The sequence below is a fragment of the Lactuca sativa genome, chromosome 4 (assembly GCF_002870075.4).
Source record: "Lactuca sativa cultivar Salinas chromosome 4, Lsat_Salinas_v11, whole genome shotgun sequence".
Classification (NCBI taxonomy): domain Eukaryota; kingdom Viridiplantae; phylum Streptophyta; class Magnoliopsida; order Asterales; family Asteraceae; genus Lactuca; species Lactuca sativa.
In genome coordinates, this window is record NC_056626.2 from 265428287 (window position 1) to 265500375 (window position 72089).

At 38.1% G+C, this 72089-nt stretch overlaps 1 protein-coding gene across 4 annotated transcripts; it reads left to right on the forward strand.

Moving 5' to 3' along the window:
* The first annotated feature begins 8937 nt into the window (after positions 1–8937).
* Positions 8938–12934, forward strand: LOC111893143 (protein NPGR1). 4 transcript variants are annotated; one of them, XM_023889208.2, is made up of 7 exons: positions 8938–9335; positions 9458–9553; positions 9661–9965; positions 10076–10334; positions 10412–11637; positions 11745–11889; positions 12433–12934. In XM_023889208.2, the coding sequence occupies exons 3-7, from the start codon at positions 9765–9767 to the stop codon at positions 12756–12758; spliced, it is 2157 nt and encodes a 718-aa protein (XP_023744976.1). In that variant the 5' UTR covers positions 8938–9335; positions 9458–9553; positions 9661–9764; the 3' UTR covers positions 12759–12934. The 4 variants fall into 4 exon arrangements, with proteins under 4 accessions (XP_023744976.1, XP_023744977.1, XP_023744978.1 ...); XM_023889209.2 differs by having other exon boundaries at positions 8938–9245; XM_023889210.2 differs by having other exon boundaries at positions 8938–9151.
* Positions 12935–72089: the final 59155 nt, after the last annotated feature.

Genomic DNA, 72089 nt, shown 5'->3' on the forward strand with positions numbered 1-72089 from the left:
CCACAAGGATGAACTTCTCCTTCTTCCACAAGGCACCAAGAACACTTTGAGGGTCCAAAAACAAGATCTCAAAGATTAGGGTTTTGAAATTAGGGTTGGAGAGGATGGAGGCTGGAAATAAGGCCAACCTCAATGGAGATAATGAGGATTTATAGGGTCCAAACCATAGAAATTAGGTTTAATATTCATGTGAGTACGCCTTGTGTACCCTTATGTATGCCCGACCACTTTCATCCAGTACCCCTAACATACATGTCATGTATGCCCAACGTACATGCCAAAACTCATTTCCCTCCTAACTTCCAAGGGTCATAACTTATGCGTCCCAACTCTGTTTTCGGCTTTCTTAATATGCTCGGAAAGGTAATCAAAAGCTCTATAATTTTATCTAGTCGGTCTCTTTTGATCACCAAATTAATTTCTGATCAATACTAATTAAATAATATGATTTCTCAATTAATATATTATTCTTATAATATATTAATAAATCTTTTATCAACCTCTTTCTCATAATTCATCCATTCAAGTTGATATGGTAAGGGCAACCCAAAAGGACCATGCCACTATCGGGTCAAGTACGTACCAATTATAGTTATGGGCTTAAACACCTAATCTAACACTTGTAACGTACCAAAAGTAAGACCAAAAAATTATCGTTTTTAAATTAATAAAACTATTATCCAAACATCATCATAAAACCATGGTGGAACAAAGTATATCAAAGACATCATAAAACCATCAGAGTAATCACAAAATGCGGAATGAGTTGGTGTGTGCACTACAATCATCCCGGGCCCTTCCCCTTCGAACCATAAGTACCTGAAAACATAAACTAAAAATCATAAGCAAAAGCTTAGTGAGTTCCCCAAAATACCACATACCATATATAATAAACACATAATGGGACTCGCCCGTCATCAGGCCCCACCCGACATCGGGCCCCGCCTGAAATCGAGCCTCGCTCGGTATACAGATCTATCAGTCATCAGGCCCCGCCCGATATACATATAATCATATAATAGATAAACACATAACACATGCACTAATCACAAAGATAAACAACATACATAATGGTTATCGGGCCCCACCCGGTAAGCATACAAGCATATAACGCATGCAAGAGTCATACAGACATCTAACATCCTAACATAACAAATCATGGGCCGGAATTAGTGCCTTCGACCCACTAAACACAATGCGGAAACTCACCTCTGGCTGTTGAATCACTCAAAAGTATCTCTGTCTACTGGTCTGGAAAATCCCTGTGCCATCACCATCAAAATAACATCCAATTATTAATTGGATCTCGACCTATAACCAGAGTCTAAGCTACTTAGCCCATAACCATGGTAAAAGACCATTTTACCGTTTATCTAACTTGGCCCAAAGCCAAGGCCATTTACTCAAAAGGCCCAAATACTAAATTGCAACCTAAAGCCCACTTATGGCCTAATCTTCCAAATTGAGCACAAAACCCATCATCGGACTAAATCCAAGGAAGCCCAACATACTAGACCCAAATCCATAATATAAGTATGATGGCCCAACAAGTCCCAACTATGAAAGCCCAAACTATGGCCCAATACTGAGAATAGCCAAGCCCAAACACCTATCTGTTAAGTACGCGGGGCGTACTCAGCTCGTACACCCAACGTACTTCCTTATCCATAAGTCCTCTTCAATAAGCACTTAAATAGTTAAGCCCTTTCTCTAAACTCTCAAATCTGGTTCCTAAGGATGACTTGTCACATAAAGTTGCCAACTTTACACTCATGCTTGGCTTAATGGGACTCAAAGTTCAAAAAGGATCTTAATAAAGATCTTAATACATGCATGGATTAAAATACTCCATAAAGTTGACATTTTTATGAACATGGGGACCACTGGAGCTAAGATCTATCATCCATTGCTTCTCGAATATATCAAAAGCTCACCTTTAAAACAGAAGACTCAAAAGTGCACAAAATACACCATAAACTAGATCTAACACAAACGACCATCAAGGTGAGAGATTTTATCTCAAAAGGCTTGCAAATGAGTAGAACATCTTGGATCTACAAGCTCAAGTTATCCCCTCAAGTGGTCCTCATCTTCTTCTCCTTCATAAACCACCAACAAACACTCTTTCAAGCTCAAAACTCACTAAATGCTCTAGGGTTTCGATGTCAGGGTAAAGGGAGATGGAGGATGGTCTAAAATGTCCAAAAGATGTTATAATGAGGTTTAAATAAGGTCCAAACCCTAAAAATTAGGGTTTGCCCAAACCATGTGTACGCCTAACGTACTCCCAATACGTCCAACGTACGTCGGTGATGCTCGCGACCAACTTATAGCTAGTACACTAAGCGTACCCATAGAGTACGCCCTGCATAATAGCCAAGGACCAAAATGAAAAGAATTTGAATTAAAGGGCTAAAAGAGAAACCTACCAAAACTTGAATGTTACATCGATGCATGATTTAGAGCTAGGGGCAGTGGTTTTCGCCCTCAAGATTTCACGACATTACCTCTATGGGGTCCGTTGTACTATTTATACAGATCACAAGAGCCGGAGGTATCTGTTGGATTAGCCGAATCTGAACATGAGGCAGTATCGATGGTTGGATGTGGTGAATGATTATGATTGTGAGATCCTTTACCATCCGGGGAAGGCCAATGTGGTTGCCGATGCTCTCAACTACAATGTGGTCGTGGCTCTGATCAGGGATATTTATACGAGGATGACAGTCTTAATCCAATCTTGGAGCAGAGTCGAGAGGCTTAGGTTGAGGTTATGAAGGAAGAGCGCCAAAAGAATGAGCGCATAGTCGGTCAGGTGGATTTCTTTGATTATGATAGTTGGGGATTACTGACTCTCCATCAGAGGGTTTGGGTACCTTATTGGGATGGTACACGTCAGGTTCTGATGGAGGAGGCGTACAAATCAAGATTCTCCATTCATCCCGGGGGTGACGAAGATGTATAGAGATCTTCGTCCTGACTATTGGTGGCCATGTATGAAGCGGGATGTAGCTTGGTATGTGGATAGGTGCTTGACTTGCAGAAAAGTTAAGGTTGAGCATCATCGGCCTCACGACAAGACTACCGAGTTGATTCTGTAGGTTCGGGGTAGACTCCAGACAGCTTAGAGTCGGCAGAAGAGCTATGCCGACAAGCGTCGATCAGATCTAGAGTTCCAGGTTGGGGATATGGTTCTCCTGAAGGTGTCAGCTTGGAAATGTGTCATCCGATTCAGAAAGAGGGGTAATTTGGGCCCCATGTACATTGGTCCTTTCAGGGTTTTGGCCCCGATGGACCAGGATGCTTATCGCTTGGATCTTCCCGTGGAGTTTAGTCAAACCCATAGCACGTTCCACATCTCTCAGTTGCGGAAATGTTTAGTGGATGATTCCGCGGTGGTTCTATTGGAGGATATTAAGGTGGATGATCGCCTGAATTATATCAAGAGACTGGTGGCGATTCTTGACAAAAAGATGAAAACCTTGAGGAATAAGGTTGTCGAGTTGGTGAAAGTTTAGTGGCAACATCACAAGGGATCAAAATGGACGTGGGAGCCGGTGGAAGAGAAGAGGGAGCACTACCCAAAGCTATTTGGGGGAACGGACTTCAAGGACGAAGTCTGATTTAAGTGGGGGAGAACTGTAACATTCAAGATTTGGTATGTTTCCCTTTTAACCCCTTAATGCAAAGTTTCTATCTTTTTGGTCCCTATCTAGTATGCGGGGCATACTCTATGAGTACGCTTAGTGTACTAGCTCGTTTTATGATCGTGCGTTTGCTAATGTACGCTGGGCATATGCAGGAGTATGCAGGGCGTATGCTAAGTAGGGGCAAACCCTAATTTTTAGGGGTTGTGCCCTATTTAAGCAACTTATGTTGCCTTGGTTTTATCTTTTGGTCAACCTCCACTCCTATATACCCTAAAATTGAAACCCTAGCCTCCTATAATTTTTGTTGAGCTTTGGAAGTAATTTTATGTTGCTTTGTATGCATTGAAGAAGCTGGTGCTTGGTGACGAAGCTTTGGTTGGACTTGAGGTTGTAGATCCAAAATCTTCATCAAGTTTGCTAGCTACAAAAGGTATAAAGTTCTTATCTTGGAATCTCTTTATGTTAGCTTGAGATTAGGACTTGTTTTTGAGCTTATTATGGTCTTTTGGGTTCTCTTTGGGAGCTTGAGACACTCCATGAGCTATGATTCTAGATCTTAACCCCTCTGATGTTCCTTGTGTAAAAATGTGCTATCTTGATGAATCATATTGGTCCATACATGAGTTAGAGTCTTTATTATGGGTCTTAATGGACAAAATCAGGTTTTGGGTCCCATTAAGACATGAAAGGTGATAAAGCTGACAACTTTAGGCATTAATACCTTGAAATGGAGTAGATCTGAGGTTTAGACATTAAGAGCTTAAGTGGTTAAGACCAAAATTGGACAATGGGACTCTGGCCGATACGCAGGGCATAATCTATGGTACGCTGCGTGTATTGAGTCAGCTACCCATTTTCGAGTCAACACTCGTACGCCGTGCGTACGAGGAATACACCGAGCATACTCAGTGAGGTGGTATTTCAACGTTTGGGCCTTTTGGACTCAGTTTACTTTGGGCTTTTAGGGTTTGGGCCATTAGACTTCTAACTTTGGGCCATGGATAGACTATGAACTTTCTTTGAATTAGGTCCATGATGATTTTTGGTCCCAATTAGGATGATGGGCCATAATGGGCTTTGGGATGCCATTTAGGAATTTAGGCCTTTTGAGTAAATGGGTTGGGCCTTGGTTTTGGGCCAAGTAAGAAAAGGCTAAATGCTCTTTTACCCTAGATATGGACAAGTAATTTGGATTCTTGATTATGGATCGAGATCCAATTATTAATTAGATATTATTTGATGATGTTAGTGCAGGGATTTTGCGGATCAGCAGTTCGAGATTTTATCTGAGAGATTCAACCGCTTGAGGTATGTTTCCTCACTGTGTTTAGAGGGTCGAAGGCATCAATTTCGGCCCATGTTTTTTTATGTTTAGGATGCTAATTGTCTATGTGACTCTTGCATGTGTTATGTGTTTATATGTATACCGGGCGGGGTCCGATGCGGGGCAGGTCCTGAAGATTATATTATATGTTATTTATCGTTGTGATTCTTGCATGTGTTTATATGTTTGTATGTATACCGGGCGGGGCCTGATGACTGACAAATGTGTTCCCAGCGGGGCCTATTATGTGTTTGATTTGTATGGTATGTGGTATTTTAGGGAACTCACTAAGCGTTATGCTTACGGTTTTCAATTTATGTTTCAGGTACTTCTGGTAGAGATGTCAAAAAGTCCAGTGGGACCCCGTTCCTGTGGGGGCGTGGGGGCCCCGTCCCGTTTGGGGGAAATTTTTAAAAAAAATCGGGGGCGGGTACGGGGGCGGGGGCAAGGCTAACCCCCGTTTTAATTTCCGAGGCGGGGGCAGGGGTAGGCAATCTCGTCCCGAAACCCCCATAGGGATCCCGTTAATAAATTACACATATATTTACATATATTAATTATATAAATATAATAAACAATAACATGATTTTGAGCTTCCAAAATTCATCAAAAAACATGTTTTTAAGTTGTTAGTATAATGTTTTTAAGATGCCATAACTTTTTTTATTTTTAACATGTAAAATTCTACTGTAAATAATTATTTGTTACCAAAAAATAGCTTCTTTTAGCCTAAATAACAACTTCTTTTATTCAATAAAAAAGGTAGCCCAAAATCAATCGGGGGGGGGGGGGGGGGGGGGTAATAAAGGTGATTCGGGGGTGGGGGTAGGAAGGCTGAACATTTCGAGGGCGGGGGCGGGGGAACGGGGAAATTTTGGGGGCTGGGGCAGGGAATGCACTCCCAGTCCCGTTTGCCCCCGTTGACATCCCTAACTTCTGGTTCGAAGGGGAAGAGCATAGGATGATTGCAGTGCGCACACTACATTGTTTCACATTTTATATTACTTTGATGTACTGGGATGTTTGTTGATATACACCGATTTATTATGGTTTTCATGAGTTTATTTTGGATAATGGTTTTATTAATTTAAAACTTGAAATTGTTAGTCTTAATTTTTGGGACATTACAGAGGCATACCAATACTCGAATGATAACTATTGTTGTAGGAGAACTCGACAAATGGAAGGTATGAATCCTACACTCCACCAAAGTCATTAGCACACAAGCCCATAACATATCCTCTAAATCTTGAATTTTCCTGTCACTCTGGCCGTTAATATGAGGATGATATGACCATCCGACAATGTATAAGAGGTACCGAGTATTTCGGTTCTTTTACAACCGCCCGTATAGTATCCTGATCCATAAACATCATTCCATTTTTTCATTCTTTGAGAATGTTCCAAATATCAACAAATTTAAAATCTTTTCCATGTCCGCGAAGGTAAATTTCAAGTGCCTTGCCTAAAATGGTTGCATCGTTTTCACCACTATGCCAATCTTGCTTCAAGATGTTAAACAAAGTGTTAAATTCCATAATAACTTTGTTTATATTTCTCCACTTTGTGTATAGTTGATCATTTGTCAGATAGTCTTCTATTTTCATTTAAGCGAGGAAGCGGCTTGTAAAGTTAGCCCTTTTTTGTTTTTGCAGACTGTCGGGTCTTCAGACACATCGACCCAAGTCGATGCTATCACTATTTATTCTGTCGAGATCCAAGATCTGTTAAAGGACTTCCCTTTTCGGGCATCGAGTTGGGGCCCATATTCGGATTTGGGCTCGAGCTCGGATTGAGGCTCAAGTTGGGATTGGAATTGGGTTTTTGGAACATTCTCAAAAGGCTTAAATTCAGTATGGGATTCGAATTGGAATTGGGGTCCTAAGATTGGATTAGGGTTGAGTGAGTGTTTTTTGGTTGTTGGGGGAGTTTGAGGATGACATTGTGAAAGATGAATGAAATTGAAAATAACAGAAAATATGTGTTTCTTTCAAGGAGGAATGAAATGAGAGTTATAGAGTATGATGTTTGTAAGTTTTATTTATTATAGTTGAAAAATATGTAAAAATTTGAATTTTAGGCCATTGTCACTCTGCAAAATCTACCGACTTGGGGCTTGTCACTACGCATGCCGAGCTAGCTAGAAAATACCAAGTTGGTTGCCTATCCTCTAGTCTTATAGACATCTTTGTGATTTTCTCTATTTAATAATTTCTTTTTGGATCTTATATCCTTATATGCAAAAAAAAATGTTTATTACTTTATTTATTTATTTATTGTTTTTTATAACCGGTCAATAGTTCACAATTTCTTTCTATAGCTATTTTTTAAGACAAAACTTCAAAAATGGTCCCTGTGGTTTTCGAAAATCTGAAGTTTAGTCCCTAAAAGCCTCACAGATGGTCCTTGTGGTTTCAAAACTTTTAACAAATGGTCATTTTCGTTAACTCGGTTAGCTTTTGGCCATTAAGTGAAGGACAATTATGTCATTTTACTTCCAAAGGGACCATTTATGAAGTTTTACCTTATCTTAAAAAAAAAAGAAAAAAATATAATTATTTAATATTAAAGGGTCTCTCTTTCTCTCTCTCTCTCACACACACACACACACACATACACACACAAACCCCTTCCATTTCTTGATGAAACTCCAACATGAAAGCTTCAACATAAATTACCCAAAATCCCACATTTCATGTCCAAGAGCTCTGATGGGTGTCTATAACCCTTAGGTCCGACGAGAAAGGTGTTTGAAAACTTATGCCTGACGAGAAAGGCAACGACTTCGGTGTTTGGGAGGGTTTTGTGGTAATTTTGAATATGTCATGATTCAACCACTGTCGATCTCTTAAGATTCAAACCTGGTAAACCCTAATGCAATATGAAATCAAATTCGAATATGAAATTGATTTTAAGGGTGAAATCGAACCATGAATGTCTTTTGTTTATCTCAGAGGGCTCGATTAATAGGTGTGTGTATGTGTGCGTTTTTGATTGTAGCTTTCAAGGATCATCTTCTTCTCATTCGTTTCAAAAATCTTGTGAGTTTGTGTTTTAGAGATTTTCAAATTCATCCGTTTTAGAAGAATTCAACCACCTGAGTAATGTCATGCTCCCTTTGTTTTGTGTTCTTGGTCTTCATTCCTTTTGATCTTTGTATAAATCAAGAAGTGTCTTTTGATTTTTCTCTGACTAGAATGATTCCAGAACTACATTTGGCTAGGTTCGGTAGGTTTGTGTAAGTCTAATGATACGCCGATCCTTGTAGCATCTTTTTCGATGAAGTTGATGTGGTAAAAGGAAATGTGTGTGTATATGTGTTTGAAGGAGACGAAGAAGAGAAGGATGAGAAATGCTTGTGGACTCTTGAATAAGATTGAAGGCATCGAGAGATCTGCTCATTTTGTAAACGAATTGTGTGATTCATTATAGTTTCCATTGGCAGAAGAACCAGAACCAGATGTGAGAAGGAGGGTGGAAGAAGTAGAGATGACGTCTAGAGCAATTAAGAAAGGTCTCGATCCAATTTTGACTTTTTCAGTCAAACATTGTTCACTCATCCATCCATACAAGATCTGGAGAGAGAGAGAGGTGGGACCCTTTACTATTAAATAATTATATATATATATATATATATATATATATATATATATATATATATATATATATATATATATATATATATATATATATATTTAAAGTTAAGGTAAAACTTCATAAATGGTCACTGTAGAAGTGAAATAACAGAATTGCCCTTTACTTAACGGCCAAAAGCTAACGAAGTTTACGAAAAGGGCCATTTGTTAAAAGTTTTGAAACCACATGGACCATCTGTGATGTTTTTATAAATTAGGGACTAAACTTCAGATTTCAAAAACCATAGGGACCATTTTTGAAGTTTTGTCTTTTTTTTAATATTAAACAGAGAATCCAATAAATTTTGAAACTAGAAACTGAAATCGACCATTGAGGGAACACTAGAGTAGCAGTGGTACGACCCTTCCCCACTTTCTTCCCCATACCAACCACATGTTACAATCACTCTCAATCATACTCAAAAACTAATTATCTCAGATCTCTTTATCACTTCATCTTCTTCATTTCACGATTCGTGTTACTAATGTCAAAGCCTACTCATAATTGTTGTCATCTTAACCTCAAGGAAACCAGGAAACCAGTAAGATGAAGCTCCTTTAAATGTGTTTTCATGTATATTAACACACAGTTAAAGCACTAGAAAATCACGTCGTTAATGGTGATTTACGTGGGTGGTACTTCCTAAGCTCTAGCCAACTCTTGTTTCTCTCGCTCGTCCCGTCATTTCGGGCTTTGTTTGTTTTCTAGCAACTTTGTCACTTTCTGTTAGTCGTTTTCCTTCATCATCTCTATTCTTCCTCCAATTCCTTCTGTTCTGTCTAGTCTTCACATTTTTCTAAACGTTTTCCTGTTTCGTGCGTTGTTTCTAAGTATTAATTTGCTGCAGGACTTGTTAGTTTCTGCAATCTATCAGATCTCCATTGTTGTTTTACTGCCCTAGACTACAATTTTTTCTGATCCAAGCTTATATGACACGAATTAGGTGCATTATTCATTCCAGTCCCAAATGTGTTTATGTAAATGCCAACATGAACTATGAGATGTAAATTGCTTTACGCTGAAAAATTTCTGTGTGCAATTGATTTTCAGGTGGAACAAATGAGCGAATTGGGACGTTACATTCGTAAATAGTTTCATATAACAAGCGGAAACCAATTCATTCCAAACATCGATAGAACAGATAAAGCTGAAATATGTTGTGTGCTTGTTCGGGAGAGCAATTTAAGGTAGAAGAGCCAATTTCTCGGTCACCGGAATCATTGGCTACAAGGGATTTCTCAGCTAGTGGAATTTCCTCTCGAACTGGCACTGGAGATTGGGATTCAAAATTCGAAGATGCTCAAGTGGATGAAGCTGAATCCACCCTTAAAGAAGCCCTTTCGCTGAACTATGAGGTGAAATTATCTCTTCAATTTTATGTTTCAGATTCCCTTATACTAGCTATTTTTGTGTGGAATTGAGTAAAAATGTGTGTATATGAATGACATGTTACATGAAACTGAAGGAAGCCAGAGCTTTGTTGGGTAGACTTGAGTACCAGAGAGGCAATTTTGATGCTGCACTTCAAGTTTTCTATGGAATCGACATCAGAAGCTTGTCTCCAAGGATGATTAGGGCGATTAGTGACAGAACCCTGCAACGAAATTCCAAGGCCAAAAGGGAAAATAGTGTGGTAGGTGTGATGTCCCTTCATTCTGTGAGTCTGCTTCTTGAAGCGATCCTACTTAAAGCAAAATCACTGCAAGAGATGGGCAGATTTAAAGGTATGACACATTGATACTCATAGATCATAATAGTACTTCTTTTCTACCTACTAATATGATTTGATTTGTTTTATCAGAAGCTGCAAAGGAGTGCAAGATGATTTTGGACATAGTTGAATCAGCATTACCTAACGGAATCCCTGATTCCATAGCTCAAGATTGCAAATTACAGGAAATGTTTCACAAAGCATTGGAATTGCTTCCAAAGTTATGGATAGAAGCTGGGTTATTAAATGAAGCCATAATCGCATACAGAAGGGCACTCGTTAACTCGTGGAATTTAGACCCACAAAGATTATCAACCCTACAAAAAGACTTAGCGTCTATATTACTATACGGAGGTGTAGAAGCAACCCTTCCCCACCCCAAACCATGGGACCCACCTTACCCTAAATCCAACACAGAAGAAGCACTGATTTTGCTTTTTATACTCATGAGAAAAGTATCATGTAAAGAAATAAAATGGGACCCTGAAATCATAAGCCATTTAACTTTCGCATTATCAACATGTGGCCAATTCGAATGTTTAGCTGTTCATATCGAACAGCTTCTTCCTTCTGCATATACAAGAATCGAAAGATGGTTTTTTCTTGCTCTTTGCTACAGTGCTGCTGGTAAAATCGAATCAGCCATCAACATTTTAAAGAAAATTTCAGGGTCTTTTAAAGAAGAATCAAATTCAAAACCCCATCTCCCTTCTCTTCTTTTGGGAGCAAAATTATGTTCTCAAGATCCTAAATATTCCCATGAAGGTATAACTTTTGCTAGAAAAGTGATCAAATTGGGTGATGAAATTGAAAACAGACATTTTGAAAGTATCGCTCACAAGTTTCTTGGAGTTTGTTATGGAAACGCTGCTAGGGTTTCGTTTTCGGATTCAGAAAGAGTGGTTTACAATCAAGAATCTATCAGCTCCCTGAATAAAGCTGCTGCTTCAATTACATTTAATGATGATCCAGAAGTTTTATTTAATTTGGGATTAGAAAATGCGATACAGAGAAACTTGGAAGCTGCATTTGAAAAGATTATGATGTATTCTGACATGATTTGTGGGAGTTCAGCAAAGGGTTTCAAGTTATTGGCTTTGATAGTATCTGGTGAACAAAGATTTGAAGATTCTGAGACGATTGTTGACATTGGTTTGGATGAAACTGGAAGAGTTGACCAATTGGAATTGCTTAGACTGAAAGCTGTTCTTCAGATTGCTCAAGAACAGCCTAAACAAGCCATAGAAACTTACAAGGTTTTGTTATCATTGATTCAGACACATGGCGAACTTCAAAAAGTCAACTTGGATTTTGAGGTATGAATATATTTATTTCTGTTCTTCTTGTTTTCCTGATAAAAATCAAGGTAATTGATTCTGAATTGAGGAGAATTATTATTATTAATTTATTATTGTTTAAATAGGAAAGTGAGAGGAAATTGGAAATGGAAGCTTGGTTGGATTTAGCAAATATTTACACAAAGCTGGAGTCTTTTTCTGATGCTGAAATTTGTGTTGGGAAAGCAAAGTTAAAGGAATTCTACTACCCTCGAACTTGGCATTCTACAGGTTTGTTCATTATTTCATCAGCTACTTGTCTAATTTGATGTCTGTATGAAAATAAAATATGACCATTTTACCCTCTTGTCTAGAAGTGATGCTAACTGTTGTAAATTGTAAATGGCAAACAATCTAAAAAAAATTGAAATACTTTCATTTTTGATAAATATTGATACAAATGGATTTATATATAAATATAACTTAAACTGCTATATGAACAAAGACTTTTTTCTGGACTGAATGAGAGTAAATGACCATTTTACCCTTTTATCCAGAAACAATGCTGAATCAATAATGACTGTTTATTTGAGAACTGTCATAAAATGAAATTGTAAATACTTAAATAATGTCTTTCTGATAAAAATAAATGCAGTTATATATTTACAACTCAAATTGAACACAATATCTGAAATCATAATTATTGTGTGGTAATTGAACTACTATATGAAGAGAGACTGTGTCTTTCATGGACTGAGATAGTAAATGACCACTTTACCCTTTTTGTCTAGAAAATGATTGTTTATATTTGACCATTTTAGCCTTTTGTGACAGGTTTGTTGTTTGAAGCTCAATCTTTACACAAAGAAGCACTTGTTGCGTTCTCAATTTCACTATCAATAGAACCGGATTATGTCCCAAGTTTAATTTCAACAGCAGAAACCCTAATGAGAATGGGTGGGAGTGGGAGTGGGACCCACACAGTTCCAATTGCAAGAAGCTTGTTGATGAACACATTGAGGTTAGAACCTACAAACCATGAAGCCTGGTTTAACCTTGGTTTGATCTGCAAGAAGGAAGGTTTGATGCATCAAGCTGCAGACTTCTTCCAGGCTGCACATGAGCTCAACTTATCAGCTCCAGTTCAGAGCTTTGTCTAATGGATAAATAAGTAGAGATTTTTTGGAGATTAGAAACCTGAATTTTGTGAATATTCAGATAATATTGTATATCCATTTATGCAATTGTAACAACCTTGTTTTCATCAGGTGGTTTGACTTAATCTGGTAAGCTAAGCTATAAGCTATATATAAATATGAGACTGTTACTTTTTCCATTTAGGCTTTCTATATTAACATTTAAAAAAATTGAGTGTCATTTTCTTAATGTTTTTGGTTTGGCCCTATGTGGCTGGAGAGTGGAGATGACGCCTGATTTTGAAATACCTTTGCGATCTTAGCCTTCCAGCTTTTGCTATAAGGAAGTGAAGAGGACAGCATTAATTAGCTTACGACTCTTTGTTAATAAGAAATTTTTGTAAACTAACATATGGGAAATTGAGTAATCTAACCACTTTTTAATGTTGTTTTAATAATAATAATTTTTTTTTTTTTTTTGCAAAATGATCACTCGGTCCGGACTGGGTTATTTCGGACCCGATTTTGTATTCGGTGCATTTATGGGTAATGGATCCGACCCGGAAATATGCCCCCCACTATAAATATCATTTAACTTGTTTCGGATTTCATTTCGAACTCTCTTATTTCGGATTACCAGCATTCCAGACACCACCAAAACTGAAAACGCCATTAGATAGCGGTGAGGAGATGCATTTTTTATATGTAACTTTTTATTATGTTTATAATTATGTCTTTATTTTAGATTATATGTTAAAAACTATATAATTTATGCATTCAGATAGAGATTATTAGCATTCCTTTGAATTTTATTGGTTTAAAGACAATTATATATATATGCTACATCAAAAATTCTCACCAAAAGCTTCATTTTCATTAGTCCGGAACATGTCTAGAATTTGAAAAACATGTCCGCAATAATAAGAACACCTCCGGAATATAATGAACATTACGAAATTTATGTCCGGAATTTTAGTATGGAATTATGTTCCGAAAATGTGTATTCAGTAATGTCCTCTGGAACATACATACAAAAATGGCTAATTAATTATTCTTTTAATTGTAGCACGACAAAACATATGAAGCGGTTGTTACTACAACCTGCAGGCCTGAACTTGGACGTGAAATCATGGTTCGTTAAATAACTGACTAGTTTGTGGGGTCTTATTTATCAACCCTCCCAAACGATCTCCTTGAAAACTCTAATCACCATTTGTGAGTTTTGAGCTTTTAGAGTGCTTTGTGTTCCCTTTTGAAGGAAAAAGGATATTTTAGAACCACTTAGGAGCACAAATCAGTGTGGATCCGAGATTTCCATCCATTCATCCATCTCCAGAAGGTATAAAGTTTCTACCTTGATGTTGTTTTATGTTAGATCTAGTTATCCTTAAGAATTTCATGTTTTTGTCCCTATAACCATGGTTTATATAAGTATGAGCTACTCCGGACTATTAGAGTATCATTTCTAGATGTTTTTAGGGTGGTTAAGTCATAAAAATGAGAGCTTGGTCACTGTTGTTCATCCATACATGAGTTCTTGAGCAATAGACAACTTTATGGACCAAAGTTTTGATTGTGTGCTCTTTGTGACCATGCAAATGGATAAAGTCAGAGACTTTATCCATTAAGATGGCCATTTGTTATAGATTCAAAAGGATGAGGAGATAATCTTCTGATTTAAGGACTTAATAATTAAGTTGGTCATCAGGTGGCTATATGGGCGTAAATTGCCTTATGCTGGGTGTAGCGTTGATTTTGCCCATCTCGCCACCTTGAGCTCTATGCGGTACATAGAGTTGCATGCTACGTTGAGCCTAGGTTGAATCAAGTTGACCATTGACTTTTTGACTGTTAACCATTCAAGTTGACCAAGTTTGACTTCAGGTTAAATTGAGTACTTCAACCTATAGATTGAGACTTGGTCCCTGATTGTTGCATAGGTAACCTATAGAGACGGTTATCAGATCAATGATCATTATTGTTGAAGTGTGTTAGAATTGATTACGAACACAAACAATTAAGACATTCAATGAAGTATATGAATACATATATAAATAATGGTTGTTTGGCTCGATTAGTCTGAATGAGTACACGAGAGAAATTCTACAAGTTTTCGAATCTTCCTCTACTCTATGCACCAACCCTATTTATAAGATACGTCAGACTTACAAAAAGTTACAAGGACTAAACATTAACGAATCGAAATAAAAATGCTTTGTAAAATTGATAGGGTTTCGAAGTCATGTTGATTTCGACACTTTACAAAATCTGACCAATTCGACTCCTCACTACATACATTCGAACTCTAAAATATTCCCCTTAGTGAGAGTAGTCGATATTATGCAATCAGCTTTAAGGTATGTAGAAGTTCTCTTCGAATCTCCATATGCCATAAAATGGTTTTTGAATCTCAGTTTTTTCTTCATTGTCATTCTTGTTGTAATTGTTGATTCAAACAAGGAGATTTGTATACTAAGAGTTCGAGTACCTCTCAAGATCACAAATTTGAAACAAGAACTTTGTCATTTGTCCTTTCTTGTTCTTCCATGAATCACAACACCCATTGGTTGATGTATGATTTCTCCATCTTCAAACTCATTAATATTCAAATTTCCCTTCAACAAAGACTAAGGAAATTTTGATGGCTTCTTAAAAGTTGTGGCAAGTTCAATATATGTGATCACCAAGTAGTCATAATAGCTGTCAATAAAGACTCTGATGTGAGCAAACCCAATGATTAAATCATCCATATTGGTCTCTGGTATCTTCGACACATCAACATTTATCAAAACTGTAACGCCCGCAGATTCGAGCTAGTCAATTTAGAGACCATAAGCATCAAAAATGACTTTTTGATAGAATATTATTTAGAATGAATAATCTTAAATAAGTTGTAGTGGTCGTGACAAGGATTCCGTATATATAAAGAATGCCGAAATCCGAGTTCTAACGAAGAAGTTATGACCTATCGAAGTTTTGTGACAGAACCGACACGACACAGCGCGACATAAATAGTGAATTTACAATAGAGCGATATTTAGCCTTAGCGATCTAAATGAAAGTCGTAGAATATGTTAAGCCGAGAGCGTGCATAAAAAGAACGTCCACATCTGACTTCGTATGAGGAAGTTATGATTTTTCTAAGTTTCAGCTTAGCAGTATGCAGCCTGAAGTTCGACTTTGAGATCGAGTGAGTTATAGCCGAAACAATATAAACGGGAATCGAAGATCTCGTTGATAGTAGTACAACGGTGAAAAGACAGTCGAAAACGGACGTCAGATGAAGGAGTTATGAATTTATAACGGAGTTTTCCTGTCCCGACCAATTAAAAATAATATATTATTAATATATTAAAAATAAAGTCAAAATTAGCCAACGGAGTCTAAACGATAGTTGTAGAGCATAATGTCACCTTCGTTTCGATATAAAGAATGTCGAAAAGGGAGTTCGTATGCGAAAGTTATGAATTTCTGAAGTTCGGGGGGCGAAACCCCAAAACTATCAGAGACCACGACGTGAAAACAGTGTTCACGACGTGAAATATCTTCTGACGCCTCTTGGAGTCTGCCAGACCCAACTTGTGATGACGCATGCAGTGACGATCAAGCGCACGATGTGAAAACACTGTTCATGACGTGAAAATCGAGAAATCAGCCCTATAAATAGATTTGAAGGAGCAGCCGCCCACGGTTGCTAATTCACCCTTCTCTCACCCATATTACCTCGATTTACATGCAAAGAAGTACCCTCGAAGCCCCGATATCATCTCGAGACCCGAAGCAAGTCCCGAAGCCCCGAGGTTCCCGAGAAGAAAAGAGTTTTGAGCCGAAGCTCTGCCCGCAAGAAGTCCGGTGTGTGAAGATATCTCGGTTTCACCAGAGAGTTACTAATTGGAGAGCCGTACTGCTGCCCGATAATCGTCTTATCAAGTGAGTGTATAGTCCCTTTCATAAACACGATTTTAATAGAATTATTGTTTGGATGTATTAAGTACATGTTTTGGGTGAGTATGTAGTCACTCTCTTCTAACACATAAATATGAAGTATTTGCTATGAAATACGTGCTATGTGTTTATATATTGTTGTTTATTTAAGATGAGTGCGGAATGGATGTTTTATATAGTTTCAAATGAGTTAAACTGTATATGTATTTTATATCTACAAATATGTTGGGTAGACCATGGGTAGATGAGATAGTTGGTGTGTGATAAAGGATGAGTTGGATAATGAGATCAAGAGGTTAGTTTTAGATCCGTGAGTCTGGATCAGGTAAAGAGAAAAACTTGTTATTAGTCCGGGAGTATGGATTAAGACTAAGTTAATTGTCCCTAGTCTGGGAGTATGGATTGGGCACAGTTATTGACCCGGGAGTATGGATCAGATCAGGAGATAAGTTTTAGATCTTGGAGTATGGATCAGGTGAAGAGATTATTTTTAGATCCAAGAGTATGGATTAGGTAAAAAGATTAGTTTTAGATCCGAGAGTATGGATCAGGTGAAGAGATTAGTTTTAGATTCGGGAATATGGATCAGGTGAAGAGATTAGTTTTAGATTCCGAGAGTATAGATCCGGTGAAGAGATTAGTTTTAGATTCCAGGAGTATGGATCAAGTGAAGAGATTAATTTTAGATCCGTGAGTATGGATCAGGTAAAGAGGAAGGTTTTAGATATGAGGGTTTAGATCGTGTCGCTGTGAGGATCGATGGGGTGGGATAAGAGTTGCTTTTATATGGTGAAATTATATAATTTTATGAGTTCTAATATATATATATATATATATATATATATATATATATATATATATATATATATGTGTGTGTGTGTGTGTATGTGTGTGTGTGTTATATAACATTGTGGGATGAAAACCCTATATGCTCACCAGGCTCCCAAGCCTAACCTACTCAGTTTTCTTTGTATTACATGTTATGGCACGAGAGCATAAGTTGGCTGACATAACGAGAGATTTTGGATTATAGGCCAGTAGTTATGAATAACTGTTGTAAGGTCTATTTTGTTCTGTTTATGCTTTTGGTTTGTATTGAACATGACATCCCGAGATTTTGTTATATAATGAAAATACATTTCTTTAAAGAAATGCTTTAATAAATTCTTATCATATTTTGTTTTGGGAACAAATTCCGCAACTATTTTCTGTAAAAGATTACTCTGATTTTAAAAACAAAGCATAAACAAATCAGTCTTTTCTGGCCGTGAAATTGGGGATGTCACAAAAACCTTCGTGACCATGACCAAATCATTCAAGTTCATCTGTGCAAAATCTGCTATTGTAAACTCAGCAACAACATTATTTGCTCTGACCACAACAAAACAAAAAAGTTTGTAGCAGACCTTAAAATAAGATGTCAAGAACAATGGTCATCACTTTGATTATCTTCACAGAAGACCACACCTCTTCTTTATTCTTCCCCAAAATTGCATGAAATCGCATCTTCAATCTTTTTAATTCATCCTTATCATTGAAGTTTTATAGGATCCTGAACTAAGAAGAAGTGAACAAAATATGATTGATCGGAAAGTCAAGCTGACTAAAATAAGATTTTTCTATGTCGTAGCTCTTCTTTGGCACTTTTCGAAAATCATCATTCATTCCAATCGAAACAATATCTTCTATTGTCTCACAACACCACTAATTATTGGGATCACCCTTTTTCAATTCAGATGGGTCATTTGCTATTCTCCTTAGAATGTTGTTTATCGGCCTTTGTTTTTTGATTTCGATAGCCTGTTGCTTTTTCTTCTCTTCTTATGATTGTACAACCGTGATTGATTTCCCTTTATCATTTGGATCAACAGTCGAAGTTGATTTGTTCAAGCTAGAACTTGAACCTTCTTTCATTTATTGGGTTCACTTTGTCTTGAAGACCTACAGTGTAATCTATTTTCAATGAAGAGACTTCTTCAATCAAGTGAGTTGACACTCCAGCTACCACATCAATCTTCCTATGTAATGTAGAAGAACTTTCAAAAAAAATTAACTTCGTACTCCAATAACTTTCGAATATCAGAAATATGACTTTGCAAACAAACTTTCATTTCCTCCGGTTGTTTTGAAAAAAGATGATGACATTCTTTCGAAACATTACGAAGCTAAGAAACTTGACCAGTAAGAGTTTGAGAGTGATCGTGAATCTTTTCATCATTTCTCTTGTCAACACCATCTATAAGAGTTTGCAATCGAGACACTTGGGCTTTGAGAAGAGAATCAACTTCGACTCCACTTACAGAATGTTTGCTTCCTGTATCAGCCAATAACTATAAGATCGAATTGATCTTGGAGTTTAAAATTTTGAATTGTCTTCCTAACATGATCATTTCATCAGGAATATTATCCTCTTCTCGATCAAACTGAAGTTCAGTAAAATACACCATAACATCATCATCATCATCATCAGCTTTAGGTTGTGGTTGTGATTTTTCAGTGGACTGAGATGAAAATAAAGTGGTAATCGGTTCTTGCATGATACCAAAAAATGTTGGTGATATATTTGAAACAGGAACAGAAGTTGTAATGGGTGATGAAGGTGGTGTTAAAGTTGTTGAAGTTTCAATAGTTGAAGTTTCAATGATAGTTGTGTCAATGGTAGAAGTTTCAATGGTAGAAATGACAGTTGATTCATCATTGTGCATCCCTTCATCCATGTTGATGTCTAGAGTTTGGACCTCCTCCATATTGGACTCAGTATGCGAAACCCCATATGATTTAACAATAGTCTTCTCAGGATATTGGTGGTTTGTTGATCACTCGAATTAATGTTTGTATCCACATTAGATACTTTACAGTGACATCAAGATTCCCTATCTCCTTGAATTTCGACTCGATAGGAGAACCCTTCGAGGTGAATCATGATATGAATCCTCGATTTGAATATCAGACTGTTCACTGTCACTGCCATGCTCCGTTTCGATTGTGACATTTTCAAGTGATAACTGAGCTTCTCATTTCTTCTTATTTAACTTTTAAGCCATATCAATAACTCTTCTTTTCTTGGATGTTGGTTATCCATGAACTGGTATTTCATGAAGTAGAACACCCATCCTATTAAATTGAGCTTTACGAACCTTCTTCAGACCACCCTTAGATGATGCATGATTTGAAGATTCATTGAGTTCACCACTTTCAACTATAGGTTCTTGTGTAGCTGTCTTGACTGGAGATTTAGTAGGTTTCTTTGTGGGTTTCTTAGTTCGCTTATGAACACCCGATTTTGATGGTATGGTTTCTTTCACAACTTCCTCCTCCATAGTTGGTGGTTATTTTTGACTTGCTTCTTCTTCTTGGGAGCCTTTGAATCTTTAGATGTTTCTTCTACTCCTTTGGTGGAAAAACCCCAGTTGGATTGGAAGAATCGATCGAAGCCAAATATTGTACCAGTAGTTGATTTTTAGGATCCACAAGCTTGAGTATCGCATCTAGAATGCGAGCAACATTGGGAAAAATAGCATGATCATCAACAAAAATATGTGGTGCAGCCATAACCGGAAACTCAACAGTTTTTACATCAGATAGAACCAGAATATCCTCTTGATGATAAACTTCTTGTAAAATCAAGCCCCAAAATCGAGCACTCGGAACACCATTTGTTAGGTTTGTGTGTGAGATTGAGGTTCCAAACTCCTCCCAAATATCTGTAGCATAATCCACATTCAGACCGTAATATAGTCCAACGATTACTAAATACACTTCAAGCTTGGTTTTGTCAAGCCCAGAGCTTCTTCCTATTAAGCATCGTATCACAATCATAAACAAAAAAACTCCATATATAGGGAAGACCAGACTTCTTAATGTGACTTACTCCAGTAAGAGTTGGCTGATTCCGTATTTATTAAACATATGAAGCACCTGATCATTTGAGACTTCATAGAATGTACCTAAAATTGGTAACTTCAGGATTTGGGAAAATTGATTCTCGGTGAGCTTCTTGATCTTTGAATTCGATAGCTGAAATGTGACCACCTTAGTAGTTTTATTGAATACAACAATTGAACCAACAATTGAAAGCCATTCCATCGGAACTATAAATGAAGATGAAAGTGCAATTGATAACATAGAGTTGTTAAAAGTTTGAACAAGCATCCATAATGCCTCCAGATATTGATCAAGAGATGGAACTGTACAAAGATTAGTGGTTTGGATCTTCATCATCGGTTGTAAAATTTCTCCTTTATTGGTGGTTGTTGGATCAACAGCGTGATGAGGAGCAACCATTGCAGAGAATTTTGGAGTAATTTGGAAATGATGAATAGTTAGGGTTCTTGAAGGTTTGATCAGAGAGCATAAAGTTTGATAAAGAAATCATCAACTTCCTTTTAAAATAGGAGGTATTTTTTAATTTAAACTGGTATCCAATAATACAATGCCACATATTGTGTTGGTTACTTATCTGGCACTGTAAAAAGCTCCACGTCATAGAAGTGATCATTACGTTCTCCTTGATTCTCATGAAAATCCTGAACTGTCATGTCGATCGGATCTTTCGTTGTTCCCAACTGGATAAAACCATCACAATTTTCAAACATCAACCAAGTACAACATGTAATTCAACACCAAATATTAATCCTTCGACATAGAGGCTAGGGTCATTCGCTTTTGGGATATGGAAGCGAAATCATATGCCAGACTTTGCAAAATCTAATTTTCGAGTTGGTAAGACCCAAAACCTCAAGAATTTGAGTGCATTCGTGTGCCAAAGAATAAGATATCAGCAATTAAAAAATGTGGATATTGTGATATAAAATTTCATTTGATACGAAAGCAGAGTGATCCCATGCAAAGATCTCTTCATTCGACATCAAGAGAGATGAAGAATTGCTTGTGTGGTATCCCATGAATTACAATCAAATACTCGTTGATGAGCATCGAAGGGCTTCTTTTGCGTTGGCTTCGAATGTGGCTTCAATTTTGAACAAAGTCACAACTTAACATAAGTGTGATCCAATTTGAGCAAAATTACTTGGATGACCAGTGTAGTCAAGAACAAGTATGGTTGGTGATTAGTTTGAGTAACAAAAGTTTAGAAAAGATATTCAGATGGAAATCTCATTCCAAAAAAAAATTAAAGTACTGGATCTTTGTGGGCAAAAACATCTTCGGACTTGAACATTTTATCAAGATCACACAATTCGAATAAAATGAGATTTTGAATATCGAATTGTACAAAGAAACAAGTTTTTCGTGAAAATCTTGAACAATGTAGGTCACCGTCAACCCGTTGATAGTTAGGTTCGTTGGGTTTCACCATCATCATGGAAAAATGACTCAGGATCATAAACATAGAGATTTTACATATCTACAATGTGCTAGGTTTCGACCAAGGATATTGAGGATATGTAGTGTTGTGTATGTGATCATGAAAGAAATTTTGATGAAAAAGATTTGGTGAAAGAACTCATTGTACTTCTGCGAAAAAGTGGACGAAGCATAAAACTCTTTACTCATAATGAGAAGAGTAAGGTAGCTCTTCGACTAATGTGAATATAGCTTGATTGGGAAGAAACTTTCGTGTGAAAGATTTCATTAAGGCTTTGAATACATAGAGTCTTTGAGGCTTAGAGGACAACATACAAAAACATGCTTTTAGGGACACATAACTAGCACACAGTTTCGAGTAGTACCTGTTCCCTTGAGGAATATGTGCATTCAGCATGCAAAATAGCTCCATGTTGTTACAAGGAGACTTCAACAACAATTTTTTCGTATTTTTGGTTTTATCACAGAAAAACAAATTTAAGAAAATCTTCTAGAAATTTTGATTTTTGAAAAACGAAGACAAAAATAGGAATGTTTTTGGATTTTGTTTAAGACAACGACAAAAATAAGAAAATCTTTTTGGATTTTTGATTTTTAAAAAACTCAACAAGAATAAAAAGAAACGGACTAAAAGATATTACCAAGGTCTGTTCGACGCATGGTATTGCAGTTCTTAAACATAAGATGAGCATCAAAAGCCTCACCACAGATGCGGATTAGATTTATGCACAAAACGATTCTAAAAGAAGTCGAATGCGAACGCAGTCGAACACTTAACATAAATAGTAACCTATGAATGGATCACAAACAGGTGAAATTGAGTTAAAACACACAAAAAAATACTTACTAATAGAAAGTAACCATAACAATCGAAAGTAAGATATAACTTATGTTTGTGTCAGTGTGTGACAACCCGAACCTTTTCCGCTTCCGTTATCCTAATTCCGTTAATAAAATTTGAATTTTATTGGATTTCCGTCAAATTCCTGGGTTTGGAAAAATTATTACGAATTATATAAATAAAATTATATACGAGTTGGAACCAAAATTGCGCGAAAAATCCGAAATGTCTCGAAAATCAACATGTTTGCGGCCAGAACGAGTTTACGGCCGTAAACCCGTTTGCAGTTGATGCCAGGTGGACCCCACCACCGACTATACCCCCAACCTATATATATCAGACCCCACTTTCATTTTAAGCTTCTTGGCCGAAAACTCTCTCTTTCTCTCTCTAGACTCTTGACCGTAAACTCCCAAAAACACCCTTGTTCTCCCGAAAATCATCAAAATTTGTCATTTAGGGTCGATTTGGAGCATCTGGAACACGTTTTCTTCGAAATCAAACACCCATGTTCGTGAGTGTACGACCGTACACCCTTCAAAGAGGAGTACACGGCTGTAAACCCCTGTTCACGGCCGTACACACCTCTTAAGTGGTGAAAAACCCGTTTCCTCGATTCGATCAAGTCCCGATAACATTCCTTAACTGAAAGCATGTGTTTTCTAACACTTTATCTAACGAAAATCGCTAATTTAGATACATATATGTATTTATTTGATATTAGGATTTCGTTAAGTGCCACGTACAACAACTCGAGGATCTTCATTTCCAGTACGATGCTTTCCCACAAAAAACGATGAGTTCATACCCTTATATTTTTCCGAGTTTTTAATGTTTTCAGGGGGGGGGGGGGTATAAGTAATCTTGTGTTTAAAAATATAATTTGGTTTATTATATTTTCCAATCATTATTATACATTGAATATAGAACTCACTAAACCTGAATAACATAGTTACTACTAGATTTGCGGGCAGCTTTATAAACATGTTAAGATATAAATGTTGCAAATATAGTTTTCAGAACAAAGGAAACAAAATTATTAATTATAAAATAAAAGATATTATTTTATAAGGATTCATGTTAATAACAAAATGGGTTTTCATAGTATTATTCGTGGATTCGTTGAGAGAACTAAAGTGTGTGACGCCTTGTAACCAGAGTCTGCTGGAGTGAGAACGTGAGTTTGTGTATAGATCTATACTGAGTGACAATCCTGCACCCTGACTATTAGCTACAGTCAACCTGGGGTGACAAACATCATTTTTCACGACGTACGTCGTAATGTTGAACGTCCATAGTATGGTTATAAGAATCCACAGGTGAAACAACGACTCGTTCACATAATAATAATATACCTAACAAACAGTCAATAGGGTTAGTAACTATGTGATGACTTAGTATATACATTAGGGTAATATGAAATTAACATCCGACTTGCAGTGGGATGTGTGATCTCCGCCTCATTCCCTGTTCCTTGTTTGGTTGTGGGCTTAGGGCGGAATCACCCAATCGACTGTTTGTTCGATCTAGATTTCTATAACTCGTATGTACTAAGTGATCACATGAGGGTATTAACAACACTTTTGGGATACAGAACAACATGTTATCAACTAGTTTTATTTATGTAATAATGTGACAACCCGAAATTTATCCCGTCATCTTAACCTATTCTTCCGTTAATAAGTCTTTTTTTATTAAATTGACCGTTAACCTTTTGGATTAGGTTAATTAAATTGGGACTTTTGTTATGACTTCATAAGGGCTGGAACAAATTAGAAACACCCTCAATATTCCCTTGAAAAGTTTTAATTTCAACCAAGTCAAATTACGACCATTTAATCGGGTGCAACCAAAAGCCCCGTTTAACGTCAGTATTGGGTAGATTTCCACTGAGCCACAAACTCAACCCCTATATAAGGGGGAGTGGACTCCATTTGAAGCCTTTCCACCCTCTCTCTCTCTCTCTCTCTCTTCTCTCTCTCTCTCTCTCTCTACAAAGTCAATTTAGATCCAAAAATGCCTCTTTCAAGTTCCAAACTAGTAGGTGATCTACCCTAACTTGTTGTTACTCATTTAACATACAAATTCGTGTTTAAGACATCCAAAAGTGGCAAAATCATGTTCTTACAGCCCAAGAGCACTCTTGTACCGCAAACACCCATAAGTGGGGTTTTGAAGCCCCAAAACCCTTGTAAATCACTCCTAGGGCTTAGATATGACTTGTGGACTTGCGTGTATGAGCTTAGAACCCCAAAACCATAACATATGGAGAGTAAACATGATTTTACGGCCCAAGAACACTCTTGGACCGTAAACCCCTCTTCATGAGCCGTGAACACCTTTTAAGGTGTTAAATTTGCCCTTAAACACCTCCTCAGGTTTGGGTAAATGTCTAGAATCAACCAAAAATGAAGTAAGGGAATTAAACATCAAAGAAACAAAGAACCTAGGAGTTTACGGCCGTAAAACCCCCAAGGATTAGTCCATGGGCCATAAACTCCCATAATGAAGCCAAATGATGCCCTAACTTTCGCATTTGACTTGGAAAAATGCATAGAAATTTATACCCTTTCATTTAAGACCTTAATTCATGAAGGGAGTGACCAAGTGAGAGTTTACGGCCGTAAACTCTAAGTTTACAGCTATGAACTCCCTTAAGTGGTTCATTTGGAGCATTAAACCCTTCTTAAAGCCCTAAATGTGAACCTAGCCAAACTCTACAAGTGATATAAGACCTTTTAGCTTCCAAAAACACACCACCCATGAGTTTACGGCCGTAAACTCATGGGGATATGGTCTTAGGGCCGAAAACTCCATAAAGAGTTTACTCTTGAAGAGTAAGCTCCCTAACTAGGTCATACACCCCCTTATTTCAACCCAATAGCCTCCTAGCACTTGACCAAAGTGTTTTCCGCACACTAGGATGCTTATACGTGTTTAATTAGTATTATAATCACTAATTGTATGTAAACATATGTCATCATATGTTAATAGGTCATTAAGTGTGTTCAGGTCTTTACTTGGCACCGAGCACCCAATCGACACCTCCGTCCGATCCACCCACAACAGGTGAGTTCATACCCCTGAATTAACCTTTTAAATAATTTTAACTGCTTTTATAGGGGGGGGGGGAATACAGGTTTATCTATACAGTTATTATATAAATCACATGTGATTAATAACTGTATAGCAAAATAGATTTTTGCATGATAACTGTTTTATCCAGCTTAAGTTGTTCCAATCTCGCTTTCAACTCTTGTTAACGGTTTTCCAAACGTTTTTCAAAGGATTCCAAAGGTTTTCAAAACTTGTTTTACAAACTGACATCAAGTCGTAAATTTTCTTATGTGTAAAGGTTTTCTAAGGTTTTCATCGGAGTTTTCTTCTATGTTTTATTTCGTTAAAATGCATGCTTGTACTTGTATAGTTATACAAATAATGTTTAAAAGACTTAGGAAGGCTAGTTCGCCCTATTTACTTTTCCTCGTTGGGATGTGGTCTGGTGGGTATCTGTATCCGTCCGAAGGTGGTTTAAACATTAGTTGTATATCATGTATACATGAATAGACATAAAGGTTTTCATTGAACAGTTCATTTCCCTTGGGTAGCAAGGGCTTCCTTCCATTCATCGTTCATAGACTTTTCATTAAATGCATGTCTGTCTTTGCATAGTTATATAAATAATGTTTAAAAGACTTTGGAAGGCTAGTTCGCCTTATTTCTTTTTCCTCGTTGGGATGTGGTCTGGTGGGTATCGGTTATCCGTCCGAAGGTCGTTTAAACATTAGTTATATATCATGTATACATGTATAGACATAAAGGTTTCCATCGACCAGTTCATAGACCAGAAACACTAGTAATTATTATAGGAATAGTTAGGAGACTCTATCTCTATCTCTATCTCTATCTCTATCTCTATCTCTATCCCTATCTCTATCTTTGTCTTTGTCTCTATCTCTATCTCTACCTCTATCTCTATCTCTAGAATGCGATGCACTATTTCCCCCTACGACGCCTCATTGTGTCAAAGCCGTGTAACCAGAGTCTCTGGGAAGGAGAGCGAACATCATGTGTATAGATAGATCTATACGGGACTGACACTCCCACATCGAGACTACTAGCTACAGTCCGCGCTGGTAAGGCCCATGGGTGACATAATGCCACTACCTCTAATGCCACTATCTCTACGCATGACCTGGAGGGTCATCGGATACTCTATCGTCGATTAGCATGGTTACATATGAGTTCAAATTCAACCTTTGTTTTAGACTTTGCTAGCTGTATCGTTCACTCGATACTGTCTGGAGTCTGTATTTCTTTGTTTTAGACTTTGCTAGCGGTGTCGTTCACTCGATACTGTCTGGAGTCTGTATTTCTTTGTTTTAGACTTTTCTAGTGGTGTCATTCACTCGATACCGTCTGGAGTCTGTATTTCTTTGTTTTAGACTTTGCTAGCGATGTCGTTCATTCAATATTGTCTAGAGTCGGTGCTTCCTTTTGTTAGACTGAGCCAGGCGTATCATTCATTCGATACTCTCCTGGAGTCTATGATTTCTTTTGCCTTAGTCAACAGTATTACTGCTGAGGCATATATTATTTTGTCATAGTATTTCTTGGAAAATCATTCCTCAAAACATAAGTCTGTCGGGTCTTAGTAGAAGACTGCTTTTAATTAGAAAATATAGGATTTTCTGGAAAAAACGCTAATACACCGTAGATTCTAAACTACTACCTTTCATAAAGTTATTTTGATTAAAAATGCTTACTTACACTAATGACACTAAATACTTATGGACTCACCAGCATTATAAAATGCTGATACTCACTTTCAAAATAACTTGTATTCTCAGGTCAGCGATAGACAGGTACATCCCGGAAGCTTTTGCGAAGTCACCCTAGAACCGAACTGCATCTATGTTATGTTTTGTAATTACATTGATATTACTATAACATGTAACCGATGTAAAATTCTTACTATTAATGCAATGGTTGTTGTACTTTGATTACTATACTGCATATGTTGTGATACTTGACATGACGTCATCCACCCCAGAACGTTTCCTCCGTTCCGGTTTTGGGGTGTTACAGATTGGTATCAGAACATTTTTTTTATAGTGAGCTCAGTATATCAATTCATAAAAGATATACAGCCTATAAATACATTGGGATAAACATTCTGACCAAGAAGTATACTTTAAAATATATCCATGTTTTACCAAAGTATAAGAACATCCAGAATCTAAACACTCGAACAAAGTATCATAAGAAGAACAAGAATAAAAGTCTTCAGATGTTGAGCATTACTGTCAAACCTGGGCAGTTATGTAATCGTAAGCTGGAATAAATGTAGCCTGATCAACTACATTTATTCGAGATGCGATGAACGTGTGCTTGGGAGTGATAGTGGTGTTGCAACAGGTCTGAAACTTACCAAATAGGAATGCCAGAGACAAACATAAAGTTTAAAATACTATGGGAGTATTTTGGAATACTAAAAGACTCACATTAATCCCAAAATCATATTCAGAAGTTAAGAATCAAACAAGAAATTAAAATACCATAAGAGTATTTTAGGATCCATAGATAACCTTGTGTGAAGAACTAAAAAGGATCCTTATTGATATACCTATGATTACAGAGGGTATACTTCCAAGGTTATATATAATAAGGATCCCATAGACTAAGAATGTGTGGTTTCGCTCTACTTCCTTTTCCTCGTTGGGATGTGGATATAGAGTAGTATCACATATTCGAAGGCTTATCACATATAGTATATATATATATATATATATATATATATATATATATATATATATATATATATATAAATTTGTGTACCCTATGTAATTGTAGCAGGACTCGATATGGATCACCCAGTGAAATGTTAATAATCTCTTAGGATTCTTTAGACATTTCCATTCTCGTACGAACCCTGTAGAAAACCTTATCCACTTTAGTGTTCAACAGAAGAGTTGATTCAGACCCAGAAGAGGTTCATTGGGAAGATTTCCAGTTCAGAAATAAATGAACTAGGATGAGACTATTGAAACCTGTTGGAATAGTGTCTAAGGCTGTAACTATATCCGGTTGTGCATGGTCCTTTTGGGTTGCCTTCACCATAGCAACTTGATAGGATGATTTATTAAGAGAGAGTAAATATTATTAATATATTATGTGAATAATATAATGAATAATATATTGTTATTTGATTAATATAAGTCATAGAATTAATTAGAATTAATTTGGTGACTTAAAGAGATTAATTAAATAAAGGGGTATAAACTGTCAATTGTTTGATAGTTAAGCTTTAGACTGTAAATCCATTGGGATATGCTTTGGACGAATTCTAAGAGTGTTAGGATAGCCTAAATCGTCCAAAGGCTTATCTATGGAATGGATTTGGATAGCCTTAAGAGAAGATTATCCAATTAGGGTTTAGATTGTAACCCTTAAGGAGTCTACAAGTATAAATAGACCCTCAGGCATAGGGAATTCGACACACATCTTAAAAAGCAAGGAACCTCTGGTCGTATTCCTCCCCTCTCCTCTCTCCTAAATCATTCTTATTGCTATTGGTGTTTGTAAGCCATTAGAGGAGTGACACTTGTGACTCTAGAAGCTCCAAGACCTCAAGATCAACAAGGAACTCAAAGGTATGATTCTAGATCTGTTTCAATGTTGTTATTTAACCTAATTAGTCATTAGAAGACTTGGATTCAATGCATGTTTATTAGAAAGCCTAGATCCAAGCATTAGGGTTTTGCATGCGCACATAGGAAAGTTCTTATGGCTAAAACCCAACAAAACCACCAAGTGCCTATACCTTTTAGGGACATCGGTGGGAGATTCTCCTAAACTTTCGAGATTTCCAGTCATCCATCATGAAGCGATGACACTCAGAGTCAGGATTAGAAGTAAGGCGGAGAAGAGATTCAATATGTCTACACGAGAAGAGAACCCTAGGTAACTACCCGAAGAAAACCAACGCCGATCCCAGTCAAGGATAAGAGGTAGACAGATGGAGCCAGTACAGGGAACCCGAGAAGTGTCTTTTCCTCGTTATTGTCGCGCTAATACACCCATAAAATAATACAATTTAGTGAGTTAGTGATTACACTACTCAAGCTATGTGTTAGGTAAATCGCCTTTCCCCGTTGCAAATAATACGATTAGAGCGGATCCCAACACCTCGATTGAGAGTGCTTAGCCATAAGCCTTTATGAGCCTTCCTTTCCGCAATCTTCATTCCGAACTGTCCTCAGACCTTTCCAAAGCCGGAGAGTGAATCTCTCCAGTATAAAGGAAAAACCATGCCTCCAAAGAAACGTAACCAATCCGCTGGAAAGAAACCAACTCTCCTATTCGATGAAGCTACGTTCCAAGCTGCAGTCTCGACAGTCGTAGCAACTGTCATGGCTCATCTGAATGCTAACAACGCCAGTGTTAGCAGGAGCCCTATCGAAACTTCGGATTCTAACAATGGACAGCAGCAACCAACACCTGCGTACCCAGCCACCCAAGAACCTCAACCAATTCCACTGAAGAGAAAGTTCAAGAACAAGGAGGGAAGTACCTCGGCTCAAGGACCATCTGAAGGCTAACAAGCTGAGACAGTCAATACCCCTGCCAGCCCTTCCATCCCAACACCCAGAAGACCATACCTAGGAAACCTCCCCCGCTGCAACAAGTGTAGCTACCATCATCATGGTAGTTGTCGAGAATTCTTTTGCGCTAGGTGCAACAAGAAGGGGCATACTGCTCGTACCTGCAGAACCCCGGTTGAGTTCATCACATCAACCACCAATGTGGCAACCAGTCCAATATGCCACCTATGTGGTGAGATTGGGCACTTCAAGAGAGACTGTCCAACTGAAGGAAACGACAAGGGCACAGGAGGAGTCTAACTCTAATACCTAAGGAGAAGCATCAAGGAACCCGGTAGATTTTTGGTACATCTCTCAATCCTAGATAACTAAGCGAAAACATTAAAAGGCTAATTCTAAATATAATTACTCTCCCGATAAGGCGAAAGTCGCAACACTGTTGTAAGAATTCCAAATTGCATCAGGTAAAGCTATAATGGCTCGGTATATACGTTAAGTCCATGTATAATTAAGATGGATAGACCTCGAGTGAGTGATGCCGCCTCATTTCCTGTTCCTCGTTTGGTTGTGGATTTAGGGCGGAGTCGCTCAGTCAACAGTCCTCCCCACCTTAATTATACATGACTAGTGTATACTAGGCGATTATAGAGAGGCCTCGTGAGAATCCATTCATGAAAGGTACACTATTCCGAAACACTCAGGACCCTCTATAGTTCCGTATCGACTCTATCAGTCCAGGTATCCGCAATAGTGATACACGAGATGAAACCCGAGACACCAAGAACTTGTGTGCCCGTTTGGCACATGGCCCTATCGACCCTCATTCTATTTCATGTCGATGTATGCCAACTTTGAAGCCTCTATCAATCATGGTTCGACTTAGTACAACCATGTGTAAATTCCTAGTGCTGTATAAAAGGAACTTTCACTATAGCCATTTCGGCAAATAAAGGTTCTTCCGAACCTAATAATAAAACCTAATGCGATCCGCCAGTCGGCTCTCTTATCTAAAACCTTCTGAAATACCCCTGAGTAGGGTATCGCGCGCTGTTAACCAACCCCTCTTAGACAGATAGGAACCGAAGCGAAAGATACTGCAGGCATTCCAGAAGACAATTATCACCTGAAACCTACTCCGTAGATCCCCCAGAAATACCCTTAGCACCTCACAATCAGGTTCATGAATCAAGATGAAAGAACTCATGGGATTGACTACTATTAATTGGGTGTATGCATTAGAGTGGTATGTAATTCAGATCAACAAGATTTAAGATGTGTGCTTCCTCCCTACTCCCTGTTCCTCGTTGGGTTGTGGGTCTGGGGTGGAGTCGCACAACTGAACATCCACTCGATCTCAATTATATACGGCTTGCATACACCAAGTATTAGTGGTTAAGCCAAGTATGAGCTCTACCACGAACCCTAAAGTAGAAACCCTTCATCCTAGCCTATAGAATAGGAACTAGAGTCAAGAGAACCACGGCGGGTTGAGCTACTAAAATGACCACAAATCCGAAATTTGTTGTCATCCCGGTTAAGCCAATATAGTAGCTAACACCCTCAGTTGGTAAAGAAATCTGAGTCGTAAGAGTAAAGGACATTGACTACGACCATCCATTCACACTTAATCCCACGAATAAAGCATCTCAGCAGATATACCGGAAACCTGGAAGCTGCGATAAGATAAGATCCGAGAAGAGTGGATGAGAAAATTAGAAGTTCCGAGTGACGGAACCCAATGCTTCTAGACTTAATCTAAATCAAGGAAACTCGGAACCAACAGAAGAGTAGTTGCAGAAGATGCTCGCACTACTCAGGCACTTCGTCCACCCTGTTACTGACGAGTAGTGCCTAGGACACTTTGCCTTCCCATGTGAAAGGAGTCATCGTCGCCCTGTAGACGATAGACTGCATTCTCATAAGGGAATACTAGAATGCCAAGAACCACATGATAACCTCTGCAACCAAGAATACTTGAATAAAGTCCGAAGGTAAGTTGTGTTAAGCCTCGTAACCCAGATCCTGAAGAGACTCAAGACTCAACACCAGTCTAGGTGTTAGTCGATGGGTTATACAAGAAAATGCGCTTTCTGGAACTGGAATAAACCGACACCTTGGAGAATAGGGCATGTCTTAGAGATTCATTGGACTACTAGGTGTTCCAAGAATACTATCTCATACAGAAATAGTAGAACCACCTCCTGAGATAGTCGATGGGTTATACAAGAAAATGCGCTTTCGATTTTTTGGTTTCTGTGTCACTGACTCGGCGAGTCCCAAGGTGGACTCGGCGAGTAGGCCTGACTCGGCGAGTCCCCTTGTGCACTCGGCGAGTCAAAGCGTCAGGAATGGCCAGATTCGGGATTTCTTTGTGCTTATCTTATGGAAACTTACCTTAATCATAATAGATCAACCTAAATCCGATTTTATGATAAATATGACTATTATCTTGATCTAGAAAAAGGTAATTATCAACTAATTAAATATTTAATTTCCTTATTTGATAATTAATTAATTATTTAACTATTTTGGTAATTATCTTTCAAAGAAATCTTGAATAAATCAAATATAGATAATTAGGATATTAATTGTTAATTGGAATTATTTGTTATTTGATCCTCCATGTTTTAAATGTTTAAAACCTACCCTCTTGTTTTGAAATTTACTTTTGTGATTAAAAGTTTTAATTTAGACAACTTAAATTTCAAACCCTAGATTTTAAAAGTTTTAAAATACAACACTATACAAATATGATATTACTAGAATAATATATATATATATATATATATATATATATGTATGACTAAATGCTAGTCTTACCGTTAGTAGGCCTTATTCACAAAGCCGATCTATAAGGTGGGTATAAGGTTGCGTCCTATAAAATGGCGCTTAATGGGTGTACACTCACACCCACCGCTTGCTTGATTGGTGGAGGGTCGTTAGCCGAACGGGTAGGATAGGGCAACCTCATTCTCTCATTAAAAGTATAATAAGAAATATAAAGTAACTACATATATTTTAAAATTTCCCAATCCTAGTTACTTTAGGAAAAGTGAATTGATGCAATCCCATGAAATTACACTTTGCACCTTGCTAAGATGTTAGTGGAGCGTGTGTGGTTTACCGGCACACTAATTGATTCTAAGCGAAGGTGGCAAAGGGTGATTCATTGTTTATCATAGTTCGATGGAGCGTGTGTGGTTTACCGGCACATCGAATAGGTGATTGTTACAATGAAGGCACCATGTGAATTTGCATGGTAATTCACACCCGCTTTGTGATCCTCGGCATCCCAGTCACAAACGAGAGGGGCATATCGAGATTTAAACATGCCATTGAATAGTTTCAATGAATCTCATCCGAACCTAGGAATTCTCAAAAACACTTAGGACTAATAGTGTAAGTTTTATGATGGAGAATTAGTGAATCGTCATTCACTTACCTTCAATTTATTTGCATGTTAGATTACGGCATCCCTTTTCTAGTATGTAAATGTTATTGTTGGATCCTAGCCCTAATTTTCTTATTGGGTGATAATTGGGGATTCTTATTCTAATCTATCTTTGTCCTTTTCTAATTGTAGATGTCAAACGCAAACAACGCTGCTGCTAGTTCTTTCACGTTGATGAGCCTTTGCCAAAAGGTCACCTTCGATGGAACGAACTTTAGCGAATGGATAAGATACATTCGCACCATTGCTCGCTATGAGGATAAGGAGTATGTCCTCGATGAGAAGCTCGAGAAAATCAACCCCGAAATTGCTACTCCCGCCGAAATCACCGCCTTTGAAACTCATGAGCGAGATGCAACGAAGGTACATTGCATCATGATCGCCACCATGAACTCCGAATTCCAAAAGTCCTACGAGGACATGTACCCGTACGAGATGCATCAAGACTTATTGGAGAGGTACCACCAAAACGCGAGACAAGAGAGGTACGAGATTTTCACTAACATGATTTCCGCGAAGATGGGTCATGGAGAATCTCTTACCGTGCACTTGCAAAAGATGCAAAGGTATGTTGACCGCCTCCGCAAGTTAAATGTTGACTTCGGTGAAGACTTGGCGATCGACATGGTGCTTCACTCTTTGCCTCCGATGTACAACCAATTTAGGATGACCTACCACATGAACAAAGAAGAGGTCACCCTAAGCAAGCTCCAAGGTCTCTTGAGGGTTGCTGAGAGCAACTTCAAGGACAAGTCTGTTGCACCCACTCCCAATCCGCCCGCTGCTCCTGTCTTGGCTATTGGACAAGGGAAGGGAAAGAAGAGGAAAGCTTCATCGAAGAACTATCGCAAGGTGAAAGCCCGAGATGGTGCCTCTTCTAGTGGGACCAAAGTTGATCCCGCCAAGCCCTGCTCTAACCCGAAGGAGGCAGAGTGCCACCACTGCCACAAGATAGGACATTGGAAGAGAAGCTGCCCGGATTACCTGCAAGCAATCAAAGAAGGAAAGATCAAGCCATCTTTCGCAGGTATATATACAATCAAATCTAACGATTCTAATCATGCTATTTCTTGGGTTCTTGATACCGGTTGTGGTTATCACATTTGTTCTAATGTGCAGGGACTAAGAAGAAGTAGGGATGTGAAGCAAGGAAGGATCAATCTAATCATGGGGAACAGAAGATCGTCGCCTGTGACCAAGATTGGAGTGTATTCCTTAGTGCTTAGGAATAGTTTAGTTTTAGATTTGAACAATTGTTGCTATTCGCCGGAAATGGCAAGAAACATCATTTCATTTCATGGTTTATATAGACAAGGATTTAGATTTTCTTTTAATAATGAGAATGGTTCTATTTTGGCTTATCTAAATGGTGTCTTTTACTTTGAAGCTATACCATGTAATGGAATATATGAAACCGTTATGATTGTTGATAACTTAGGAAATGATGTTTTGAATATTGATTCTTCCACTAGTATGGATAAAGCATCCTTGTGGCATTGTCGTCTTGGACATGTCAACAAGAAACGCATAGCCCAACTCCAAAAGGATGGAGTGTTGGAGTCATTCGACCTTAGGGAAGATGACACATGCGAGTCTTGTTTGCTTGGGAAGATGACTAAGTCGCCCTTCACAAATACATGTGAAAGGGGCGAGGGTCTATTGGACCTAGTACATACCGATGTGTGTGGACCATTTAGATCAACCACGAAGGATGGGAACCGCTTCTATGTGACTTTTACCGATGACTATAGTAGATATGGGTATATCTACCTAATCAAGCAAAAGTCAGACACCTTTGAAAAGTTCAAAGAATTCAAGAATGAAGTGGAGAATCAATTGGGCAGGAAAATCAAGATGCTTCGATCCGATCGAGGAGGAGAGTACCTAAGTCTTGAATTCCACGATTATCTCAAGGAGTGTGGAATAGTTTCACAATTGACGCCTCCTAGGACACCGCAGTTGAATGGTGTGGCAGAAAGGCGTAATCGAACCTTATTGGATATGGTTCGCTCTATGATGAGTCGTGCTTCGCTACCAATCTCTTTTTGGGGGTATGCCTTAGAGACTGCCGCCCATATCCTTAACCGAGTCCCTACTAAGAAGGTTGCCAAAACACCTCACGAGATGTGGACAGGGAAGGCTCCCTCGTTGGCACATATCAAGGTTTGGGGTTGCGAGGCTTTCGTAAGACGAGATGCTCACGACAAGCTTGAACCTCGAAGTGAGCGATGTATTTTCATCGGCTACCCGCAGACATCCTTTGGATATCTCTTCTATAGACCGAAGGACAATGTTGTCTTCGTTGCAAGGAGAGGAGTTTTCCGAGAGCGAGAACTCATAAGCCAAGGAGACAGTGGGAGACAAATCGAGCTTGAAGAGATTCAAGAGTCGATAGATGAAGGAACCTCTACCGCTGGCACTCAACCCGAGGAGGAAACTCCGGTTGAACCGATTGACGAATCCTTACCTCTTAGACGTTCCGATAGAGTTAGAGTTCTACCCCAGTTTTATGGTTTTCATATTACTACCGAAGGGGACACGTATATTAGTGATGGTACACTAGTAAACCTCGATGAACCTAATAGCTATAAGGAAGCCATGGCAGGCCCGGAGTCTGCAAAATGGAGAGAGGCAATGGATAGCGAGATCCAATCCATGTATGATAACCAAGTTTGGAATTTGGTTGATTTTGTGCCCGGACGTAAGACCGTTGGGTGCAAATGGATCTTCAAGAAGAAGACCGACGTGGATGGAAACGTACACACATATAAAGCACGATTGGTTGCGAAGGGCTTTACTCAAACTCCTGGAGTTGACTATGATGAGACCTTCTCACCAGTTGCGAAGATTAAATCTATTAGAGTGATGCTAGCTATTGCCGCATTTCATGATTATGAGATTTGGCAAATGGATGTCAAGACCGCTTTCCTTAATGGGAAGCTGGCTGAGGATGTGTACATGGCTCAGCCAGAAGGGTTTGTGGATCCGAAGCATCCGAATAGAGTGTGTAAGCTTGAGAAGTCCATTTATGGACTTAAACAAGCGTCTCGCAGATGGAATCTTTGCTTCGATGAGAAAGTCAAAGAGTTTGGATTTATACGAAGCGAAGACGAGTCTTGTGTATATGTCAAAGCCAGTGGGAGTATAGTAAGCTTTCTCGTCCTATATGTCGATGACATATTGCTCATAGGAAATGACATCCCGACTCTGCAGGAAGTTAAGTCCTGGCTCGGGAAGTGCTTCGCTATGAAGGACCTCGGAGAAGCTTCTTACATTTTGGGAATAAGGATAGTGAGAGAAAGAACTAAGAGACTAATTGGACTTAGTCAGAACACTTACTTGGAGAAGGTACTGAAACGTTTTAGTATGGAAAACTCAAAGAAGGGAGAATTACCGATACAAAGTAATGCCAAATTGAGTAAGACTCAAAGTCCGAGTACCGAAGCTGAGATAGCAGAAATGAGCCGAGTACCATACGCTTCCGCAGTTGGCTCAATCATGTACGCTATGACTTGTACTCGCCCTGATGTAGCCTTCGCTTTGAGCATGGTTAGCAGATATCAAGGGAATCCTGGCAAAGCACATTGGATTGCGGTGAAGAATATCCTTAAGTACCTTCGGAGGACAAAGGAATGGTTCTTAGTCCTCGGAGGGAGTGATGACTTGAAGGTGCGAGGGTATAGTGACGCCAGTTTTCAAACCGACAGGGACAACTACCGTTCGCAGTCGGGCTGGGTCTTTACCCTAAATGGAGGAGCAGTGACCTGGAAGAGTTCCAAGCAAGAGACCGTAGCTGATTCAACGTGCGAATCAGAGTACATTGCAGCGAGCGAAGTGTCGAAGGAGGCAATATGGCTAAAGAACTTCATCGGTGATCTTGGAGTCGTACCTGCCATAAAGGAGCCAATGGAGATTTTCTGTGATAACGAAGGTGCGGTTGCCTTAACCAAGGAACCGAGGGATCATGGTAGATCAAGACATATCGACAGAAAATATCACTTTATCAGACATCGTGTAGAAGAAGGACAACTCGTAGTGAAGAGGATATCATCAGAAGATAACCCAGCAGATCCGCTTACGAAGGGACTGAGTAGGGTTAAGCACTTACAGCATGCTAGGAGTATTGGGCTGAAGGATGATATTAGCATAGATTAGATAGTATTAGAAACGTGTAATAGATAAATGAAAATTGACATTTGATGATTAAATAAAGGAGTTTTATTTATGAGTAATGATACTATCTTATGTTAATTGTTTAGCTATTGTTTCACTTTGCATGTTTTGACTTCCAGAATAATTGAGTTTATTAGGAATAATCGAATTATTCAAATAGTCCACAATCGTTCATATGTTGGGAGTAGATATGAAAGAAGATTGTCATGAATTGGTGTGTAGAGTGTCTAAATGGTGTTAGACATAGCAAAGGATTGCTGCAACGTTCATGAGTGCTTATGAACTAGTTTTGAGCATTGGAATAAACCCGCGCTTGCTGGAATGACCTTATGGAATACGATATAAAAGGTGATCGCAAGACGATAATATCATATAGTCTTAAAACCTAGATATATGGTTTATTATTTGTTAATTGATTGTACATTGATAATGCGAAAACGCATCAGTAACTTGGTGTTATAAAACGTATTGTTGTGTATAGTTGGTTAATGAATAAGTAAATGCATATAAGTCGAAGTTTATCTGTAACTTTTATCTAAGAAGGTAAAAGCGATATCTCGGCCGCTCGATGATTTGATTTGACTTATGTGCCGGGCCCGGTCAGAACTGAATTGATGTGTTCGATTAAGTTCTATGTCGAATAAATCAGAGATCGAGAAACCTAAATGCTTGACTAACCATTCCATAGGATTGTCAACATGATATCTAACAGAGGACTGTACGTTCCCTTATCTAAAGGACAAGATTGATTAGATCAGAGTTGACAGCGTCTTTGAGAGCTATGATTGCAAACCGAATTGTACTAGTATAGTTACTAGACTTATCCAAGTGGGAGACTGTTGGAATAGTGTCTAAGGCTGTAACTATATCCGGTTGTGCATGGTCCTTTTGGGTTGCCTTCACCATAGCAACTTGATAGGATGATTTATTAAGAGAGAGTAAATATTATTAATATATTATGTGAATAATATAATGAATAATATATTGTTATTTGATTAATATAAGTCATAGAATTAATTAGAATTAATTTGGTGACTTAAAGAGATTAATTAAATAAAGGGGTATAAACTGTCAATTGTTTGATAGTTAAGCTTTAGACTGTAAATCCATTGGGATATGCTTTGGACGAATTCTAAGAGTGTTAGGATAGCCTAAATCGTCCAAAGGCTTATCTATGGAATGGATTTGGATAGCCTTAAGAGAAGATTATCCAATTAGGGTTTAGATTGTAACCCTTAAGGAGTCTACAAGTATAAATAGACCCTCAGGCATAGGGAATTCGACACACATCTTAAAAAGCAAGGAACCTCTGGTCGTATTCCTCCCCTCTCCTCTCTCCTAAATCATTCTTATTGCTATTGGTGTTTGTAAGCCATTAGAGGAGTGACACTTGTGACTCTAGAAGCTCCAAGACCTCAAGATCAACAAGGAACTCAAAGGTATGATTCTAGATCTGTTTCAATGTTGTTATTTAACCTAATTAGTCATTAGAAGACTTGGATTCAATGCATGTTTATTAGAAAGCCTAGATCCAAGCATTAGGGTTTTGCATGCGCACATAGGAAAGTTCTTATGGCTAAAACCCAACAAAACCACCAAGTGCCTATACCTTTTAGGGACATCGGTGGGAGATTCTCCTGAACTTTCGAGATTTCCAGTCATCCATCATGAAGCGATGACACTCAGAGTTAGGATCAGAAGTAAGGCGGAGAAGAGATTCAATATGTCTACACGAGAAGAGAACCCTAGGTAACTACCCGAAGAAAACCAACGCCGATCCCAGTCAAGGATAAGAGGTAGACAGATGGAGCCAGTACAGGGAACCCGAGAAGTGTCTTTTCCTCGTTATTGTCGCGCTAATACACCCATAAAATAATACAATTTAGTGAGTTAGTGATTACACTACTCAAGCTATGTGTTAGGTAAATCGCCTTTCCCCGTTGCAAATAATACGATTAGAGCGGATCCCAACACCTCGATTGAGAGTGCTTAGCCATAAGCCTTTATGAGCCTTCCTTTCCGCAATCTTCATTCCGAACTGTCCTCAGACCTTTCCAAAGCCGGAGAGTGAATCTCTCCAGTATAAAGGAAAAACCATGCCTCCAAAGAAACGTAACCAATCCGCTGGAAAGAAACCAACTCTCCTATTCGATGAAGCTACGTTCCAAGCTGCAGTCTCGACAGTCGTAGCAACTGTCATGGCTCATCTGAATGCTAACAACGCCAGTGTTAGCAGGAGCCCTATCGAGACTTCGGATTCTAACAATGGACAGCAGCAACCAACACCTGCGTACCCAGCCACCCAAGAACCTCAACCAATTCCACTGAAGAGAAAGTTCAAGAACAAGGAGGGAAGTACCTCGGCTCAAGGACCATCTGAAGGCTAACAAGCTGAGACAGTCAATACCCCTGCCAGCCCTTCCATCCCAACACTCAGAAGACCATACCTAGGAAACCTCCCCCGCTGCAACAAGTGTAGCTACCATCATCATGGTAGTTGTCGAGAATTCTTTTGCGCTAGGTGCAACAAGAAGGGGCATACTGCTCGTACCTGCAGAACCCCGGTTGAGTTCATCACATCAACCACCAATGTGGCGACCAGTCCAATATGCCACCTATGTGGTGAGATTGGGCACTTCAAGAGAGACTGTCCAACTGAAGGAAACGACAAGGGCACAGGAGGAGTCTAACTCTAATACCTAAGGAGAAGCATCAAGGAACCCGGTAGATTTTTGGTACATCTCTCAATCCTAGATAACTAAGCGAAAACATTAAAAGGCTAATTCTAAATATAATTACTCTCCCGATAAGGCGAAAGTCGCAACACTGTTGTAAGAATTCCAAATTGCATCAGGTAAAGCTATAATGGCTCGGTATATACGTTAAGTCCATGTATAATTAAGATGGATAGACCTCGAGTGAGTGATGCCGCCTCATTTCCTGTTCCTCGTTTGGTTGTGGATTTAGGGCGGAGTCGCTCAGTCAACAGTCCTCCCCACCTTAATTATACATGACTAGTGTATACTAGGCAATTATAGAGAGGCCTTGTGAGAATCCATTCATGAAAGGTACACTATTCCGAAACACTCAGGACCCTCTATAGTTCCGTATCGACTCTATCAGTCCAGGTATCCGCAATAGTGATACACGAGATGAAACCCGAGACACCAAGAACTTGTGTGCCCGTTTGGCACATGGCCCTATCGACCCTCATTCTATTTCATGTCGATGTATGCCAACTTTGAAGCCTCTATCAATCATGGTTCGACTTAGTACAACCATGTGTAAATTCCTAGTGCTGTATAAAAGGAACTTTCACTATAGCCATTTCGGCAAATAAAGGTTCTTCCGAACCTAATAATAAAACCTAATGCGATCCGCCAGTCGGCTCTCTTATCTAAAACCTTCTGAAATACCCCTGAGTAGGGTATCGCGCGCTGTTAACCAACCCCTCTTAGACAGATAGGAACCGAAGCGAAAGATACTGCAGGCATTCCAGAAGACAATTATCACCTGAAACCTACTCCGTAGATCCCCCAGAAATACCCTTAGCACCTCACAATCAGGTTCATGAATCAAGATGAAAGAACTCATGGGATTGACTACTATTAATTGGGTGTATGCATTAGAGTGGTATGTAATTCAGATCAACAAGATTTAAGATGTGTGCTTCCTCCCTACTCCCTGTTCCTCGTTGGGTTGTGGGTCTGGGGTGGAGTCGCACAACTGAACATCCACTCGATCTCAATTATATACGGCTTGCATACACCAAGTATTAGTGGTTAAGCCAAGTATGAGCTCTACCACGAACCCTAAAGTAGAAACCCTTCATCCTAGCCTATAGAATAGGAACTAGAGTCAAGAGAACCACGGCGGGTTGAGCTACTAAAATGACCACAAATCCGAAATTTGTTGTCATCCCGGTTAAGCCAATATAGTAGCTAACACCCTCAGTTGGTAAAGAAATCTGAGTCGTAAGAGTAAAGGACATTGACTACGACCATCCATTCACACTTAATCCCACGAATAAAGCATCTCAGCAGATATACCGGAAACCTGGAAGCTGCGATAAGATAAGATCCGAGAAGAGTGGATGAGAAAATTAGAAGTTCCGAGTGACGGAACCCAATGCTTCTAGACTTAATCTAAATCAAGGAAACTCGGAACCAACAGAAGAGTAGTTGCAGAAGATGCTCGCACTACTCAGGCACTTCGTCCACCCTGTTACTGACGAGTAGTGCCTAGGACACTTTGCCTTCCCATGTGAAAGGAGTCATCGTCGCCCTGTAGACGATAGACTGCATTCTCATAAGGGAATACTAGAATGCCAAGAACCACATGATAACCTCTGCAACCAAGAATACTTGAATAAAGTCCGAAGGTAAGTTGTGTTAAGCCTCGTAACCCAGATCCTGAAGAGACTCAAGACTCAACACCAGTCTAGGTGTTAGTCGATGGGTTATACAAGAAAATGCGCTTTCTGGAACTGGAATAAACCGACACCTTGGAGAATAGGGCATGTCTTAGAGATTCATTGGACTACTAGGTGTTCCAAGAATACTATCTCATACAGAAATAGTAGAACCACCTCCTGAGATAGTTCAACACTGCAGAAAATCTCTAAGGATTGAGTTAGCCTTGAGCAGAGCTTGCTATTCATGAAACTGCAAAGCAAGTAAGAGCATGATTCTTTCCCGATAAGAAACATATTGTGAAAGCATCAACTAGACGATGATGAAAAGGTTAAAAACTTTCTAAACACTCGTCTGGTAAAATCCTATCTCACTGACTACGAGGGTTTCCATTAGAAACACCTCAAGGAGCAGAAGTGCAGGTTCATTTTGCACTAGGTTGAGATAGACACCCTGCAGCAAATAGATACTCGTAGACATCCAATTCATCTGATGATCCAGGAAACCTCTGAAAGCCAATCAGCAGGAGACATGAATCCAAGAATGACTCGAACCTTCTAAGAACCAACCCGGGAACTACACCCTCAGTAAGAGAGAACTTTTAGAACTTCAAAATGATGATCACGCCAGTGATGATCTCGCCACATAAGTACACTATGTTCTAAGTACTAAAGAGCTCTACCTTTCCGAGAGCTTAGGACCATCCGAGATTCTTTACAAAAATTGGTCCAACCCTCGTCAGACCACGACTACTTTTAGAAATTCCATAAGTTTCACCCCAAGTCAATCCACTTCCTAGACCTGAAAAGTGTTTGCCCGACGTCACTCTTTGTATCCCCCTCATCTTGTTAGAATTCATTGGTGAACCCTAACTTCGTAGACGAACCTGTAGGAATCGCTAACTGAACGAAACGGAATCCGCATCCCGTAAGTGAAGATATGTTAGAACGCCAAGCAAAGGCCAGAGTTCACATGGGAGTGCGAGGACCAACCGAACAGGAAGTACCCTCATACCTCTACTCGATTGTTCATGCCTACTTCCTTGCCTAAACTCAAATTTCGGGACGAAATTCCCTCTAACGGGGGGATCATGTGACAACCCGAAATTTATCCCGTCATCTTAACCTATTCTTCCGTTAATAAGTCTCGCTTTATTAAATTGACCGTTAACATTTTTGGATTAGGTTAATTAAATTGGGACTTTTGTTATGACTTCATAAGGGCTGGAACAAATTAGAAACACCCTCAATATTCCCTTGAAAAGTTTTAATTTCAACCAAGTCAAATTACGACCATTTAACCAGGTGCAACCAAAAGCCCCGTTTAACGTCAGTATCGGGTAGATTTCCACTGAGCCACAAACTCAACCCCTATATAAGGGGGAGTGGACTCCATTTGAAGCCTTTCCACCCTCTCTCTCTTCTCTCTCTCTCTCTCTACAAAGCCGATTTAGATCCAAAAACACCTCTTTCAAGTTCCACACTAGTAAGTGATCTACCCTAACTTGTTGTTTAGCTCATTTAACATACAAATTCGTGTTTAAGACATCCAAAAGTGGCAAAATCATAGTATTATTCGTGGATTCGTTGAGAGAACTACAGTGTGTGATGCCTTGTAACCAGAGTCTGCTGGAGGGAGAACGTGAGTTTGTGTATAGATCTATACGGGAGTGACAATCCTGCACCCTGACTATTAGCTACAGTCAACCTGGGGTGACAAACATCATTTTTCACGACATACGTCGTAGTACGTCGTAATGTTGAACGTCCATAGTATGGTTATAAGAATCCACAGGTGAAACAACGACTCGTTCACATAATAATAATATACCTAACAAACAGTCAATAGGGTTAGTAACTATGTGATGACTTAGTATATACATTAGGGTAATATGAAATTAACATCCGACTTGTAGTGGGATGTGTGATCTCCGCCTCATTCCCTGTTCCTTGTTTGGTTGTGGGCTTAGGGCGGAATCACCCAATCGACTGTTTGTTCGATCTAGATTTCTATAACTCGTATGTACTAAGTGATCACATGAGGGTATTAACAACACTTTTGGGATACAGAACAACATGTTATCAACTAGTTTTATTTATGTAATAATGTGACAACCCGAAATTTATCCCGTCATCTTAACCTATTCTTCCGTTAATAAGTCTCGCTTTATTAAATTGAACCGTTAACCTTTTGGATTAGGTTAATTAAATTGGGACTTTTGTTATGACTTCATAAGGGCTGGAACAAATTAGAAACACCCTCAATATTCCCTTGAAAAGTTTTAATTTCAACCAAGTCAAATTACGACCATTTAATCGGGTGCAACCAAAAGCCCCGTTTAACGTCAGTATTGGGTAGATTTCCACTGAGCCACAAACTCAACCCCTATATAAGGGGGAGTGGACTCCATTTGAAGCCTTTCCACCCTCTCTCTCTCTTCTCTCTCTCTCTCTCTACAAAGTCGATTTAGATCCAAAAATGCCTATTTCAAGTTCCAAACTAGTAGGTGATCTACCCTAACTTGTTGTTTAGCTCATTTAACATACAAATTCGTGTTTAAGACATCCAAAAGTGGAAAAATCATGTTCTTACAGCCCAAGAGCACTCTTGGACCGCAAACACCCATAAGTGGGGTTTTGAAGCCCCAAAACCCTTGTAAATCACTCCTAGGGCTTAGATATGACTTGTGGACTTGCGTGTATGAGCTTAGAACCCCAAAACCATAACATATGGAGAGTAAACATGATTTTACGGCCCAAGAACACTCTTGGACCGTAAACCCCTCTTCATGAGCCGTGAACACCTTTTAAGGTGTTAAATTTGCCCTTAAACACCTCCTAAGGTTTGGGTAAATGTCTAGAATCAACCAAAAATGAAGTAAGGGAATTAAACATCAAAGAAACAAAGAACCTAGGAGTTTACGGCCGTAAAACCCCCAAGGATTAGTCCATGGGCCATAAACTCCCATAATGAAGCCAAATGATGCCCTAACTTCCGCATTTGACTTGGAAAAATGCATAGAAATTTATACCCTTTCATTTAAGACCTTAATTCATGAAGGGAGTGACCAAGTGAGAGTTTACGGCCGTAAACTATAAGTTTACAGCTGTGAACTCCCTTAAGTGGTTCATTTGGAGCATTAAACCCTTCTTAAAGCCCTAAATGTGAACCTAGCCAAACTCTACAAGTGATATAAGACCTTTTAGCTTCCAAAAACACACCACCCATGAGTTTACGGCCGTAAACTCATGGGGATATGGTCTTAGGGCCGAAAACTCCATAAAGAGTTTACTCTTGAAGAGTAAGCTCCCTAACTAGGTCATACACCCCCTTATTTCAACCCAATAGCCTCCTAGCACTTGACCAAAGTGTTTTCCGCACACTAGGATGCTTATACGTGTTTAATTAGTATTATAATCACTAATTGTATGTAAACATATGTCATCATATGTTAATAGGTCATTAAGTTTGTTCAGGTCTCTACTTGGCACCGAGCACCCAACCGACACCTCCGTCCGATCCACCCACAACAGGTGAGTTCATACCCCTGAATTAACCTTTTAAATAATTTTAACTGCTTTTATAGGGGGGGGGGAATACAGGTTGATCTATACAGTTATTATATAAATCACATGTGATTAATAACTGTATAGCAAAATAGATTTTTGCATGATAACTGTTTTATCCAGCTTAAGATGTTCCAATCTCGCTTTCAACTCTTGTTAACGGTTTTCCAAACGTTTTTCAAAGGATTCCAAGGGTTTTCAAAACTTGTTTTACAAACTGACATCAAGTCGTAAATTTTCTTATGTGTAAAGGTTTTCTAAGGTTTTCATCGGAGTTTTCTTCTATGTTTTATTTCGTTAAAATGCATGCTTGTACTTGTATAGTTATACAAATAATGTTTAAAAGAATTAGGAAGGCTAGTTTGCCCTATTTACTTTTCCTCGTTGGGATGTGGTCTGGTGGGTATCTGTATCCGTCCGAAGGTGGTTTAAACATTAGTTGTATATCATGTATACATGGATAGACATAAAGGTTTTCATCGAACAGTTTATTTCCCTTGGGTAGCAAGGGCTTCCTTCCATTCATCGTTCATAGACTTTTCATTAAATGCATGTCTGTATTTGTATAGTTATATAAATAATATTTAAAAGACTTTGGAAGGCTAGTTCGCCTTATTTCTTTTTCCTCGTTGGGATGTGGTCTGGTGGGTATCAGTTATCCGTCCGAAGGTCGTTTAAACATTAGTTATATATCATGTATACATGTATAGACATAAAGGTTTCCATCGACCAGTTCATAGACCATAAACACTAGTAACTATTATAGGAATAGTTAGGAGACTCTATCTCTATCTCTATCTCTATCTCTACCCCTATCTCTATCTCTATCTTTGTCTCTATCTCTATCTCTATCTCTATCTCTATCTCTATCTCTATCTCTAGAATGTGACGCACTATTTCCCCCTACGACGCCTCATTGTGTCAACGATGTGTAACCAGAGTCTCCGGGAAGGAGAGCGAACATCATGTATATAGATCTATATGGGACTGACACTCCCACACCCAGACTACTAGCTACAGTCCGCGCCGGTAAGGCCCATGTGTGACATAATGCCACTACCTCTACGCGTGACCTGGAGGGTCATTGGATACTCTATCGTCGATCAGCATGGTTACATACGAGTTCACATTCACCCTTTGTTTTAGACTTTGCTAGCTGTATTGTTCACTCGATACTGTCTGGAGTTTGTATTTCTTTGTTTTAGACTTTTCTAGCGGTGTCGTTCACTCGATACTGTCTGGAGTCTGTATTTCTTTGTTTTAGACTTTGCTAGTGGTGTCGTTCACTCAATACTGTATGGAGTGTGTATTTCTTTGTTTTAGACTTTTCTAGCGGTGTCGTTCAATCGATACTGTTTGGAGTCTGTGCTTCCTTTTGTTAGACTGAGCCAGGCCTATCATTCATTCGATACTCTCCTGGAGTCTATGATATCTTTTGCCTTGTTCATCAGTATTACTGCTGAGGCATATGTTATTTTTCTCATAGTATTTCTTGGAAAATCATTCCTCAAAACATAAGTCTATTGGGTCTTGGTAGAAGACTGCTTTTAATTTGAAAATATAAGATTTTCTGGAAAGAACGCTAATACACCGTAGATTCTAAACTACTACCTTTCATAAGGTTATTTTGAATAAAAATGCTTACTTACACTAATGACACTAAATACTTATGGACTCACCAACATTATAAAATGTTGATACTCGCTTTCAAAATAATTTGTATTCTCAGGTCAGCGATAGACAAGTACATCCCGGAAGCTTTTGCGAAGTCAGCCTAGAATCGAGCTGCATCTATGTTATGTTCTATAATTACATTGATATTACTATAACATGTAACCAATGTAAAATTATTACTATTAATGCAATGGTTGTTGTACTTTGATTACTATACTGCATATGCTGTGATACTTGACATGACGTCATCCACCCCATAACGTTTCCGCCGTTCCGGTTTTGGGGTGTGACAAATAAGACTATTATACATTACTGGTGGTAACCAGTGTTTTCAAACGAACAATGCTTAAACAACATAAGTATGGTAGATACTTGTACATCACGATTTGGAACAGATAATTCAATAACGTACACATAGGGAAAATATAGGATTTTCCAGGGTAAACATCAGTACTTTACAACAACTGTTTAATTATTTAATTTGCGATTATCCATTATTAATTCCATGACTCCTTAGTTTATGCATCAGGGTTACGTAAGAAGAATATCTGATAGACTGTGGAGTGTGTGGTTTTCGCCTCATTCCTTGTTCCTTGTTTGGTTGTGGGTTTAGGGAAGATCCACATAATTAACTGTCTATCTGATATTGGTTGATACGTAACTAGTATGAGCTAAGATGTCATAGAAGGAATGGGTTAATCATACTTTACATAAGAAAATACTGGATTTTCTTGAGGATCACTTTCAACAGATATCAAAGGACCAATGCAATTAACTTTGTAAGTATCTATTGAATACTTCAGGATTATGTACATGAGGATCCGACAACCAGTGCAATGTGTGGCCTCCACCTCATTCCCTGTTCCTTGTTTGGTTGTGGGCTTGGGGTAGAACCACACAATCGATTGTTTGTTCGATCTGGATTGTATATGATTTATATACACTAAATACTCGTAGGAAGAACTAGTAAGAATCATTTTTACTTAACATTTATTACATTAGTAAATGTAAGGTTTTCTGGAGAAACATAAGGTACTTTTCGAAAGAACACATAACAGTTTTTTTAAAACAAAACACTTATGAACTCACCAGCTTTATGCTGATACTCTTTAAAAACCTATTTGTATTCACAGGACATTGGGAGACAGGTACACGCACCGGGTTCAAGAAGATGGAGCATAGTAGCTTTAAGTCTTTACTTGTTATTTACTTTTGGAGTCAATCGTGTATGATTCAAATACAATGTAAACATTATACTATTAATACAATGGTTGTTGTTGCTTTGATTACTATTATTCAATTATTGTAATACTACACACGACATCCTCCGCCCCCGAACATTTCTGAAATTTCGGTTTGGGGGTATGACAGATTGGTATAAGAGCATAGTTTATAGTGAACTTAGTATATCAACCAGTAAAAAATATACAACTATAAATACAATGGGGCCGTAGTGCTCTGACTAAAAGTATGCTTTTAAAATATAAGTATTTTATGATAAGTATACTAATAAGCATACATACTAAGAACAAGTATCACAATAAGAAAAAGTAAGAATAAAACAAACAAAAGTATTTAGATGTTGGACACTACAGTCAAATTTGAGCGGTTATGTAATCATATCTAGAATAAATATAACCTGATCAACTATATTTATTTAAGAGGTGACCAACATGTGTTTAGGAGTGATAGTGGTGTTGCAGCGAGTCTAAAACTTACCTAACTCCATATACAAAAGTATCCTTAGAACAAAAAATAAAGATAAAATACTATAGGAGTATTTTAGGCACTATAACCAACTTAAATGAGAACTAAAAGACCTTTACTGGCAGGTCTATAGTTGCGAAGTGCATGCTTCCAGGGTTGTATATAATTGGGATCTTATAGACTTAGAATTGGTGATCTTCGCTCTACTACCTGTTCCTTGTTTGGTTGTGGTTTTCGAGTAGGATCACCTATTCGAAGGTCTATTTGATCTTGGTTATATACACCTTGCATGCATTGCTTGACTATAGGAGGACCCAGTCTGGATCATCAATAACTATAAGAAGAAAAGTTTTACCTAATCATATAGGATTCTTTAGGCATCCCCATTCTCGCGCGAACAACCTAGATAGAGATAGCCACTCCACTACAATCACCAACAGAGGAATCAAGGAGGAACCAGAGAGAATTCATAAAGACGGTTCCTAGAAGGAATCATTCGAGGATGCAAATCATCCATCAGGAAGTGATGGAGATCTGTGGTAAAACCCAAAGCATGATCTACAGTAAATAGGAGAACCATAAGAAAGCCCAGAAACAACAAACCCTCACAGCCGAATTCAGGAAGAACAAAAACCCCTCCCGAGGCGCACAAGGTGGTAGAGCACAATATACGTCATACTAATAATTAACTAACTAATATGATCTAGTGAGTTAGTGATTACACTGCTCACACTATGTGTTAGACTTATTGCCTTTATCATGTCAGCTAAGTAACTATAAACCAGATTCCATAACTTCATTAAGAGGGTAGTTACTATCAAATTCATAATTCTATGTTGCGTAGACCTTTTTTATGAATTGCTTCAAATATCAGAACATGAAACACTCAGAACTAAGATAACTTCAATTCAGAATACACTCGATTTGTAACAACTAAGGACTTACCCTCGTTTCGTCTTTTAGCCTTACGGTAGAAGGATGCCACCAAATAAGTCGAACAAAAACAAGAACAACGCACCACCGCCACCACCTCCTTAGTATGACCCGATTGTCTTCCAGGCGGCAATAACAGCCACAGTGACAGCTGTCATGACTCAAATCAATGCAAGTGGTACTGGTGGATTGGGTAGTGGTACCAACAACACTAACCACAAACGCACAAAGGAGTGCTCATACAAAGACTTCATGATCTGTGGACCCAAATCCTTCGATGGAAGTGGGGGAGTCATCACCCTGATGCGGTGGTTCGAGAAGAGAGAGTCAATTTTTGAGTTATGCGCATGCCTAGAAGGGATCAAAGTGAAGTTTGCTTCCTGCACCTTTTCTGACAGAGCCCTTACATTGTGGAATAGCCATGTCAAGTCATTGACTCTTCCAATAGCAAACGCAATGGGCTGGGAAAATCTAAAGGAGATGATGTTGGAAGAGTACTGCCCAAGGGGTGAAATACATAAACTAGAGTATGAGCTATGGAATCTCACCATGGAAGGCTCAGACATAGATGCCTACACCGATAGATTCGGCGATTTAGCTGCACTATGCCCTCAGATGGTTACCCCAGAGAGACAGAAGGTAGAGAGATACATTTGGAGATTGCCTTTCCAATCCAAGGAAACGTATTGGAAGCGAAACCTATTACGTTCGACAGTGCCAAACGCCTGGCCCGAACATTGGTAGACTATGGGATCCGCCAAGGCGTAATGGACCCAGATCAGGAGTCAAAGGAAGGAAGTAATGATAATCAAAGGCCCGAGAGCAGAAAGAAGAGACAATCAATACACGAACCCTCAGAGGGACAACATACAGGTGCAGCCTATGCTGCTACGACACCAACCACCCCAGCACCCGACAATCGCTATGCTGGAACCCTTCCTAAATGTAATAAGTGCAACTTCCATCATACCGGAAGGTGTCAGAAGTTGTATTGCAAGAACTGCCTTAGAAGAGGACACACCATCTGTTTCTGTAGGGCGCCGACACGACCAATCTCTCAGGTCCCATTTAAGGAAGTGAGTCATACCTGCTATGAATGTGGCGAAGCAGGACACTACAGGAGAGATTGTCCATTGGCCAAAAACCCTGATGAGGAAGGAAGAGTGCTAAAGATCGCTGCAGGAGAGTCTACCCCGGAAACCCCCGAGAACAGCGGTACATCTTCCGACTCGAATCATTTCCCAAACCTACATTTTCAAGGAAACCGTCTCACAATTAAATTCTAACTATAATATTTTCTTCCCCATCTAAGCAGAGCACATAAGTTATGTAGAACTAAATACTCTTTTCCGGTCGGCTATAATGACTTGGTGTAAACAGTAGGGCCATATATAATTTAAGGACCAATAGAGATAGAGTGTGTGATTCCGCCTTATTTCCTGTTCCTTATCTGATTGTGGATTTAGGACAGAGTCACTCAGTCGACAGTCTTATCCATCTTAATTATATATGACTTGTAGACACCCAGCGATTATAGAGGGACTGGATAGAGACCATAATATCAAGTATCATTCACTGGAACAATTTCTCGATTAGTACACTTAATTCAGTACAAAACATTTGCAGTAGTGATAACAAGGTCAACACAGAAAACACTAGAAATGTTCACACACAGATACACTGACGCCATAAAGAAACCCTCCTTTCGAACCAACTTAACACGCAATCCTACGATGTCATCCCGCTTAGTCTGACTGAGTCTGCGTTATACCATACCCACGTGTCACCGAGGAGACCCTATGTCTTAAAACGACCGAATAACAAAACTCTCGTCACTCATAACGACAAACTAGATGCGAACCTCGAAATTTCATCTCGCTTCAAAACCCCCGAAAATACTCATGCGAGGAGTATGGTATCCACCCGTAACCTTCCTTAAGCACCCTCAACAGACCCTTTTGGAAACACCACTCGCGTAGCAAGTCAGGTTCAAGCATAGAGACTCGGGACAAATACAGTTAGCCTATCAATGTTAAATGTACATGCGAGGGTGGTATATAATTAAGGTTCTACGGACTTAGGATGTGTGTTTCCACCCTATCTCCTGTTCCTTGTCTGGTTGTGGACCTGGATCAGAGTCACCCATCCAACCGTCTTATCAATCTTAATTATATACGACTTGTGTACACAAGACAATGATGGATGATACATGTATGAGTCCTACCACGAACTTCAGGACAGAGGCTGCTCAGAAGTACGAAAGGACAGTCTACCAGTTGGATAAACGTAATTGAGCAAGCTAAACCTACACGCCCATCACAGATCGAAACAACGTACCCATCAATGATGATCCGCTGAAACAACCAACAAGGATCTGAATTCATTGAAAGAACGCAAGGATTGAATGGAACCAAAGTAACCGTCTCTTTTCCTTATCCTTAACCATCCACTTGGAATCCGAATTTCGGGACGAAATTCCCTCTAACGGGGAGATGATGTGACAACCCGAACCTTTTCCGCTTCCGTTATCCTAATTCCGTTAATAAAAATATAATTTTATTGGATTTCCGTCAAATTCATTGGTTTGGAAAAATTATTACGAATTATATAATTAAAAATTTTTATGAGTCGGAACCAAAATCACGCGAAAAACCCGAAATGTCTTGAAAATCAAAATGTTTGTGGCCAGGACGAGTTTACGGCCGTAAACCCATGTACGACCGTAAACCCGTTTGCGGTTGACGCCAGGTGGACCCCATCACCGGCTAATATATATGAGACCCCCACCTTCATTTTAAGCTTCTTGGCCGAAAACTCTCTCTTTCTCTCTCTAGACTCTTGACCGTAAACTCCCAAAAACACCCTTATTCTCCTGAAAATCATCAAAAATCATCATTTGGGGTCGATTTGGAGCATCTGGAACACATTTTCTTCGAAATCAAACACCCTTATTCTTGAGTGTACGACCGTACACCCTTTAAATCTGCAAGGGCCGTAAACCCTTCAAAGAGGAGTTCACGGCCGTAAACCCCTGTGCACGGCCGTACACACCTCTTTAGTGGTGAAAAACTCGTTTCCTTGATTTGATCAAGTCCTGGTAACATTCCTTAACTGAAAGCAAGTCTTTTTCTAACACTTTATCTAACGAAAATCGCTAATTTAGATACATATATGTATTTATTTGATATTAGGATTTCGTTAAGTGCCAAGTACAACAACTCGAGGATGTTCATTTCTAGTACGATGCTTTCCCACAAAAAACGGTGAGTTCATACCCTTATATTTTTCGAGTTTTTAATGTTTTCAGGGGGGGGGGGATACAAGTAAAAGCACAAGTAATCTTGTGTTTAAAAATATAATTTGGTTTATTATATTTTCCTATCATTAGTATACATTGAATATAGAACTCACTAAACCTGAATAACATAGTTACTACTAGATTTGCGGGTAGCTTTATAAACATGTTAAGATATAAATGTTGCAAATACAGTTTTCAGAACAAAGGAAACAAAATTATTAATTATAAAATAAAAGATATTATTTTATAAGGATTCATGTTAATAACAAAATGGGTTTTCATAGTATTATTCATGGATTCGTTGAGAGAACTACAGTGTGTGACGCCTTGTAACCAGAGTCTCTGGGAGGGAGAGCGTGAGTTTGTGTATAGATCTATACGGGAGTGACAATCCCGCACCCTGAATATTAGCTACAGTCAACCTGTTGTGACAAACATCATTTTTCACGATGTACGTCGTAGTACGTCGTAATGTTGAACGTCCATAGTATGGTTATAAGAATCCACAGGTGAAACAACGACTCGTTCACGTAATAATATACCTAACAAATAGCCAATAGGGTTAGTAACTATGTGATGACTTAGTATGTACATTAGGGTAATATGAAATTAACATCCGACTTGCAGTGGGATGTGTGATCTCCGCCTCATTCCCTGTTCCTTGTTTGGTTGTGGGCTTAGGGCGGAATCACCCAATCGACTATTTGTTCGATCTAGATTTGAAAACATATTGGTTAATTAATATTGGTCAAGAATTAATTAAGAAATTAATTTTGTGATCAAAAGATATTAATTGAACCTAGGGGACTAGAATTGAAAGTATAAGATAATTGGAATTTGGGTTGAGGATGGCTTAGAAGTGGGATGGACGAATCAAGGTGGAAGCCCACATAGATTTCGACTAGGCCTTGTTTCTAGAAGGTTCCTTTGGATTGCTTAAGGCCTAAGCAATCCAATTTGGGTTTTGACTGAAACCCTAGCAGCTCACCTATATAAAGGACCCCAGGGCTTCATAAATCGGCTACCACAACCCTAAGAAGAATTCAAGAGTTGATTTTAGCCTTCCCCTCTCTCCTTATTACTCTCCAACTTGCTTTGATGTTTGTGATCTATTAGAGGCACAAATTTTGAGGTGCTAAGGTTCTCAAAAGCTAAAGATCTTCAAGAAATAATCAATGTAACCTTCTAACTTGTTTATTAGATGTTATTTTCATTTTGTTGTATGCTAGATTAGGATTTACAAGCTTTGGATGATTTGCATGTACAATTAGAGAAACCTAGATCCAAAGCTTTAGGGTTTGCATGTGCACCATATGTTGATGTAATGCTCATAACCCATTAGTGGTATTAGCGCCTAGGTTGTTTTCTATTGTATTTGATGCATCGTTTGATCATGCATTGCTTGCAAAATCGAATTTTATGCCATCTGACAGCTGAACTCATCGAGTCACCTGATGAACTCGACGAGTCCAGTTAGTGACTAGGCGAGTCAGAGAGCAGATGTTTCGGGATTTTGGACTTTTTTGATTGGGATAATTACCAAAAACGTTATTTGATTCATAAAAAAATCTGATTTTATTAAATTGATATGACTATCCTTATCAAAATAGGAGATAATTGTCAATCAATTAGATAATTATTGCCTTATATGATAATCTTAATTATTTGAATTATTTGATTGAATTATCTTGCCATGAAATTGGTTTAGGTCAAGTTTAGATAATCTCTAATTAATTGTTTAATTAAATTATTTGTAATTTGATCTAGAAAGTTTTGAAAAGTTTCAAAACTTGCCCTCAAGTTTTGGAATTTAAATTTTTGATTAAAAGTTTAATTTTGAAATATTTAAATTCTAAACACTAGAATTTTACAAGTTTAAAATTCAACCCTTATACTATTATAGTATTATAAGATTAATAATGTATATATGTATAAGATAAAGCTAGTCTTACCGTTAGTAGGCCTCATTCACGAAGCCGATCTATAGGGGGGTATAAGGTTGCTGCCTATAAAATGGCAGTTTAATGGGTGTCCACTCTTACCCACCGCTTCCTTGATTAGTGGAGGGTCAGTAGCCGAACGGGTAGGATATGGCAACTAATTCCTCATTAAAAGTATAATGATTAATAAAGTAACTAAATGTTTTTATAAAAATTCACAATCTTAGTTACTTTAGGAAAAATGTGAAATGATGCTATTCCATGAAATTACACTTTGCACCCTGCCAAGTCGTTAATAAAGCGTGTGTGGATAACCGACACACTAATATGGACTAGCATTGGTGGCAAAGGATGAATAGATGTTTGTCATAGATCAATGGAGCGTGTGTGGTTAACCGGAACATTGATTAGGTGGTAAATGGCATCGAGCATACCAAGTATATTTGCATGGTTATTCACACCTTGTTTGTGATCCTTGGTATCCCAGTCACAAACTTGAAGGGCATATCGAGATTTAAACGTGCCATTGAAAAGTTCAATGAATCTCAAAAGATCTACGAGTTTCAATTTAAAACTTTTTTTTTCGTATTTCATGATGGAAATTAGTGAATCATCATTCACTTACCTTCAAATTATTTGCAGTTTGGATTACGACATCCCTCTTCTAAATTGTAAATAATGTTGTTGGATCCTAGCCCTAATTTCTCATTTGGGTGTTTAATTGGGGATTCTAATGTAATCAAACTTTGTCACTTTTCTATTTCAGATGTCTACTTCGAACAACAACAACGCTTCAGGCTCGACCCCTTACGGCTCATTCTCACTCATGAATTTGTGTGGGAGGCTGATCTTTGATGGGTCCAACTTCAATGATTGGATCCGCAACATTCGAATGGTCACTTGTTACATGGACAAAGAGTATGTTCTCGATAAGGAGTTGAAGGAGGTGAATGTTGACACTGCTACTCCCGAAGAGATCGCTACCAACGAGGCTCACAAGTGAGATGCTACGAAAGTCCATTGCATCATGCTCGCGACCATGACCACAAAACTCGAAAAGTCCTACGAGACTACTACCTCTATAAGATGTAACAAGATTTGATAGATAGATACCATCAAAGTGCGAGGCAGGAAAGGTACGAGATCATCGCTGCGATGATCACTACCCCAAGATGAAGGATGGAGAGTCTATCATAGCCAACCTGTAGAAAATGCAGAGGTATGTGGACCACTTGCTGAAGTTAAATGTTAAATTCAATGAGGAGTTGACCATAGATATCATTCTACACTCCTTACCTCCTTGTTACGACTGGTTCTGCATGATCTACCACATGAACAAGGAGGAGGTCACTCTAAGCAAGCTTCAAGGCATGTTAAGGACTGCTGAGAGTAGTCTTAAAGACAAATCCGTTGCATCAACTCCTATTACTGCCCCCATCTTGGCAATTGGGAAAGGGAATGGAAAGAAGAGGAAGGCTACTTCTAAGAGCCACAAGGGAAAGTCCCACGATGGCACCTCATCTAGTTGAACCAAGGATGGTCCCGCTGCACCCTCCTCCAACCCGAAGGATGCAGAGTTATACTGCTGCCATGAGAAGGGGCATTGGAAATGAATTTGCCCGAAGTACTTGCAAGATATCAAGGATAGGAAGATAAAGCCATCCTTTGCAGGTATTTATACTACTCATTCTAACAACTCATCACATGTTATGTCTTGGGTCCTTGATACAGGATGTGGTTTTCACATTTGTTCTAATTTGCAGGGCCTAAGAAGAAGTAGAGATGTGGAGCATGGGAAGATAAACTGGATCATGGGGAATAGGAAAGTGTCGTTTGTCACCAAGATTGGAGTTTACTCTTTAATGCTTAGTAGTGGGTTAGGTTTAGATATGAATAATTGATGTTAGTCGTTAGAAATGACATGAAACATTATTTATTTTCATGGTTTGTATAAACAAGGTTTTAGATTTTCGTTTGATAATGAAAAAGGTTCTAGTAATGCTTTCTTAAATGGTTCTGTCTATTTTGAAGCATCGCCTTGTAATGGTATATATGAAACTGTGATGGTTGTAGACAACTTAGGAAATGATGTGTTGCATATCGATTCTTCCAATAGTTTGGACAAAGCATGCTTGTCGAATTGTTGTCTTGGACATGTCAAAAAGAAGCGCATAGCCCAACTCCAAAAGGATGGAGTGTTGGAGTCATTCGACCTTAGGGATGATGATGTGTGCGAGTCTTGTTTACTTAGAAAGATAACCAAGTCACCCTTCACCGGTACTTGTGAAAGGGGTGAGGTTTTATTGGATCTCATACATACCGATGTATGTGGGCCCTTTAGATCCTCCACAATGGATGCAAGCCACTTCTATGTGACTTTCACTGACGATTATAGCAGATATGGGTATATCTACTTAATCAAGGACAAGTTAGAAGCCTTTGAAAAGTTCAAAGAGTTTAACCAGGAAGTGGAGAATCAGCTGGTCATGGAAATTAAGATGCTCCAATCCGATCGAGGTGGTGAGTACCTTACTCTTGAATTCCACGATTAACTCAAGGAATGCGGGATTGTTTCGCAATTAACACCACCTAGGACACCACAGTTGAATGATGTGGCTGAGAGGCGCAATCAAACCTTGACGGATATTGTTTGTTCCATGATGAGTCATGCTTTGTTACCTATCTCATTTTAGGGGTATGCCTTAGAGACTGCCGCCCATATCCTTAATCTAGTCCCGACTAAGAAGGTTGCCAAAACACCCTAGGATATGTGGACAGGGAAAGCTCCCTCGTTGGCACATATCAAGGTTTGGGGTTGTGCGGCTTTCGTAAGATGAGAGACTCACGACAAGCTCGAACCTCGTAGTAAGCGGTGTATTTTCATCGGCTATCCGTAGAAGTCCTTTGGATATCTCTTCTACAGACCGAATGACAATGTTGTCTTCATTATGAGGGGTTTTCCGAGAGCGAGAACTCATAAGCGAAGAGGACAGTGGGATGCAAATTGATCTTGAAGAGCTTCAAGAATCAAGCGATGAAGGAACCTTTAACGCTGGCATTCAACCGAGGAAGAAACTCCTGTTGAACCGATTGACGAGTCCTAACCTCTTAGACGTTCCAGTAGAGTTAGTGTTCCACCTGTGTTATATGGTTTTCATATAATAAGTGAGGGTGATACGTTTATTAGTGATAGTACACTAGTAAATTTGGATTAACCTAACAGCTACAAGGAATCCATGGCAAGCCCGGAGTCTGCAAAGTGGAAAGAGGCTATGGACAATGAGATTTCAATCCATGTATGACAATCAAGTTTGGAACTTGGTTGACAATGTACCGGCTCGTAAGACAGTCGGGTGCAAACGGATCTTCAAGAAGAAGACCGATATGGATGGGAAAGTACACGCATATAAGGCGCGATTGGTTGCGAAGGGCCTTACTCAAACTCCTGGAGTTGACTATGTTGAGACCTTCTCACCAGTTGCAAATATAAAGTCTATAAGGGTTATGCTAGCCATAGCTGCGTTTCATGATTATGAAATATGGTAGATGAATGTCAAAACCGCTTTCCTTAATGTGAAGTTGGCTGAATATGTTTACATGAGTCAACCAGATGGTTTTGTCGATGCGAAACACCCTAATAGAGGGTGTAAGCTTGAGAAATCCACCTATTGATTGAAACAAGCGTCTCGTAGATGGAATCTTTGTTTCGATGAGAAAGTCAGATAGTTTGGTTTCTTGCGAAGCGAGGATGATTCTTGTGTATATGTCAATGCCAGTGGGAGTACAATTAGCTTTCTCGTTTTGTATGTCGCTGACATACTGCTTAGAGGAAACGACGTCCCAACCCTGCAGGAAATTAAGTCTTGGCTTAGGAAGTGCTTCGCTATGAAGGACCTCAGAGAAGCTTCTTATATTCTTGGGATAAGGATAGTGAGAAACAAGAATAAAAGACTAATATGACATAGTCAAAGTACTTACTTGGATAAAGTACTAAAAGCATTTTAGTATGGAAAATTCCAAGAAAGGGGAATTACCAATCCAAAGCAATACCAAGTTGAGTAAGACTCAAAGCCCGAGTACCGAAGTTGAGATAGCATAAATGATCAGAGTACCTTATGCTTCCGAAATTGGCTGAATCATGTATGCTATGACTTGTACTCGCCCTGATGTGACCTTCGCTTTGAGCATGGTCAGTAGATATTAAGGGAACCCTGGTAGAGCACATTGGACCGCAGTCAAGAATATTATTAAGTACCTTCGGAGGACTAAGGAATGGTTTCTCATCCTCGGTGGGAGTGATGAATTAAGGGTGCGAGGGTATAGTGACGCTAGTTTTCAGACCGACTGAGACAACTTCTGCTCTCAGTAGGGCTGGGTCTTTACCTTGAACGGAGAGCAGTGACTTGGAAAAGTTCCAAGCAGGAGACCGTAGCTGATTCAACGTGCGAATCAGAATACATAGCAGCAAGTGAAGCGTCAAAGGAGGCAATATGGTTGAAGAACTTCATCGGAGACCTTGGAGTTGTGCCAGCCGTAAAGGAGCCTATGGAGATTTTATGCGATAATGAAGGTGCGGTTACCTTAACCAAGGAACCGAGGGATCATGGCAGATCTAGACATATCGACAAGAAATAACATTTCATTAGACATCAGGTAGAAGAGGGACTCCTCGTAGTGAAGAGGGTATTGTCAGAGGATAACCCAACAGAGCCCCTTACGAAGGGACTGACTAGGGTTAAGCACTTGTAGCATGCTAGGAGCATTGGGCTGAAGGACGATATTAGTTTTAGTGATTAGATTGCCATAGAAACTTGTAATAGATAAATTGTAATTGATATTTTGATGATTAAATAAAGGAGTACTATTTATTAGTAATGTTGCTGTCTCATGTCAAGTATTTACTATTGTTTCACTTTGCATGTTTTGACTTCCTAAATAATAAGATTATTTAAACTATCCACAGTCGTTCATACTTTGGAAGTAGGTATGAAAGAAGACTATCATGAATTGGGGTGTAGACTGTCTAAGTGTTTAGACATAGCAAAGGTTTGCTGCAACGTTCATGAGTGCTCTTGAAATATGATTTTAGTATTGGATTAAACCCATGCTCACCTGAATCACTTCATGGAATTTATCACGAGTGATTGTGAGACGATAATATCATATAGTCTTTAAACCTAGATATATGGTTTATTGTTTGCGAGTTGGTTATACATTGATAATGTGTAAACGCATCAGGATCTTAATGTTATAAAACGCATTGTTGTGTATGATTTGATGAGTAAATAGTAAATGCATATAAGTCGAAGTTGATATGTTCCTTTTATCCTACGAGGGTAAACACGATATCTTGGGCCCCTCGATGATTTGGTTTGACTTATGTGTCGGGCCCGGTCAGGACTGAATTGATGTGTTCAATTAAGTTCTATGTCAGATGAATCAGAGATCAAGAAACAAACTGTTGGACAATAAGTATGACTATGTTCCATGTAATTGTCCACATAATATCTGACAACGGAGGACTGTACGATCCCTTATCTAAAGGACGCGTTAGAGTTCGACAACGGCTTTTGAGAGCTACGATTGCTAATCGGATTTTGAATTCATACTTGCATCTATAGTTATTAGACTTATCCAAGTTGGAGACTGTTGGATTAGGTGTCTAAGCCAATAACTATATTCGGTATGTACTTAACCCGATTGTAGCATGGTCCTTTTGGGTTGCCTTCACCAGAGCAACTTGAATGGATGATTAATAGAGAAAGAGGGTATTATGGTTTATTAATATATTATATGAATATTATATTAAAAGAGAAATCATATTGGTTAATTAATATTGGTCAAGAATTAATTAAGAAATAAATTTTGTGATCAAAAGATATTAATTGAACCTAGGGGACTATAATTGCAATTATAAGATAATTGGATTTTAGGTTGTGGATCCCTTAGGAGTGGGATGGACGAAATCAAGGTGGAAGCCCACATAGATTTCGTCCAGACCTTGTTTATGTAAGGTTCCTTTGGATTACTTAAGGCCTAAGCAATCCAATTAGTGTTTTGACTGAAACCCTACCAACTCAGCTATATAAAGGACCCCAGGGGTTCATAAATCAGCTACCACAACCCTAAGAAGAGTTAAAGAGACGATCTTAGCCTTCCCCTCTCTCCCTATTACTCTCCAACTTGCTTTGGTGTTTGTGATCTATTAGAGGAAAAACATTTGAGGTGCTAAGGTTCTCAAAAGCTCAAGATCTTCAAGCAACAATCAAGGTAACCTTCTAACTTGTTTATTAGATGTTATTTCCATTTTGTTGTATGCTAGATTAGGGTTTACAAGATTTGGATGATTTGAAAGTTAATTTAGAGAAACCTAGATACAAAGCTTTAGGGTTTGCATGTGCACCATAGGATTGATGTAACGCTCATAAACCGTAATACCTTCTTGTTGAGAATAACCTTTTACAACTTGTCTCGCTTTGTTTCAATTAATATTCACGTATTTAACAGTTTTGTTTTTTAAAAATCCACTTTAGACCAATCAACGAAAGATCTTTAGGTTTAGGAATCAATCTCCAAACCTTGTTTCGTTCAAATTTAGCAAGTTCAGATTGCATTGCAACAAGCCAATCAGAGTGTTCTAATGCAACCTTTACTGTTTTTGGTTCTAACTTCGAAATGAAAACATTAAACATACAAAATTCTTGATGAACATTCAACACTTCATTTCTAGCTCAAATCTAGGCTTAAGTCATGATACCAGAATTTGGATCACCAAGAATATGTTCTTTCAGATGATCTCTTGTCCATTTATCCAATGGTGGATATGTAGGATCAAAGTCTAAAGGCGCATCTTCAAAAATGTGATCAGCTTCTAAACCTTCTCCTACAATCGAGATATTATTAGTTACATCATGAAAATCATTATTTACTCATTACCAATATCATGATTTGATCTACTTGGCTCCCCCTTGACCAATGGATTTGAGATATAATGCTCCCCCTCAACATCAGTATGGTTAGGCATACGCTCCGCCTCGATATGAGATTGAGATGATATATGCTCCTCCCCATCATTTGAATCACGACTTTCATTTTGAGACGCCGAACTCAAGTGCTCCCTCTCCACTATATCATCAGTCGAAATAGGTATTCTTTCGACATTTACTCTTGAGGTCGATGAAGAATGTGCATCATTTTCTTCAATTGTGACTGTCGAATCATCAGAGTGTTTCAATGCCTTAGGAACTTGATTATCATCAACATGGATTTCTGCATCAATGGCCCTATCAGGAATACCAAAAATCAAATCTATATCAATATCATAAGTAGTCATTATCTCAGATTCAACATTTGATTCAACAATAATTGGTTTTTGAACAAAAGGTTGTTCAATTCTTTTAACATAATTATCATTGAATGTGAGGTTGAATGTTTAACACCCTATAGGCTACATAATTTTGAGAATATCCCAAGAAAATTCCTTTACCAACTTTCGACTAAAAATTGGAAAGATTATTCTTAAGATTCATAATGAAACATCTGCACCCAAAAACATGGAAACTTTTCAAATTAGGTTTCATTTTGTTTATAATTTCATAAGGTGTTATGTTAAAACAACGATGAATGAAAGAGCGATTTTGAGTAAAGCAGGCAGTCGAAACCGCTTCAGCCCAAATTTATTGTGGCAAATTTGCATTGGGAAGCATTGGACTCGCCGCTGTACACAAGCATCAATTTCTCCTTTCGACAACACCATTTTGTTGTGGTGTGTACGGAGACGAAAAATTATGAGATATGCTCAGGTTAGTTAAAAATGAATCTAGAATTCAATTTTTGAACCCCGATCCATTATCACTCTTTATCTTATGAACTTTCCTTTTCAAGCTCAATTTAACGTTCTTGATAAAATCAATCATTACTTGAGCATCTTCAGATTTTTGTCAAAGAAAGAAACCCCAAGCAATGGTGGAAAAATCATCAACAATAAGTAGTATATATTTCTTCTTATTGAGAGTCTCAACAATCGATGGTCTACACAAGTCAATGTGAAGAAGTTCCAAAGGTTCAATGATTTTTTAATCTATGATGATCAGATAAACTTGAAGATGTTGTTTTCCCTGTTCACATGCAGCACACAAAGAATCATTATCAAATTTTAAAACAGGTAAACCACGGATAATATCATTAATAACAAGTTTGTTTAGATTTTTGAAGTTGAGATGAGAAAGACGCCGATGCCACAACCAGATAAGATTGGAGGATGCTTTCGATAACAAACATACTTAGGGTACACCCATTATTGGTTTCAAGTCAAGAGTGAACATGTCTCCCTTTCGTTTCGACTTTAGTAGAACCTCCTTCGTTTACTTGTTGGAGATCATACTTCCTTCCTCATCAAATAGAATCTGATTTCCAGTGCCAACAACTAGTTGTGAAACACTACTCAGATTGTGCTTTAGGCCTTCAACATAGGCAACTCGATTCACAGTTAATTTTCCATTTGTTACTTTTTCCATAACATTTGACTTTACACTTGTTATTGTTTCCAAACTTTACAACTCCAGCATTGTCAAACTTTCGAAAATCACGCAAATTCTCCTTCCTTCCAGTCATGTTATGCGGGCATCCACTATCGATATACCACTTTTCATCATACTACTCGTCACGTAGAACCTGCGATCAGTTAGAAGAATTTAGGTCCCCAAGACCTTTTGGGTCCTTGGACATTAGTTTGGAACACATTATGCAACGAAGAACCTAGTACCTAATTATGAACTTTTAATTTGAAACTATCAATTAAGTCAATTTCATTAGCTTTAGACATTGAAATATAATCATGCAATGTGGAAGGTTCTACATTGACTTTCACTTTCTTATCCTTTTTCTGAGAAGTCTCAGCTTTCTTCTTTGGAATTTCACTCCACCTTTGCGCTGTGGGAGTTGATTCTTGAGATGAAGTACTTCCACACATTGAATCAATCAAATACTTCTTTGGAATTTCACTCCACTTTTACAATATGGGAGTTGATTTCGAAAACCAACACCATTTTGTTGAAAATTTTTCTATTTTGATCAAAACTTCTTTGTGCATGATTTGGACCAAAATTCATTTGTCCATGATTTTGAACAAATTTCCATTTCCATAACGTTGATCAAAACTCCTTTGATCATGGTTTTGAACAACACTCTTTATCCAATATTTTGACCATTTCTTTGAAAATCATTTGATCGAAATAAACATTGGACGTAGTTTCGACTCTTTTGAAAACCACTTTGTTTTTTAGATTGTTTGTCTTGAAATCTCTTTGCATTATGTGAAATTTTTTTTACTGGTTTAGAGGATTTTGTTGAAAAACATTTTGTTGATGAAAAGATTTTACTTTTTTCCAGTAAGCTTTATTTTATGCCTTTGATTTCGAGATTCCTTCCTTAGAAGCCAAACTTTCTATGTTTTGTTTGAAAGTTTGTGTTTTCACCTTTTGATGTTCTGAATCATTAGTTAAAGAGTCAACACCTTTTTCTTTGTTTTTATCATTAACAACAGTTTTTTCAGTTTTCACGGCCCAAACACGTTTTGGTTTTTGTTTTTGAAAAGTTTTCGAGTTTTTGTTCAAACCATTTTCGACTGTGTTTTGGTTTGAATAAAATCATTCTTTTATCACATCCACATTGTCTTCTTCTACCAGCTTTTGCACTTCAGGTTTTACTTTATCAACATTTCCTTGGGTAATGAAGACTTGATTTGGAAACACAACATTATTTGTATCCTTGATCCTAGGATAAATCACTGTGAATGATTCAAGATAATGTTGTCCTTTGTCTTTAAACACTTTGATGTACTCCTTTGACTCTTCAAAGACTTGTTCTACAACAACTCATGGAATAGATTTCTCATTCGAAACATCATCCACATTACTTACATAGTCCTCAACCACAACATGGTCATGAGGATCACAAAATTTGGATGTTAAAGATTGATCACTGTTTATTTTCGACATTAAATCATTACATTTTTCTTTACCTTTAGCCAATGAGTTAACATTAATGACAGGCAATCGTGAGCAATCGACACACTCCCCAACCTCAATTTCACTGATATTGTTAGAATCATCTTCGATATCACCAAAATTTTGTTGAGAACCAAGTGTCGACTTTTCAATCCTGTTTAAAATCTTGACTTGTTCATTTTTAGTTAAGGTCTCATTCACAATATACACAAGATCATCAACATTCAAATGTTCATTAATATTTACAATCCCATACGCATATGAATCATTTGGAACTTTATCATAATCTGTTATCTTACTTTCACAGTCATAAGTAGTTTTGTCTATTTGTTCCCTTTTGAAATCAAGAAAAGGAATTAGTTTATAATGATGTTCACTATAAATCTTAGAAGAATGATGAAGTTCAGTCCATACAATCTCCTAGCAGAATTACAATAAATGTTCTGCTGTTTAACAAGCATAATGTTGTCCATACGAATATAATCCCTATCAATCAACAAATTTTTGATTCTTAAGTCTAAAGATTCTATTACACCCTTCTTTTTTCTAACTTATTTTTAGCTTCATAGTAAAGGGACTTGGACTTTTCTTCTTATACTCATGGAGATTAACATTTCATTAAGATAAGCACAAGTATTATCAAATTCAGTCAAAACATCATTATAAGAAGATGAAGGAATTTTAAATGAGTTAAGAAGATCACATACCTTAGCAATCATCAGTGATTTTGTCGAGTCATTGGAAAAAAAACACCGGCCAATAATATCTTCATCACTCATCTCATCCAAAGCAACTTTCTCTTTGTCATCTTCCTCCAGTTTCACATACATGGCTCCATGAGTCATATTTTCGCATCTCATCATCATCTGATCCAGAAGACCATATCTAATAAGTTCCTTCTTCTTCATTACCTCCTATCGATACCAAAGAAACACCCTTATTTTGATCTCTAATCTACTCTATCTTCTCAGCATAATATGCTTCATCCTTAATTTTCTCCTGCTTATCTTCTTTCTTTCTACGTATGCAGTCCTTTGCCTGATGATTCGACCTATTGCAGTAGTTATAATCGTAACCTAAGTCTCCTTTCAGCTTCAACTCCTTCTTCTTCTCATACATACTCTAAACATCTTTCTTCTCCACTTTCCTTGTCTTTCACACTTTTTTCAGTCGAAGACACATTCTTGTTCTCATAAATGTTCTTAAATTTCCATTGAAAGGCTTCTTGAAGAACTTCTTCACCTTGAATAGAAATCCCTCTTCACTATCCTTTGCTTCTTCTTCTTACTCGGACTCCTTACCAGCAAATTTCGATACCAAAGCTAATGGTCCTCCAAGACTCAGTTTACTTTTTTCAATAATGTCACTGATCTCGTTTTCATAAGCTTTCAAGACATTATACATATTTGCAAGAGAGTAACCATCAAAACTTTCTTTAGCTTTAATCCTCAGACTGATGTTTCTCCACTCCTTTTGCAATACCATATGAAAAGTGAGATTGAACTCAAGGGACGAGCAAGTCACTCCATATCGAGAACACTTGAAATTTAGTTCATTTAATTGCTCATATTATGATTCGATTGATTCATTGTCCTTCTGTTTGAACTCTCCCAACTCTAGCAAGCAATGTTTTACATAACTTTTCTTCATTTTCACATTACCTTGATACTTCTCCTTGAAGGTATCCCAAATCTTCTTGGTTGTAGAACATCTGTGAATATAATTGTAAACTACTGGTGGAAGATCACCACGTAATTCATGTAGACATTTCTTATCATTCGCCTTCTTCTTATTACCTTGACTGATCATATCATCATTCATAGCAACAATTCCAAGAGTAACAAGCATCTCTGGAAGAAATGGACCTTTGTTGATGGGTCGCATCAAATCTTCATCGATCCCATTCAGATAGTCTTCCATCCTGTCATCCCATTACTCATAGTACTTGGGAATCAGCATCTGAATCTTAGTTGATGATCCAAGCAAGTGAGAGAAGTTCGTTATTGTTTTCATATTGAAGTTCACCATTGTTGTATGAATTTTAGAAGAAAGAGGATTTGTGATTTAAAATGAGATTTAGGAAGGAAATCAAAAAAGATTGATCAGGAATCAATCGATCTAACACGCAAAGTGCATAATCTATTCAAAACAGTCGATCAACACAAGTTTTCTGATTCAAACTGTGGAAATTTTTGAATCGAAACTAATGAATCAAAAAAATGAATAACACGAGAAAAGTGCAATCGATTGAGATAATCCTGCGCTGATACCAACTGAAGTGTGTTAGAATTGACTACGAGCACAAACGATTAAGACATTCAATGAAGTAAATGCATACAAGATGTAAGTAATGTTTTTTTGGCTCGATTAGTCTGAATGAGTACACAAGAGAAAAGAGTACAAGTGCATTCTGCAAGTGTTAAAATCTTCCTCTACTCTATGCACCTAACCTATTTATAGGATACATGAGACTTACAAAAAGTTACAAGGACTAAACATTAATGAATCGAAATAACAATGCCTTGTAAAATAGAGAGAGTGTCAAAGTCATGTTGATTTCGACACTTTACACACTCTAACCAATTCGACTCCTCACTATGTAGATTCAACCCCTACAACTGTTATCTTCTAGAATACGAGGTGAATTTTATCACGATACTCGTTGGTCGAAGGCACCAGTACCGAACCATTCATTTGTGTTATATATCCTTGTGTATAGGATGTTGTTATGCTATAAAGATCTGTTAGATTCAGTACCAGTTCATTTATGGTTTTGTGACCCATAAAATCGGTTCTAGAGAACATAACAATAGTCTAAAATATTAGCCAACATCACCAGCCTTGTAACACATCACCATAAAATTAAGCCCTTTAACATTTTCAATAGTGAAACTCACATGTCTTTGCCTTGATATCCATAGAACGTGATACATAGAATGATGTTAAACTCAAAACATTCATACTATTTTTCATAGTATTGACTTTGTTACACGACTAATCTTGTGGTTTACGTTTATTGCACCAGTGGTCTTGGGTTTATATAAAAACACTTTACGCTTATTAATTTGTTTTTTTCTTTTTTTTTTTTAGTTATTTATACATGAGTAAATTCCAACTTTGGTCCTTATGGTATCTACCATAAAATCTCAGTTCTAACCTATACAACATCGACACATGGAATACGTCTTCATCGGATAACTCATGATGTGAGTTATTGATGACATGCTACAAAGTCAACAATTTTCACCGAGACTCCAACACAAATGGAAACATGCAATTTTTGAACTGTATGGACGATAAACGAGTCAAAAAAAACTCGTTGACTGACAACCCATAACAAAGCGGAAAACTCTATTATCAAGACAAAGTCGATAGTCATCTATTAGAAATATCAACTTCTCAAGAGTAGACCAATGACTGGTCACTACCTCTTTGCATAACAAGTAATCACATAGTAATGGGTGACATTATATATCAATCAGAATATCCACTCTTCGACCAAAACATGGTGCCCTAAAAAGCGTTTGTGTGGGGGTAGGTTGTAACCTAACCTTCATTTCCCTACCCAATTTAGGTTTAGAGGTTGTAGTTATAATCATTTCGTATACATCCTCATATTGCAAAGATTATTAAAATTGACATACTGTATAGAATTTTTTTGTGTTCCGGACTGGATTCCAGACTTGTTCAACATATCTCGAACTAGTTCTCTGAATTCCAAACTAATTTTTTTCACATTTTCTAGTGTTTCAGAATATGTTTTGTAGGTTTTTACTTGTACTAATTGGTCCTAATACTACTGGTGGCAAACCGAACAATCGTATTATGTTTTTTTTACACGACACAAAACGAACACGACACGACATGATGTCGTGTTTTTTTTAACTAACATGAAAACACACCAATTAAAAAATGGCAAGCCACAAAAAAGACAAGATAAAATAACAATTATTTTATTTAATTAATACTTAATCATACATAACACGAAAAATATGAAAAACATGATAAAGAAATGTTATATCGTGTCAATTTCGTATAGAATTTTAAACACGAACACCACACGACACGATGTCGTGCTTTTTTACACTAGACACGAACACAACACAGACACGAATTCGAATTTCAGTTTCGTTCTAATATCGTTTTGTGTCGTGTATTTTTTACATGTCGTGTCATGAACTGCCATTCCTGCCTAATACAAATATAAATCACAGAAAGCCTAAATACCACAAAATCTATTTCAAATAAAATATTTCCTCTAAAAAAACAAAGAACACAATAAACATGAAATGATAACCTAAAAATGAAATCATATAGTTAAAATAACGAAACATACAAGTTCTTCACTATCACATGACGTCCGTTAGATAATCGTAAGTCCAAAATTTGTTGTCTTATAAATCTGAAATGTTCAGAAGAGAATTTAGTTAGTTTGAAATACAGTTCTTGAGTGATTGTCCGAATGCTATTGTGATATCCCCAATTTCACGGCCAGAAAAGACCGATTTGCTTAAACTTTGTTTTAAAAATCAAAATAATCGTTTTAAAGAAAACAGTTGCGGAATTTGTTCCCGAAACAAAATATGATAAGAATTTAACAAAGCATTTTTTTAAAAGAAATGTGTTTTCATTACATAACAAAATTTCGGGATATCATGCTCAATACATACCAAAAGCATAAACAGAACAAAAATAGACCTTATAACAGTTATTTACAACTACTGGTCTATTATCCAAAATCTCTCGTCAAGTCCACCAACTTATACTCTTATGCCATTACCTGTAATACAAAGAAAACTGAGTGGGTCAGGCTTGAGAGCCTGGTGAGCATATATGGTTTTCAACCCACACTGTATATATATATATATATATATATATATATATATATATATATATATATATATATATATATATATGGTTTTCACCCGATCCATACTCACGGATCTAAAACTAACCTCATAATCTGATCCACACTCCAGGATCAATAATTGTACCCGATCCATACTCCCAAAATAGGGACAATTAACTATACCTTAATCCTAATCTGATCCATCCTTATAGATCAATAATTGTGCCCAAACCATACTCCCGGACTACGGACAATTAACTTAGTCTTAATCCATACCCCCTGACTAATAACAAGTTTTATCTCTTTACCTGATCCATACTCCTGGATCTAAAACTAACCTCTTGGTCTAATCCATACTCACGGATCTAAAAGTAGCCTCTTGATCTGATCCCTACTCACGAATCTAAACTAATCTCTTGATCTGATACATACTCACGGATCACATCTACCCATGTCCTACCCAACATATTTGTAGTTAGAAAATACATATACAATTTAACTCATTAGAACCTATGTAGTTCATCCATTCCACCAACATCTCAAATAAACCACAATATATAAACACATAGCACGTATTTCTTAGCAAATACTTCATACTTATGTGTTAGAAGAATGTAACTATACACTCACTTGATAAGACGATGATCAGATAGCGCCTCGTCTCTTAAAATAATCTTTTGCGATGAAACCGGGATGTTTTCCTCCAAAACCGGGCTTCACGCAGGCAGAGCTTCGGCTCGAAAATCTTTCTTCTCGCGATCTTCGGGGCTTCGGGGTATTTCTTGCACGCAAAACGATGCAAAAATGAGAGAGAAATGAAGAAATGAGCAAAGAAACTCGGCTGCCATCGACTTCTATTTATAGTGGCTGAAACCCCGATTTATGATGGTCGTAACTCAAAATTACGTTGGGCGTAATACTCGTCGACATGTACGCTGGGCATACATCTAGGTACGCTGGGCGTACCGGGTGGATAAGGCCGGATGAGTCACAGGTTCGGTATTATCCGATTTTATAATTAAATAAATATTTAAATTATTTAATAACATTCAAAAATTCATATCTTCCTCATACGAACTCCGTTTTCGACGTTCTTTATATCCATGCGTAGGCAAGACTATACTCTAAAACGTTCGTTTAGACTTTGTTGGCTGATTTCGAATTTATTTTTATTATTTATTTTTAGTAGGTCGGGACAGGAAAACTTCGTTATAAATTCATAACTTCTTCATCCGACGTCCGTTTTCGTCTGTCTTTTTATCATTGCACTAAAAATAACGAGATCTTTGATTCTCATTTAGATTGCCTTGACCAAAAATCACTCGATCTCAAATTTGAGTTTCGGGCTGCATACTGTTAAGGTGAAACTTAGAAAAATCATAACTTTCTCATACGAAGTTAGATTTGGGCGTTCTTTTTATGCATGCTCTTGGTTTAACAAATTCTACAACATTCATTTAGATCACTAAGGCTAAATATCGCTCTATCATAAATTCACGTTTTACGTCATTCAGCGTCGTACTCGTTCTGTCGTGAAACTTCGACAGGCCATAACTTCTTCATTATAACTCAGATTTCGACGTTCTTTATATATAAAAAAATCCTTGTAACATATAGTACAACTTAGTTA

Bases quoted from the DNA above. Each gene is read 5' to 3' on its own strand.
- LOC111893143 (XM_023889208.2), top strand. From the start codon at position 9,765: ATGTTGTGTGCTTGTTCGGGAGAGCAATTTAAGGTAGAAGAGCCAATT. The intron at 9,966-10,075 runs GTGAAATTATCT...ATGAAACTGAAG, and splicing joins CCCTTTCGCTGAACTATGAG to GAAGCCAGAGCTTTGTTGGG. The intron at 11,638-11,744 runs GTATGAATATAT...TTGTTTAAATAG, and splicing joins AAGTCAACTTGGATTTTGAG to GAAAGTGAGAGGAAATTGGA.